The sequence below is a fragment of the Staurois parvus genome, unplaced genomic scaffold, assembly GCF_062004578.1.
Source record: "Staurois parvus isolate SC_StPar_1 unplaced genomic scaffold, SC_StPar_1.0 ptg000066l, whole genome shotgun sequence".
In the NCBI taxonomy this organism is placed as follows: domain Eukaryota; kingdom Metazoa; phylum Chordata; class Amphibia; order Anura; family Ranidae; genus Staurois; species Staurois parvus.
The window spans coordinates 12,261,705-12,327,500 of NW_028317862.1; the positions used below are offsets into that span (position 1 = coordinate 12,261,705).

At 41.1% G+C, this 65,796-nt stretch overlaps 1 protein-coding gene across 1 annotated transcript; it reads left to right on the plus strand.

Annotated features, from left to right (window-relative positions):
• The first annotated feature begins 10,195 nt into the window (after window positions 1-10,195).
• On the plus strand, window positions 10,196-60,437 carry MTF2 (metal response element binding transcription factor 2). The gene is made up of 15 exons (XM_089668954.1): window positions 10,196-10,411; window positions 18,262-18,460; window positions 20,512-20,593; window positions 24,761-24,856; window positions 24,976-25,076; window positions 27,226-27,374; window positions 28,940-29,035; window positions 29,314-29,382; window positions 40,822-40,945; window positions 49,488-49,555; window positions 51,747-51,914; window positions 52,548-52,650; window positions 54,325-54,386; window positions 54,479-54,571; window positions 59,015-60,437. Exons 1-15 carry the CDS (start codon window positions 10,407-10,409, stop codon window positions 59,370-59,372), a joined length of 1,773 nt encoding a protein of 590 aa, XP_089525080.1. The 5' UTR covers window positions 10,196-10,406; the 3' UTR covers window positions 59,373-60,437.
• Window positions 60,438-65,796: the final 5,359 nt, after the last annotated feature.

Genomic DNA, 65,796 nt, shown 5'->3' on the forward strand with positions numbered 1-65,796 from the left:
AATTGGGGTTCCCTTTCACATCCCTGCTCAATGTTCTGTTGTATGCTGCACACGTACATTTCACTGTATATATCTTTCTGATTTGTGGGGCCTGTATACCAAGGGTTAATGCAGGTAGGAAGAGGATTCATCAGGTGAAAACACTTTCACTGACCAAATTAAGGTCAGTGGTGGGTGTGGCTTCATTGGGTGTGGGGCCTTGTTTGGCGTGCTCCAAATACAACCTAGCTTATATAAAGATGTGCAGTAGGGAGTGATTTGGCCTGTTACTAGGCCGGGTGGTTTGTGACTAAGTCCTTGCATGGTGTGGTTTGGGGGAGGAAGAGATTTTGTGCTGAATTGCCCCAGACACCACTCAGGCTGTGTTTGGAAGTGGGCTGGAAATGTTTGCATATTTTTGGCCTTGTAAAGTGTGTTTGTTTGTTATTGCACAATGATTGTGTTTTTTCTCTTTGCATTGAAAGCCTCACACATGTCAATCATTTGTTTAAAATCTGCTCTTGTTTTAATTTTGCTTGCTTATTTAGACTCAAATGCATTTTTCTTACAAACCTGCTGACAAATGTATGTGTAGGGGATTTGTAGAGGTGGGAGGGGTTTTTCACATATGTCTTGTTTTCTTTATATTTTGATGTGTAGACTTTTTTTGTGAATGGATCTTTATACTAAATGATTGTGTAAGTAAACCTTATGTGCACGAAAATGTTACTTGATTCATCTTCCCCTTTGTTTCCTGCTATAACCTGAGCACACACAGTTCATTAGAAGTATCTTTAGATTGTAAGCTCTTATGAGCAGGAGTGTTTTCTTTTTGCCACATCAATCCTATTTTTGTGACTCACCAAGATATTGACTGTACCTACTTGTTCCTGCTGACCAAATAAATGAAGATATATTTGATCAATAAATGTTTCACCGATGTTTTTGTGTTTATTTTATGTTCAATATATGAACAACCTTAATAGTTACTTTGTATACTTATATAATCTGCTCAAATGTAGCTTGTAAGAGTGTGAATATGCAAGTGGGTGCAAACTGGCTTTTTCAAAACCAAACAAAAAAATAAAAAACCTGCTTGCACCACAATATTGTTATGTACTAATGAATATGTCACATTCACTGTGCAGCCAGCTACAGGTTTTCTACAATTTGATTTACAGTAATAAAATAGTCCCCACTGTATGTTGATTTTTGGCCTTTGGCAACAAAGATATATTAGCCAAGGTTTAAAAAGAAAAAAAAATCACTAAAACACACATTCGCGAAAGCTATCATAGCCGTGCATAGAAATGAGCGATCGTGCATAGATATGCGCGATTGTGCACAAATAAACGCCAAACAGGTGTCCCCCATGGCGCACGAGCAGCTATCCTCCTGGAAGTCCGTCATCTGGTGCGCACGCACCCGGAAGTGGTTGTGGGGAGTGTAAGTGGATGAGAAGTGGTTGGAGGTTTTGTGTTGGTTGAAAATTTTGATAACTTTATTGGCATTTGGACATGGCGAGAGCACAGTTCTCAACTGAGGAGATGATCCTTATATGTAAAGTAACTGTGGCCATTGCAAATATGTTTATAACATGTGAGGGACAAGTAATTGTAATTTTGTGGGTGGGGCCTAGCAGAATCTCACTTGGTGCACATGCTACTTATCTGTACATTAGCTCCTGGGTATTGATGGGTCAATTATATTAACCACTTGCCTACTGGGTACTCATACCCCCTTCCTGTCCTGGCCAATTTTCATCTTTCTGCACTGTTACCCTTTGAATGACAATTGTGCGGTCATGCCACATTGTACCAATCTTAAATTTGTATCAGTTTTTTCAGACAAATAGAGCTTTCTTTGGGTGGTATTGACTTGCTGCTGTGAGTTTTACTTTTTGCTCGATAAACCACAAAATAGCTCATAATGAATAAAAGTCTGTTTATATTATAACATTTGGTAAACTGGTAATTTAGCAACACTGATGTGCGTTGATGAGGCGGCACTGCTGGCCACAGGTGGGCACTGATCATCGGGGCCGACCCCTGCTTTGATAACTGCTGGTTCTCGGCAGTACTTTCCACACATTCTGACAGCGTGATGAAAGTGCAGCCAAGACCCGGCAAATGCATTTCCCGGTGATCAGCGTGTCATTGGACATGGCTGATCACATGGTAAAAAGCCGCTGTGATTGGTCTTTACCACATCACGTGATCAGCTGTGTCCTTAGGACACAGCAATCACGGAGAGCGCGTTCTGCCAGGATGTCATATGACACCCTCCCAGAGCTGCCTGGATGCAGTGTAGCGTTATTCGGCTATCTGCGGTCGCCAAATAGGTAACCAGCTAGGCCTTCATGGCTAATCTTTGAATATCTGGACATGTATACTGCGTATAATGCATTACATTCTACAATGTGTTGGTGTACATGGTATAACAGTGTGCAATGCGTTGCTGGATTCTGCATGACAGTGGACAGCGTATCACAGTGTGCAATGCGTAGCTCCAGCCTGCATGACCGTGTACAGTGCATTACAGTCTACAATGTGTGGGTGTACACGGTATCACAGTGTGCAATGCGTTGCTCCATCCTGCATGACAGAGTACAGTGCATTACAGTCTACAATGTGTGGGTGTACACGGTATTACTTTGTACAGAGTATTACAGTGTGCAATGCGTTGTACACTGCAGTGTGCACTAAAGCATTTTACACTCATGCACTGTACACACTAACACATTTGACATTTCTAGTGTGCAATGCGTTAGTGTGCAATGCCTTGGACAGTACAATGCATTTGCAGTATTGGTGTATGTTTATTAAGCACAGATAATTCATCTGATTTTAGTTATCAAGGAGAAGTCTTCTCTGTCCCCCTGTTTATGAGGTGGAGGACAATTGTTTTCCGAAGAGGAGAGGAGACATTTTTTCAAGGAGATCTGTATAGATTTCCAGAGATATGTGTAGATGGCTGAGGGGCTGCATGTGATCTCCGGAGATAATTGTGATTAATGATCACCTGAGTTAAACCAGTGAATGAAAAGTGTAAAAAAACATGGATTGAAAATAATCTGCACTGACCACTGTGCTTTGTCAAGCCACATATTGGCACATTCTGGTGTCACACAGATGCGATGTGAGATTTGCAGTGTTTTCTGTGCAAGCGCTGCACCGCATCACAACCGCAACCCCTTCATGCCACCTGCTGCGGCTTTCTAGGTGAAGTTACCAACACACCAATATTGGTACACAAAGCGTATTGCGATTTGCCAAATTGGATGGCATGCCTATTCACACCCATGTGCATACCCTGAAAAAGGGTCCTGCACATTTTTGGCCCGGATGCGGTGCAATTTGAGGTGTGCAAAATGTTTGTCTCTAATTGCAACGCACACAAATTGCATGTGATTTGCCCAGGAGTGCGGTGTTAGACCACAATGCATGTATGTGAAGCCAGAATAAAAGGATGTGGATTTTGTCTATTTTTACTTGCGCATGTTAACATTATGGAAGTGCGTTATTCTTCTGTTTAACATGCTATAGAAATGCAACATGCATTTGGATGTAGTGTTTTTGTATGTGCATTTTGGAAGTATTCTAAATACACATTGACCCTAGGGCCACACCATATCTTATGCAGGCCATAGATGGGTCGAAAATCGGCCGATTTTTCGGCCGAAAATAAAATCGGCCGATTTTCGGATCGTTATTGGGCTATTTGTTCGGCCGTTTTTCGGTATTTTGGCAGATTTTTTTTTTCGGTAAAGTTGGAAAAAAACGGCCGAATTTGCCGATCGGCCGATTTTCGCGGCAATGATGGGCAAATTGGCCGATTTTTTTTTTTTACTGATAAAAAATCTGCACATGAGCAGTGACCTGCAAGAGGAAGACAAAAAGAAGAGGATGATGATGATGAAGATGATGATGAAGAGGATGATGATGAAGAAGAAGAGGAAGAAGAAGTGGAAGAAGAAGGATGAAAAATGAGAGGAATTCCAGTCTGGCAAAAAGTGTCCCTGCAGAGAGCTCCGCTATTTCTTTGACAGTTCCTTGACATTTACAGCGGTTGCAACATTGTATCTATTTGTTTCCGAATAAAAACATCTGTATCCGAAATGGATACAAATACATTGTTGCAACCGCTATAAATGTCAAAGAACTGTCAAAGAAATAGCGGAGCTCTCTGCAGGGACACTTTTTGCCAGCTGTAGACGGGATGAAAATCGGCCGATTTTTTTTTTTTTTTTTTTTTTTTTTTTTACCATTGCTGGTAACGTCGGCCGCTTGAACAACCGATTTTTCATTTTTTAAAAGAAAATCGGCTGTTTTTCTCCCCGTCTATGGCCTGCATAAGCATTAGTGTGCCTGGGGGAGGGGGGGACCTTTGGCCTTTCCAAACACAGTAGATGCTCCAAGAATGTTTCCTTGAACTCTTGAAATGGTTAAAAAGGAAAGACACTCTAGATAGCCTGCACTGAGAATTGACTGTCATGATGACGTGTCAATGATTATTTGCTCTCATTTTTCAGGAGTGGTACTGCTTGCGGTTGAAGCTGGTAGAAATCCACCTTCACGTCCTCCACTCACCTTCACTTGTGGCCAGTGGATATTTTGTGGCCGCAGGCAAGAACTGGCATCGAGGACCTGCATAATGACCCTGGCATGCCAGAGGTGGTTTGGAAGCAGCACAGCAATTTGACCATCCCTTTCCTCTATGTTGGTTTTAGGGTGCAGAATTGCTTCTCGTTCGTGAACGGACTGTCGCCGGATATCAGAGTCCCCATATTTTCAAGATATGTTTTAGCCATGTTGGCTTATTTTTATGTTATTTTCCAAGTGTGTCGCACCTAACCGCACAGTAGTGTGGTGCCATGCGTATTTGTGGCTGTGAATGGGGCTGTTTTTAATAGACGTGTGTAGGTGCAACAACGTTTTCATCATGGTACCTGCGCACATCTACATAGGGCATTGCATTTCTTTGCTATGCTGGAAAATGTGTGTTATTGCATGCGTTTCTGCACCACCAATGGTGTGAACAAGTCCTAAGGGCTGGTTCACACTATAGAAACAGTCTAGATGTGTTCCTGATGGGTTTTTTTCATGCCCTTTTGGCATGCATGTTTAGTGTGTTCCAGTACATTTTGGATGCGTTTTGGACATGTTTACATTGCATTTTTGTATCCCTTCCACTTATTTTTTTTCTATTTTCTTTGTATTCAATGTAGTTAGGGACATGTGCGTTTTAGTACATTCAAGGACGTTTCAATGTGTTCCAGTACAGTTCTGTGCAGAAACAATGCAGCGCTGATGTGAACTATGACATTGACAACCATATAACCTTCTTTCTGTGCGTTTGTGATGCTGAAAAAGCAACTGAAACACATGTAGTGTGAACTGGCCCTAAAGGTTATTAGAGGTCAGGGAACAGGACTGACCAGGAATTGTGAATTCAATCAGACTAGTGGTGAGATACAATCAGCAATTGTATAATAATGTGAGATCTGAGCTTTAGCTGATAGAAAATGAGACACATTCACTTGATCAGTAAATAGATAGTTAAAGAGTGGGGCGGTGATCCATAGATTTGCATATGGGACAGGTGATGATGGGGTGGGGGAGGGGGTCAAGTTGTATAAGGAGACAGATTTAAAAGAGAAAAAAGTTACAATGAAATATACACGGCATGAAACTTGCACATGACCTAATTGGCAGAAGAACAGTACGCAAGTAACATTCATCCACTTTCTAGTCACTAGGCAAAATCATAATTGATTGATCAATATTCCTGCCACAACCCAGAAAATTGATCTCCATTTTTTTGGGATGTTGCCAAGACTGGGATTAGAACCCATGACCCAAGTGCTGTAAGTTCTGAGCTCTAACCACTAAACCACTGTGGGAAACACAGTTTGAGCTATAATGTAGAATAGTTACATTGTTTAAAAATGATAAAGCGAGCGCTGGTCAAATGATATAGACTAGTAAAATGGTATTACATAAGATAAATATAACCACGAACAGTAGTGCATGAACTCGTGAAAGGTCATCCACCCCGTGACAGTGTACTACACTATTGAGCACCTTTCTGGCTCCTGTGGCTGAGCTAATTCCTCCCCAGGACCATTTGGGCACCCACCCTGATGGATGGATGGATGGAGCTGGATGACTAACCCATAGCTGCCAGCATACCGCTGCACCCCCAGATGTGCGATGTGTATAACCCATGCACATTAATACTTTTTTTCTGGTGAGTGTAGACCAGTCCCAAGGGTGGTTTACCTTTCACGAGTTCATGCACTACTGTCCGTCACGGAGAGACCACACGTGCCATTCATAGGCACTCTCTGAGTTGGTACTCTCACACGAAGGACATTCCATTATTCAGGAATGATTCTATGAACTTATTTTAGCACGATTTACCAGTTTACATCATTATTGCAATTCTTTGCACTTTTTGGTTTTTACATGCGTTCATTATTGATCACATGCATTTATAGCGCTGCACTTGTCTTTAACATAGAATAGTTATGTGATTAAAGAGAATGAAGATATATAACTATATTGGGAAATTAGAAGTATATAAATTATTTGATATAAGTGTGAAAAATTTGAAAATAAAATGTATGACATTCATTAGTGAATGTAATACTTTCCTGATCATTTTGGAGAAACAGCCAAAAAAAAAAATAGCAAAAGAGAATTTTCAGAATGTAATAGTACAGCTGTATTAGAATTTTCTATCAGAAAAACGCCAATGTTAATAAAGCCCGCGCTTGTGCGCCATCTAGCGAATATATCCGGTATTGCACCTAAAAATGTGCCAGACGGGATACCACATTCACTAATGGCAAAGTAGTCAGTAGACGCTCGTTAATGAGCTTGCTAGACGCTGGTCAGACCACTGATTGACCGGAGTCTGCCTGAATGGTCAGTCTCTGCTAATACACTCACATCTCAGTGAATCAAGGCCATGGTGTCTATTGTGTGTTAGTTAAGAGGCTCTTTAGAAGTTCGTTAAAAGTTACAGCTACAAATTCCATAGTTTGCCAGGTGGGTGGGGTCACTGCTCATGAAAACCAAATGGCTGAGACCTTAACAAGATGGCTGTCGTGTACAGCTTCCATGTCCCTATTACGCATAATTGTTATACCACCCATAGGCCATCATATGACATCCGCGGGTTAAAGTGGTTATTATGGTATCAAAATTTGCAGAAGGCAATTCCCTGGAAGGCAGGAGTGATTCAAGTGACTGTTCAGCCACTCCATAACTTCTATGGGTGGTGCAAGGGGTTCCCCTCCTATTCCTGCTGCTGCCTTTTCTGGAAATGCAGCGATGGTGGCACTACAGAGAGAGAGTAACTGATGTTGTTCCTCCCTCTCTGTGAGGCCAGAAACCGGAAGTGACCTGATTTTGTCACTTCTTGTTTCTGCTCTTTGTTTATCTATGTCTGATTGGAGGCTATAGGAGAGATATGGGGTCTAATAGATCCCAGATCTCTTCATGAAAAAGTACCTGTCATGACCCATGCTTTCACAAGGATGTTGTTCATCCCGTGTAAATGCAATAAAGTTGATTAAAAAAAAGTGTCAATATAATTAAAAACAAAAATAAAATGTGCCCCCCTGAGCTTACATGCAAATGCGAACGCATATGTAAGTCCTGCATGCATATGTAAACGGTGATCACACTACACTTGTGAGGTTTCGTTGATTACTTCAGAGTGAGAGCAATCATTTTAGCTTCAGACCTCCTATGTAATTCTAAACTGCTAACCTGTAAAGGCTTTTAAAGCGGCTGACATTTTTAGGTACTGTACTCTGTTGCCATTCCCTGGATGTACGCAGTTTTAAAGCATGACATGTTTGGTATCTATTTAGCACCCACCATTTTATTCCCTAGGGTCTCTGCAAAAAAAAAAAAAATGTTCTAAATTTTCTAGCCAAAAAAAATACTGATTTTCACATGTATGTGAGAAATGTCCAGAACTGACTTGGGTGGAAGGTTGTCAAAAAGAAAACTGTCACTTTCCACACCCTTTGTTTTGATACACCTGGAGGTTATTTTGATTATTTAAAAATGGAAGTGGAAGTAAAATCCACCAATTTAACGGTTTCCCAAAAAGATGCATCAAGTCATGCATGTGCAGCAACATGCCAACTGCTGATCAGAGGCAGCTGCTTTTGGTTTTAAAGTATAGAAGGGTTTAGTTCCACTTTAACACATGTTGATGGCTATTTACATTAAACTGAATCAACTGAATTTCTTGATAAATATTTTATATATATATATTTTTTTTTATACTTTATTTTTAAACATCTCGGTCCCGGTCTACACTGCCAAGTATGAGCCACAGTCAGGATTAAGTGTGGATTCACACATGTGCGGTGCGAATTGAAGCACTGTTTTCACAGCTAATTGACACAGTAGTTGGTCAGGTTTCTGTTCAGATCAAGGTTCACAAACTCATGACATGTGATTCAGAAGCCGTTCGCGTAAAAGTCATTTTCAATCCACACTGCCAGTGCACCAGGCGTATGTAAACAGGCACCATATGAAGCCATGTTATTTCACATGTAATGCAGATTAGTCTTGTCCAGATCATGCTCACTTTCTGGACTAGACGTGCATTTTGGTTCAATATGATTGTGTGGTGGGTTTTTTTGGGGGGGGGGGGTTTTTGGAGGAAAATTTTATTTTTTAGAGAATCGTATGTATACAAATCTCCAAATGGGCATAGTAACGAATGTCAATGAATCTGAAAAAAAAGTTAGAACAAAAGTAATCTCCATGGCCACAGATGTATAAAATCAAGCACCTAGGCTCAGTGAACTCAAGAGTGGTACTGTGCTAGGTTGCCACAAGTGAGTCCATCCATGAAATTTCCTTGCTACTAAATATTCCACGGCAGGCCATTTAGAAAATGACAGATCGGGGTCAGCACATGCTGAAGCGCACAGTGTACAGAAGTCAAAAACTGTTTGCAGAGTCTATAGCTAAAGACCTCCAAACTTTGTGTGGCCTTCTCGTTAGCACAACCGTGCATAGAGAACTTCATGGAATGGGTTTCAAATGGCCAAGCAGCTGCATCCAAGTCTTACATCACCAAGTGCAGTGCAAAGCGTTGGATGCAGTGGTGTAAAGCACACCGCCACTGGACTGTAGAGCAGTGTTCTCTGGAGTGACGAATCACACGTCTCTGTCCAATCTGATGGACGTGTCTGAGTTTGGCAGTTGCCAGGAGAGCAGTACTTGCCTGACTGCATTGTGCCAAGTATAACATTTTGGTGGAGGGGGGATTATAGTGTGGGGTTGTTTTTCAGGTTTAAGGCTTGGCCCCTTAGTTCCAGTGAAGGTAACTCTCAAGGCGTTAGCATACCAAGACATTTTTGAACAATTTCATGCTTCCAAATATGTGGGAACAGTTTGGGGATGGCCCCTTCCTGTTCCAACATGTCTGCGCACCAGTACACAAAGGAAGGTCCATAAAGACATGGATGAGTGAGTTTGGGGTGGAGGAACTTGACTGCCCTGCACAGAGTCCTGACATCAACCTGATAGAACAACTTTGGGATGAATTAAGAGCGGAGACTGCGAGCCAGGCCTTCTCGTCTAACATCAGTGCCTGACCTCACAAATGTGCTTCTGGAAGAATGATCAAATATACAGATAGACACACTCCTAAACCTTGTGGACAGCCTTCCCAGAGGAGCTGAAGCTGTTATAGCTGCAAAGGATGGGCCAACTCAATATTGAACCCTACAGACTAAGACTGGGATGCCATTAAAGTTCGTGTGCATGTAAAGGCAGGCGTCCCAATACTTTTGGCAATATAGTGTATATAGTATGCCAAAAGAAGCAAAGAAAAATCTGAAGCCAGTGGTAAGCTCATAGAAAATGAATTTCCCCTGTATAACCTATAAATGAACCCTATTGTACCCTCCTGACCAGTGTCTTTCATTGGATTGAGCGTATTAAATGCTCCTGCTCAATAACTGCCCCAACAAGAGACTGGCAGGGAACCTCCGGCATAGTGACCATTCAGGTCCAGACCATCCCAGGCCTTTGTCTGGCACAGCTGTCCTTTCCTCCCACAGACTGGCAGATTGCCCTCACCAAAAATGGCCTCCCCACTGCCACCTCCCCATCATGTGACCGGCGCCCGGCAGCCCCCTGTACGGATACGCACGGAGGGTTGGTGAAGACTGTTTTGTATTTGCTCCCACAATGCATTGTGCGCTCCGCGGGAAACCAAAATGGCGAAGGTGTGTAACCGAACCGGGCCGTTAGTTGGGTCTGTGTAGAGCGGAGCCGCCGGCCGGAGCCATCGCCTCTCCCGCCCGCCCCGGTCCGCCGACTGAGCCGCTGGAAGCGTTGACTTGTGTTTTCGCTGTGGGGGGCGCTCTGCACCACTTTAGTGACCGAATGAGGTGAGTGTGGCCCGGGGGGATGGGAGCTCCGGCCTCCTGTGGGCTCAGCGGCCTCCTCCCGGGGTAAAGAGGGCCAGCAGGCCGGACTACATCCACCCGTCCATTGTCGGCCTCCACAAGAGGACCTGTCACCGGTGGGCTCAAAGCCCATTGTTCCTCAAATGAATGGTGAGGGCTCCTTTCATATCAGGAAGATGGGCCACACCTTCACAGAGCCTTCTAGAACAGGCCTCCCCAATGTGGAAGAACCATTCAAATCAACCTCCAGGTCTGGGGGACCCCTCCCTGATGATAATGGCTCCAGGTATGTTAGTGTGAGCAGTGAGGCCTCCTTCACACACGGTGTACAGTTCTCCTCGCCCACTGAGGGCCGCGTTTACCCGCACTGGGATACAATACACTGGTGTTCTGTGCAGGCAGTCCCATTGTCAGTTGGGGCACAGCGGCTGCATGGACACAGCCACTGCTCCCAGTATGACATCCATGCGGGTGTACGGCCCCCAACGCACCCAGCACATCAGTGCTTTCGTGTTCTAGTTTACTGCGATGTCAATAGGCTGCTCAGCACTGCTACGCTGGACCCCACAGCCTCTTCTCCCCCCGTACGCCGGACCCCACAGCCTCTTCTCCCCCCCCCCCGTACGCTGGACCCCACAGCCTCTTCTCCCCCCGTACGCCGGACCCCACAGCCTCTTCTCCCCCCCCCCCCCCCCCCCCCGTACGCTGGACCCCACAGCCTCTTCTCCACCCCCGCTTGAGGTGTAAGGTGCCAGCAGCAGCACACTGGAGGTGTAAGGTGGGCAGGAGGGTGCCAGCAGGTCCACCCACGGCCCAAATGTCTTCCCTTCCCTGGTGAAATCTGCTCCATGTATAGCCAACGTAAGAGTTGCAAGTTCAAAGCAGTATTAACCACTTAAAGTGAAGCTCTGCTCTGTCAATAGGCTGCTCAGCACTGCTACGCTGGACCCCACAGCCTCTTGCCCCCCCCCCCCGGACGCTGGACCCCACAGCCTCTTCCCCCCCCCCCGTACGCTGGACCCCACAGCCTCTTCCCCCCCCCCCCCCCGTACGCTGGACCCCACAGCCTCTTCCCCCCCCCCCCCGTACGCTGGACCCCACAGCCTCTTCTCCCCCCCCCCGTACTCTGGACCCCACAGCCTCCTCCCCCCTGTACACTGGACCCCACAGCCTCTTCTCCCCCCCCCCCCCCGTACGCTGGACCCCACAGCCTCTTCTCCCCCCCCCCCCGTACGCTGGACCCCACAGCCTCTTCTCCCCCCCCCCCCGTACGCTGGACCCCACAGCCTCTTCTCCCCCCCCCCCCCCCGTACGCTGGACCCCACAGCCTCTTCTCCCCCCCCCCCCCCGTACGCTGGACCCCACAGCCTCTTCTCCCCCCCCCCCCCCGTACGCTGGACCCCACAGCCTCTTCACCCCCGTACGCTGGACCCCACAGCCTCTTCACCCCCGTACGCTGGACCCCACAGCCTCTTCTCCACCCCCGTACGCTGGACCCCACAGCCTCTTCTCCCCCCACACGCTTGAGGTGTAAGGTGCCAGCAGCAGCACACTGGAGGTGTAAGGTGGGCAGGAGGGTGCCAGCAGGTCCACCCACAGCCCAAATGTCTTCCCTTTCCTGGTGAAATCTGCTCCATGTATAGCCAACGTAAGAGTTGCAAGTTCAAAGCAGTATTAACCACTTAAAGTGAAGCTCCAGTCAAACCTACAAAAAATTAAATTTAGCAGCTATAAAAACTGTAGCTGCTAACTAGAGAAAAAAAAAGTCACTCACCTGTCCCATGATCCAGCCATGTATGTTTCGCTGGCTGTCCTCGCTCCCCTGCATCAGCATTTGAAGGGTGGGCACCTGGCTGTGACAGCTTGCGGCTTCACAGCCGGGTGCCCACTGCGCATGTGTGAGTAGCGCTGCGCATGGTGAATGGTCCCGTAGTCGTCTGGGACCTGTCGTGTCCCAGGAGACTACAGGGAAGGAAAGGAGGACCACTTCCAATCACCTAGGTGGTCACAATGGAAGTGGGAGCGGGTACCTGTAAAAGCCCCATTCATTTACTGATATCTATATCTATATATATATATATATATATATATATATATATATATATATATATATATATATATATATATATATATATATATATATATATATATATATATTATTTTTTTTTTTTTTTTTTTTGGTTCATGTGTAACAGTTGGGTTTTTCCTTTTTGCTAGAAAATCACTTAAAACCCTCAAATGTTGTGGTTTTTATTTCTTTACCTCTTCACTCCAACTGTATGCAGATATGCAGGCTCTCGGCAGCTGGGCCTTGACACGGAGCAGCTGCATATTTTTGTACCAAAAGTAAACAAACACACTAAGAGCACGCGCCCTGTGCTCTCCCGGCACGTTTACTAGCACTTTACGGAAATGTCCTGATCAGTATTTGCGATCAGGACCTTTCTGATCATGTGACTGCAAACCCTGCCCTGCCTCCCAGCAGCACAAACTCCTTAAAGGGCTGGGAAGTGCCAGCGCCAAAGGATTAAAGCAGAGGCCCTAGAGAATAAGTTGGTGGGCTTTACAATTTTTGTATGTCACATAGTATTTGTGCTGCGTTTTTTTGAAACGGAGTTTGTGGAAAAATACACTTTTTTTTTTTTTTTTTTTTCTTCATACAAATGCAGGAAAACACAATATATAACCCATTTATTTGTAAAGTATAAAAGATGATGTTACGCCATGTAAATAGATACTAGACATGACCTGGTTTAAAATTTAACTCACCTGTACAATGGCGACAAACGGCTCTTCTGAGTCTGCCCCCCTAAGCAAGTAGCAAGTCGTTTGCTAAGGGGGATAGATACTTGGGGTTGATCCCATGCAGGGCTGCATGCATTTTGTGATGCCCATGGTGTGGCTTGACCACGGTGGGGGGGGGGGGGGGGGGGATGCATTAAATTAAGAAAAATAAAACTACTTTAAACCTATTGGGCTATTAAATTTCCTAGTTTGTAGAATGCTCTTTTTTTTTTTTTTTTTTTAATTTAACCTGAGAGGCCCAATGATTTCTGATCTAATCTATATGAGCAGGGTGAAATCTGCTTTGTTGTGCAAAATGTAAGAGGTTGATTGCATATGTCTGTATTCCAACTCATTTTACACAAACTTTTTTTTTTTTTTTTGTCTGCTAGCAGCTAAAGAGTTAATTGGGTCAGACAGGGTAAATGTCTTTGTGGACAGCAGCACCTCTTTGTGTTTTTGTGAGCCATGCTTTGTTCTGCCTTTGTCAAAGGCAAGTTCTCCTTTCATTTATACAGTTTCAACTTCTACTGGTGGAGGTGCTTTTCCTGACAGCAGTATAGCAGATAACAGTTGCTTCTAAATTTGTGACAATTTGTAAACACAGGAAACTAATACAATAGAATAAAACACACATGCATAAATTACACATTTGTTGGCTCTCCACATGATTTGATGCAAATATCACAGACCAATTTTAGGCAGGAAATCTTTATGGTTTTGGACAGTTAAGATGTTTAGTTACATTTTTTTTATATCGCAGTGGTGCTGAAAAAGAAAAGGGTAGTAAACGTGTGTGTGTGTGTGTGTGTGTACACTGCTCAAAAAAAATTAGAGGAACACTTTGTAAACACATCCGATCTCAATGGGGGGGAAAAAAATCTCATGCTGGATATCTATACTTTTATGGACTGGGTAATGTGTTAGGAACGTAAGGATGCCCCATCATTTGAATTCAGCCCTCTGTAGGTTGATTATTTTTCATTTCCATCAAAGACACCCCAAAAATCAAAGTGAAAAAATGATGCAGCAGGCTAGTCCATTTTGCTGAATTTCATTGCAGCAACTCCAAAATGGTACTCCGTTGTTTTGTATGGCCCCCACGTGCTTGTATGCATGCCTGGCAACGTTTGTGCATGCTCCTAATGAGACAACGGATGGTGTCCTGGGGTATTTCCTCCCAGATCTGGACCAGGGCATCACAGAGCTCTCCTGGACAGTGACCAAAACATTCAGTGGTACCAATTCCTTCATCCTCCAGGAACTGCCTGCATATTCTTGCCACATGAGGCTGGGCAATGTCATGCCCCAGGAGGAACCCAGGACTCGTTGCACCAGCGTAGGGTCTGACAATGGGTCCAATGATTTCATTCAAATAGCCAATTACAGTCAGGGTGCCATTGTCTATCCTGTAGAGGTTGTGCGTGCCTCCTTGGATATGCCTCCCCAGACCATCACTGACCCACCACCAAAACAGTCATGCTGAACGGTGTTACAGGCAGTATAACGTTCTCCAGACCCTTTCACATATATCACATGTGCTCAGGGTGAACCTGCTCTCGTCTGTGAAAAGCATAGGACGCTAGTGGCGGACCTGCCAATTCTGGCGTTCAATGGCAAATTCCAATCGAGCTCGACAGTGCTGGGCAGTGAGCACAGGGCCCACTAGAGGACATTGGGCCCTCAGGACACCCTCATGAAGTCTGTTTCTGATTGCATGGTCAGACATTCACACCAGTGGCCTGCTGGAGGTCATTTTGTAGGGCTCTGGCAGTGCTCATCCTGTTCCTCCTTGCACAAAGGAGCAGATACCGGTCCTGCTGGTGAGTTAAGGACCTTCTACGGCCCTGTCCATCTGTCTCCTAGGATCTCCATGCTTTTGAGACTGTTGGGAGACACCGCAAACCTTCTGGCAATGGCACATATTGATGTGCCATCCTGGAGGAGTTGGACTGCCTGTACAACCTCTATAGGGTCCAGGTATTGCCTCATGCTACTAGTAGAGACAATGACCCTAGCCAAATGCAAAACTAGTGAAAAACGGTCAGAAAAGATGAGTAGGGAAAAAAATGTCAGTGGCTTCCACCTGTAAAACCATTCTTGTTTTGGGGGTCATCTCATTTCATCTGTTTATTGATTTAACACCAAAGCAGATGAAACTGATTAAAACCCCCCTCTGCTACTTAACTGACCAGATCAATATCCTAGGAGATTAATTGACTCCATGCTGTACTCTGATTAAAAAGTGTTCTGTGTATGTGTTGGGACACCCCTCCAAATCATTGGATTCAGGTGTTCCGATCATCTCCATGGCCACAGGTGTATAAAATCAATCGCCTAGTCATGCAGACTGCTTCTACAAACGTGTGAAGGAACGGGTTGCTCTCAGGAGTTCAGTGACTTCAAAGATTGGTACAGTGATAGGCTGCCACCTGTGCAAGAAGTCCATTCGTGAAATTTCCTTGCTACTAAATATTCCACGGGCAACTGTTAGTAGTATTATAACAAAGTGGAAGCAACTGGGAACAGCAACTCAGCCATGAAATGGTAGGCCATGTAAAATGACAGAGTGTGTTCAGCGCATACTGAAGCACACAGTGTGCAGAAGTAACTCTGTAGAGTCAATAGCTAAAGAGCTCAAAACTTTGTGTGGCCTTCAGATTAGCACAACAACCGTGCATAGAGAGTTTCATGAAATGGGTTTCCATGGCGAAGCAGCTGCATCCAAGCCTTACATCACCAAGTGCAATGCAAAGCGTCGGATGCAGTGGCGTAAATCACACCGCCACTGGACTCTAGAGCAGTGGAGACATGTTCTCTGGAGTGACGAATTGCGTTTCTCTGTCTGGCAATCTGATGGACATGTCTGGATTTGGCGGTTGCCAGGAAATTGGTATTTTCCTGACTGCATTGTGCCAAGTGTAAAGTTTGGTGGAGGGGGGATTATGGTGTGGGGTCATTTTTTCATGTGTTGGGCTTGGCCCCTTTGTTCCAGTGAAGGGAACTCTTAAGGTGTCACCAAGACATTTTGGACAATTTCATGCGCCCAACTTTGTGGGAACAGTTTGGGAATATCCCCTTCCTGTTCCAACATGACTGCGCACCAGTGCACAAAGCAATGTCCATAAAGACATGGATGAGCGGGTTTTGGGGTGGAGGAACTTGACTGGCCTGCACAGAGTCCCGATCTCAACCTGACAGAACATCTTTGGGATGAATTAGAGCGGAGACTGCAAGCCAGGCCTTCTCGTCTGACATCAGTGCCTGACCTCACCAATGTGCTTCTGGAAGAATGGTCAAATATACAGATAAACACACTCCTAAACCTTGTAGACCGCCTTCCCAGAGGAGTTGAAGCTGTTATAGCTGCAAAGGGTGGGCCAACTCAATATTGAACCCTACAGACTAAGACTGGGATGCCATTAAAGTTCGTGTGCATGTAAAGGCAGGCATCCCAATACTTTTGGCAATATACTTTTGGAAGAATGGTCAAACATTCCCATAGACACACTCCTAAACCTTGTAGACCGCCTTCCCAGAGGAGTTGAAGCTGTTATAGCTGCAAAGGGTGGGCCAACTCAATATTGAACCCTACAGACTAAGACTGGGATGCCATTAAAGTTCGTGTGCATGTAAAGGCAGGCATCCCAATACTTTTGGCAATATACTTTTGGAAGAATGGTCAAACATTCCCATAGACACACTCCTAAACCTTGTGGACAGCCTTCCCAGAAGAGTTGACGCTGTACTGTTATAGCTGCAAAGGGTGGGCCAACTCAATGTTGAACTTTATGGACGAAGACTGGGATGCCATTAAAGTTCATGTACGTGTAAAGGCAGGCATCCCAATACTTTTGGCAAGTGTGTGTCCTGGAAGCTGATTGGTTTCTATGCAGAAGTGAGCCTGATTTTGCGCACTCCAGCTTTAGTAAATTAACCCCAGGTATAGATGATATATTATTTTTTATTTTTTTTTTTAATGCTGTGATTTCATCTTTTTTTATCTTTTGGATTAGGTAAGTATATAAAGGTGAGGATGGTAACTGGGGTATTTTTTACATTAATGCATTCCCTGCATTAAGGTAAATGCTATGGCTTTAGAACTATGTTCAGTTATACTTTAAAGGATAAGTTCACCTTTACAAAAATATATTACATTTTATTTGCAGGTAAAAAAAATATGCCTTTTTATTATTTTTTCTTTTGAGTCTGTAAAGCATCTGCTCATCACTGGTGTATACCATGGTCCTGCAGACTGTGTAGCTGTCTGCCCGTACTTCCGATACAGGCAGGCAGTTACACAATGGCAGGAAGCTCCGTGAACCACCTAGAGTGCCTAACGGCGCTCTGGTAGCTTATTGAGAACTACAAGCGGATGTCTGAACTTGTAGTATTCCCATTTGCAGAATACTGTGAATGAATGACCAATGCATTATTTATTTATTTATTTTTTCAGATTGTGACAGCTGGTGAAGAAGATCCCTCACTAGTTGTCAGAACCAGGGATTTGGGGGGGGGGGGGGGGAGTTGAGGTCAGCATAGAACTCTCTGAATGTAGGTGGAGCTCTGCACAGTTGCGTTGTTTTAGAATTGTGACAGCGAGTGTGGGGAGTGGATCTCTTGCCCGCTGTCAAAATGAGGGATCAGCTCAGGGTGCCGACAGGAGCTTTAGGAACTGTTGCACCCTGAATATGGGTGTAACACATTTTAATAAAGGTGTACTTATCCTTTTCAGTGGTACTTTTGGGGAAGAGCATGGCTCCGCAAGACATCAGATTAAAGAAAAAAAAAAACACGTCCCAACAAGATGGCCAGTAATGCTGGGATTAGCATGTCATTGTTACCAAGCCCTTTCATTTGCTGTAGCAGAACGTCCCATTATAATCGATTCACTTTTCCTAAATGTTCAATTCACTTGTTACTTGGCTGCCTAAATGTTTTATTTTCCAACTTTAATTTGTGTACTTTTTAAATGTATTTTGGGATGCTCTTGGTAATGCTGTGGTTTTTTATTTATTTATTTTTTTGTTTTTATTTTATTTTTTAAGAGACGCAACTGCTGCAGGCAAGTCACTGGTCCTTAAAAGATCCCCTTTCCGGCAGAATAAGAAGGCCTCAGAGTCTTTAACAAAATCATCTATTCGGCATGGACAGAAACCCAAGAGACAAGTTTGTAAATTTGAAGATGGTCAAGATGTCCTAGCAAGATGGTCAGATGGATTATTTTATCTTGGAACTATCAAAAAGGTAATGACACTGCCTTTTTTATATGTAGCATGACATGACTGACAGCTCACTAGTCACCGCTTTTGAGATCCTTGTGAATTATGATGCATTTGTGGGTCTAGGATGTGCAGAAATTTTGATAGCCTAGGCTTGGCCTTCTGCATGATGGATGAAGGAGAATATGGCACGCCTCAAGGGTAAAAAAATGTGCTATCAATGGTCAGATGGGAAATGATCATGGAGGTGTGAATGAATGAATAAAGCAAATTCTTTTAGAATGCTTTTAAAAAAGAGATTGGGGGTGGGGGGAGTTGCTTTACCCTCTTGCTGTCATACATCAGTGGCAGTGAGGTAATTTGGGTGTAAATGTGACAAGCCAACTGTCGGTTTCCAGGTGAAAGCCCAATCTCTTCCACAGACCCACAGTACTTTCCCCGGCTGTCATGTTTCCAGTGCTCCGCTCGGTTATTGTGGTTGTTGCTAGGTAGGGGGGAGGGAAACCAGTGAACTGCCGTTCTATTATCTCCTCCCAGATGGTAAGAACCCAGAAGCCATGAGGATTTCATCACTTCTGGATTCTGTCTGCTGTCTATTTCCCTGGCTGCAGTGACTGGGGAAGAAACTAATTGATTGTGACCTGCGCTCTATTGGCTTCATAAGAGGGCATGGGAAACATCAGGGGTCTAATTGGATGTCTTAATAAAGAGAACTTGACAAAGTAAATATGCTATCACATAGGGGCTATTGGTCCTCTGTGTGTTGGCACTAAATATAAGTGGGGTAAAAAAAAAAAATTAATGGTACACCCATACACAGACGTATGCAATTCTAAGGCTTGTACCTCCGCAACCTTAAAACGCGTGTTATTCAATTTTCTACTCTTGACACCTGGGTGGGCTAGGAACTCTTGATCCCAACACTGCACTTGCATACCTTAACTACAGATATTTTAAGCTTGCTCTTGCACTGAGAGAGATGCTGAAATGGTGTAGGCAGAGCTGCAGGCTGAACACCTTCCATGTCTGAGCTCCCAGGACACTTTGGAAAACTATTGAAAGTGCTAGTTCAGTGACCACCATGTTGATCTTCAGTACTTGGAATCCTACATCAGGAACCGGTGCAGAGATCAGTGGTTGTGGCTTTACTTGCTACATGCTTCTACTGGGTCAGTAAATCAGAAAATACTAAAACCAGAGACAGCTGGTCAACTAGCATGTTCAGGAGAAGGGCAGCTATGGCAGCCTTAGTATTTATATTCCTAGTATAGTTCCCATAAGCTTGACACGTTTTTGTTTTTTTTTGTGTTGCAATCTTTGCATTTCACATCAACACGCATCATAAACATTTCAATGCAACACAAAATGCTGGGTAATGCATATGCTGCATTACTATTTGTTTTTTAGTTGAAATTACAGGGATAGTGGTTCTCTCTGACTGGCCTCCCCTGACCTTTTTTGTCTTGGGACAGGGTAGTGGATCATGACCTTCCCTGTTCATCGCTCTGTGTAACCCAGAGCTCCCATCTGTTAGCAAATCCTGCCTCATATATATCTTGCATATATCGTTCTTGTTTGTATATTTCGGGTCATATGTGGAATCTGCCTACTCAATGTGTCGTGTATGTACTACCTGTACGTTTTTCATTCTTTTTCTTGATGCATACTGTATCTTTGTATTTATTTTTACTAAACCTTATTACAACCTTTTGTAAAAGAAATTTATGGGGGAAACACACAAAAACACAAAGGTGTGTAGGAGCTCCAACTGTATGATCAGACTCCATTTGGCATTGCTGAAAATTACTGTACTGGCAATTGCTAAAATGGATTGTTTGCTGTACAGAAGTAACCACTCTTCATTTGCAGTTTTATAAAGAGAGGAATTTTTGCATTTGGACAGGTGGGTTAAACCTAAACCATTTAATCAATATGTACCAGCTAGAAAAACAGAAATTTTCAAATGATTCCTACAGAACGCAGTCTTGATTGCAACAGCTTCATAGTGGTGTTTTTTTGTGCCTGTTGTAAGTTAATTGTTTTGTATGCAAAAATAATGCTTTATTTCTATTACAGATAGATAACATTCAGCAGAGCTGTTTTATATTATTTGAAGACGGCTCTAAATCGTGGGTACTTTGGAAGGACATTCAAACGGGTAAGCTTAGTAAGATGTATTGATTATCATTGACTTCTGTCATTCTACTGTTATCTACAATACAGCTACTGCTGCCAAATTTCCCTTGTACATATCTAACCCCCATTTGTTTAACCCGAAAAAGAAAGAAGCCACGTTGCTGCCAAATCTTTTTTCTTATTCCAAGGAAAAACTGGATTAGAAGTAATGCTGTCCACCAGAACCTTCACTGAAGCATTTCTCCCTGGGAGGGGCTTATTAATGATTAACCACTTCAGCTCTCACACCTCTACACCATCCATAGAAAAGAGTAATTTTTACATTTCTGCTGTGGGCCAAATGATTTAATAACTTGTTATTTAAAGCGGAACAAAAGTCCCTCTGTTAACAAAAAAAAAAAAATTGTAGGCAGGCTTTTATTGCCAAAGAGACATGCACTATCTTCTGCAATAAAATCCACCTGCCTACTCGCCATTTTCTCCAGTCTCCCAAGTGCTGGGATGAGGGCCTCCTGCACATGCACAGGAGTGACGTCATCTACTATTTGAACTATTTTTGTGTGAAAAAAAGTACACAAAAAAAACCCCCAATGCAGAGCCCCAAGGGATCGGTACAGGACCGTTTGGACAGGTAAGTATGGAGACTTTGACAACAAGTCTTAAAGTGGTACCAAACCCAGGACCCTGCATTCACTATATCTGCTCTCCCACAGTACATAAAACATGGAAATGCAATTATTTTAGTAAATATAAAGTGCTAAATACCTTTTTCTCAGCAGCAGTTAGAGCAGTCTTGTGACTTCAGCAGAGTACTAGTTAAAGCTTGTAGGAGGCGTTTTCTTTCTGCTCTAGGAGGATGTGAAAGTCTTGACCCTCTGTCTGAACAATGCTGATTGGCCCTGTGCTGATCACATGCACTCTTCCAAGGGGGAAAAAAACCTTTCTAGCAATACACGCCAAACTGAGCATGTGCATGTGACTACAGATTCAGTCTGTATCAGGTGGTCATTTTAAACAAGAGGGGCAGAGAAGAAAGGATCAAACAGCCTTTTTCCACAATGCAGAGGATTAACCCCTTAGGTTCCCCAGTGAGTATAACAAGCATGCTTTACTACATATACAGACTGATTTTACTGTTGTGGGTTTAGTAACACTTTAAACTTGTAATCCATATGTGTTTTTTTTTGTTTTTTGTTTTTTTGTTTTGTTTAGGACTAACAAGGCTCTCTTTTGGAGATATTTTCTTGCAAAAAATATATATATATTTTTTTTTATGAAATCCATAGACCAAAAAATTTTACTAAACTTTTCCCCACTTTTCTCAGTTTAAGAAAAAAAAAATTGCGCTTTGTAAAATGACACCAAAGCTATGATTCTGGTACAAAGCACTGAAAAGTTGATTACAAATAAAATTTAATGTTTTGGGGGTTGTTTTTGTTTTTCAACTTTTGTGTGGTATTGTGTTTTTTTTTTTTTTTTTTTTTTTTTTTTTTTTTATTTTGTGTGGGGGGACCAAAAATAGTTCACGTATTCATGGTTAGAGAAATGGAAATTAAAAAAAAAAAAGCACAGATAAAATGAGTATTGGGAGAAGCAGAAGAAAGCTCAATAGGGTAAACAAAGGGTTAATAAGGAGTTACCGGTAAATAGGAACACTTTTTTTTTTTTTTTTTTTTTTTTTTAAATATAGCGCCCCTATTACATGGGCATTGTCAAAACCAGTCTGGGATGAGGTGTGTTTATTTCATTTTGGCCGCTTGATGGCTCATACGCCTTGTCGCAACTTTGAGGTTTAATATTGCAGTGTGGCAAAAAAATGGTGTATTTCGCTTTCAGCAGGTGATACCGCCTGCTAACATGCCCCATAAAAGTGACTGGATGTTCTGCAGCCGCAGCTAACGAACATTGTTGCGACATGGAGAAGAATAATTTTGGTGTGAATCCCTCAAACGAGTGCAAGAGAGGCCGTACATAGTCCCCTAATAGCCTGCAAACTGCTGCTCACAAAACCATCCAATGTGGATGAAAGGGGCCTAATTGATCTCATATACAACTCAGAACTCATCCCTTTTGATCTGCAGGTGGAATGAAACCAAGTAGATACAAACCATTAACAATGTTGCTTTGCATTGCCCTATCCCATGCCTGTAAGTTTTTTGTTTCTGAAAGCAACATCCATTAGATGCTGTATTTACTTAGAAACTCTCTCCCTCCAACTTGCCAGCAATTCCTGACTTGTCAAAATGACAGGAATATCCATTAAGTGTGAGGGGTGGGGAGAAGAGGCAGAAGAAAAGGGCCAGAGACAGATGTTTTAACCACTTCCAGTTCGGACACTTTTACCCCCTTCTTGTCCAGCCTTTCAGTGCTATCACACTTTGAGAATTGCGTGCTCATGCAACACTGTACCCATATTAATTTTTTAGCATTTTTTTGAGACCGATTAAAGCTTAATTTTGGTGGTATTTATTCACCACTGGGATTTTTTTTTTTTTTGCTATATAAATAAAAGTGTTTTTCTTATAAAATTTTGCAAATAAATAATATTTCATCATAAATCTTGGCCAAAATTTATTTAGGTATGTTTTTAGTAAAAAAAATAACCCAAATTAGTTTATTACCAAAAATTATAATTTTTTTTTTTTTTTTTACATTTTCATTTTATTTTTTTTTTTCTTCATACTGTCACCCTAGCAGTACAGTGTCACCATGGTGACACTGTACTACTTGGGGGAGGTGATGATGATTTTTTTTTTATACTGATTTGCTTTTACACCCATAAAGGCTGTAAAAGCAATCATTTCTCCTTCTCTCTGGCTGCATTCTTGCAGACATTGAGAACTACTGTATGAGCTGTGATTGGCCACAGCTTGTCACATGGTACAAGGCTGTTGTGAATAGCCTTGTACCATGTGACTTCTGTGATCATTCACAGATTTCACACGTAGTAAGCAATGATGTCAGAAGTGACATCTTGCTTTACTACTCTGCATGTGATCACTGATTGGACCTTGCACAGAGGTCCCGTACGACGATCGGTGTTCCACTGTGTCCTGAGGACACAGTGGGCACCACATCGCGGTGCTGCACGCTCTTAGGGAGCGCGTACAGTTTATAATGGCGGGTGCTGTTTATGAACGGCAACCTGCCCCTGGAGTGCCACCGTCCGGCCATTTATACAGTGGCCGGACGGCAAGTGGTTAAGGGCGAGTTATCCGGTTAAGGCCCTTCTGGTCTTAAACCTGTCAGGATGAACAGGGTCTGGCAGATGTATTGCTTGAAAGGCGATATGCCTTTTATTTTGGAACTAGGATGGGTCCTCTGCAGCCACAGCAACCATGTCTGACAGTTGAACTTTAGCTTTCTTTCATTTCCTAGTCTTGCTACTGTCCCTCTTTTTGTTTAAATTGTGCTTGTAAGATCTTAGTGGTTGAAAAGGCAGAAGGTTGTTTACCCTTCTATGCATGAAGGTAAAAAAAAAAACATCCAAGTGCAGCTTCAAACCCCCCCAGCTTCTCTTGTACTCGCCTGATCTTAATCCAGCTATGTACATGAGATCTGAGGCGCTCTGACGTCTCATTAGCGCTGGCATTGGCTTCCGCTGTTGTCAGTCACAGCCAGTGAGGAGGCTGCTAGTGAGTGAACGTGCTCAAGTGCCCCTATAGCCAGCATCTCACTGTGATGGGCACTTGGCTGGAGGGAGGGGCCGGGAGGACCAGCAGGGGACCCGAGAAGAGAGCATCAGGGTTCCTCTGTGCAAAACCATTACACAGAGCAGGTAAGTATGACATGTTTTTGTTTAAAAAAACAACTTTTAGAATCATTTTAAGAGAACTCCAGGTTGCATACCACTTTAAATTTGTTTAGGTCAGTTTGGACCATACAAATTATTTGCCAGAATGGACTGACTGCTGCTTAGGCTGGTATATACTGTGGTAGCTTGTGACGCTGTGTTCCGGCAACCGTACCAACGACTTCTTCTACTGCTGGATATGGTGTTACTTGTACCGCATCTCTGCCATTTAAGAGAAGCCTTGTATTTATTTATTTCGTTTTAATACAAGGCTTTTTCTGATTGCCCAAGATGAACAGGTAGGTGGATGGCGTTGCAGGGTTTTTTTTTTTTTTTTTTTTTTTTTTTTTAATTTTTCATGTTTTAAAAGCCCTTGTTCTTGCCTGTTAATTTCAGGAGCCTCTGACAGTGGGGAAATGGTTTGTTCAATATGTCAGGAGGAGTATTCTGAAGCACCAAATGAGATAGTTATTTGTGACAAGTGTGGCCAAGGTTGGTATATTCTTACAATTGTTTTGGTCACTGCATTTTCCAAATTTGTACCAGTCTGTCCTTTTTATGTAAGATAAGTAAATATTATTTAAGATGTTTTGTTTTTCTTGTGTTTGTAGGATATCACCAGCTGTGCCACACACCAAAGATTGACTCCACTGTGATTGATAGTGATGAGAAATGGTTATGCCGGCAGTGTGTATTTGCAACTACTACAAAGGTAATCTTTGATAACCATAGATACAAACTGACCGAGTACACATTAACAGTATTGTATTTGGTAATAAGTTGAATTCTTGCCATATGTGAGCATAGAGAGAGCAAGAAATTTTGTTCCGCCATTAAAAAAAATAAATAACAAAAAACAGACATCAGAAATCTGCAATAGTACTTTCTGAACACCTTCAAGCTTCTCCAATACCGCTTGTCTAACAAAGCCCTTACTAAGTATTAAAAAAATATATAAAGGAATGCGCTAAATACCAAATCGCATGAAAATGCAGATAAATACATAAAATAAAAAATGTATTTATAAATGTCCGTAATTCATATAAAAGTCCAAACACCAATATAAGTGATTAAAAAATTTCTTAAACAAGAAAAAACATTGTGTAGCAAAATCCACCACTGAATGAAATGGGTAAACTCATCAGAGCTATTTGCTGATCAAATTATAAATCGGCAAAAATAGCAATTGCTCTGGGAGCGACGTCTTCAAGGGGCGGCCCTTGAAGACGTCGGATGATGAAACGCGTAGGGCGGTGCTTAGTGGATGGGACGTCAGGACGCTCCTCGAGACTGTCGGCTGTGAGCGAGGCTCGTCCCTGCTTTAGCTTTTTGAGACTGATATTGCTGGTGTCGGTTGGACACCTTTCTTGTGAGTGCATATTTAAGGCTACAATAAAAATTATCTTTGTTTTAATATACTGCACCATGATGCTCTTCTTTGATTCCCCGAGCATTTCCAAAGTTATGAAGGCATGATGACCACTTGCAGTTAAGGCTGTTCCATGTGTGCTGATTTGGCTGATTGCAGTCTATTGCTCCTGGATACTCCAACAGATCATCGCTCCCAGAGCAATTGCTATTTTTGCTGATTTATAATTTGATCAGCAAATAGCTCTGGTGAGTTTACCCATTTTATTCGGTGGTGGATTTTGCTACACAGTGTTTTTTCTTGTTTAAGAGATTTTTTTAATCACTTATATTGGTGTTTGGACTTCTATATGAATTACGGACATTTATAAAATATTTTTTTTATTTATGCATCTGCATTTTCATGTGATTTTGGTATTTAGCGCATTCCTTTATATATTTTTTGTCACTTTTTTCTTTGGTTAGGTTTGCAGCTTTATATACAATTTATTGGGGCTGTGTCTATATATTTTACACTTACTAAGTATAGTGCCAGAGCATCAGAAAGGAAATGAGACTTCTGCTGTGATATCTCTCTAGAAAGCCCATAGTGCTCTGTGAAATCCTTGTCATTTGTGTTCTCTGTATTTCATGTTTGTAAAACAGAAACAATTGAGTACTGTCCGTGATACTTTTTTTTTATTTTCACTAACATACAATTTTGAGGACAAGCTTTTGGGGAATGTCTGTAATGTTTGTAAAACAAAATTTAACATTGCCCTAAAACTATTATAGTTTTCCCTCAGGATCTGTTTTTCATAGACTACACTGCAGCAAAGGAAAGTGATGAAAACGTACTGCCATGCTGAATATTTGTTGGCTGTCAGTAATTTTAAATATCCAGCATATGGTAGTCAGTACTTTAAATAAACTTTATAATAAAGTTACTTGAGAAGTCTGCAAAAATTCAGGATCAAGCGTGTAGCTCGTTTGATAGTTTGAGTATTTTTTTTTTTTTTTTTTCATCTTTATGAAAAAAAAAAAGTGAATTTAAATCCTAGATGTTTTCCACTTTCACAGAGAAAGTAAAATACCTCTCCTCCTGTCCCCTGCTACTTGGTTGGTATTTTCCTATTCAGAATTCTGATCATCTGGTTTCATGTCCCTAGCTGCTTGGTGGGTATTTTCCCATTCAGAATCCTGAAGATCAGCTGGTTTAACAGCTCTGCCAAAACCAGTGGGTCTCTGCCAGACTAAGTAATGCCAAAGATAGATGAACAGTTGTTTAAGCGATAGTAGATACTTAGCCCGAGGCTTCCATTGTGAAAACCTCCTGTCAGTCAGCTGAAGGCTTTAATATGGACAGATGTTTCTGTTTTTCTGAAGGTGATAAACTTATATTGTAAAGCGCTGAGCAAACTGTTGGCGCTATATAAATCCTGTATAATAATAATAACTACAATGATCACTGATACGTTCACTTTTTTTTTTTTTTTTTTTCTTCTTCTTAATAGAGGGGAGGAGCATTGAAAAAAGGACCCAATGCTAAAGCCCTGCAGGTCATGAAGCAGTCTCTGCCATACAATTTGGACGAGTTAGAATGGGATGTAGGTCACAAGACAAATGTTCAGCAATGTTACTGCTACTGTGGAGGCCCAGGAGAGTGAGTAAAACATAGCTGCTGTTTCTAATGAGTATAAGATGGCATTTATTTTTTTTATTCTTGCTGTATGCTTGACATATTCTATACTGGCTATTTTAGACCTATAGATCAGCTCATTAAACATTATTTTGTAGCAGATTTGAGCACTGATATTTGTCTGAATCTCATTGCTTCCAGAAGTTCAAACTGTCTCCTTTTGTTGTGGATGCGATGCGTGCTGGTCCCTGGAGCCTCTTCACACTCTCTATAAGCAATAGATGATGAACAAACGGCCACATACGAATAGTATCGCCTTCTTCAAAAAGGTTTACAGCACAAACCGTTAATCTTGTTTTGCTCCACCTGAAGGATTGCCCCCTTAATGTATTTCACTCTTCCAGGTTTAGTTGTATCTCAGATGAAGCCTGGAAGGGTGAAACGTTTTGGTAGTCGTTCAGTTGGAGCTGAGCAAGATGTATTGTCGGTGCAACAATACTTGCTGAAGGATGTGATGCTACCAGAATGTGGAACTTTGTTTCTCATCTAGATTTGATCACAGGCTTGTTTTCTGAGACGTAACTAGGGTCATTTGGGGTAGAGGACAGTAAGGAAGTTTGCATGAAACTATATTGTGTATTTTAAAGTATAACTAAAGTCAAAACATTTCTTTTTACTTTGAATGGGGATGGCAAAAACTCTGGTCAATCTTTTTCTTCTATGTGCCATTCGGGAGATTCTTTACTTTCTGTTCTGTAGACATAACAGGAAATTGTCAAAGTGAGGCAAATGCCTTTAGACAGAAAGTTCTTTCCAACTTGCTCAGCAGAATAGATCAGCAGAACAGATCAAGAGGGTATCACCCAACTCTTCTAGAAGCCTTTCTTCCTGCCAGCAGCATTTTGGCAGGAAAAATTGCCAGACAATTTTAAACGTGTGTAACACATTTAGGCATGTCAAGTACTTGGGTGTCTATTTCATTGGCCAGAATAATCATTTATTGTGGCCATTGAAATTAACACTAAACACGCTTAGCAATAAATATTTAGGTGAATTTTCTCAAAATGCCGCTGCTCATAAACTTCCTGCTTCTAAACTCCTCTAAAAGCCTATGTATGCATGGACATATAGGCTAACATGCAGGGGCGTTTGGAAGCAAAAAAAAGACAGATGCCCCTAAGAGCAGCTGAAAAACAACCAATGTGCATGAGGACTAACAAGGAGACAGCAATTTTTTTTATTTATTTATTTTTCCAAATAAAGCAAGCTTGGAACAAAACGATATCGGAGATTAGCACATGCAGGTGTTAAAGAAAAATACAATCTTGCAGTATTATAAGCTCATGAGCAACAAGAAAATTGGGTGTGCAGAGCAAATACAGTATAACAAAGCAAAGTTAATGGTTTTTAACCACTCACCATTCTAACAAAAATTAAACGTTTTGGCTTTAGATTCACTTTAAGTCTGTTTAAAAATTGCAAACTTGGGGAAGGTTCTAAACAGTTTTAACCACTTTCAAAACTACTATATAAGGGTTTTTATTTTATTTTTTTTATGCATTCTGTTCATATTTTTCTTTTGTTTCTAGATGGTACTTAAAGATGCTTCAGTGCTGCAAATGCAAGCAGTGGTTTCATGAGGCCTGTGTGCAATGCTTGCAGAAACCTATGCTTTTTGGTGACAGGTGAGGACTGTGAGTACATTGCACTGATGTGTGCATATTCTGTAACTAGAACAGACCTGTGTAAAAATGTTTGTTTGCACTCATTGTCCTAAATTTAAATCTAAAAAGTAAAGTTTTAAGGTACTCTCTGCTTCAATTATTTTTTTTGTTTTTTTTTTTTCTTTTTCTGCAAACTGTTTTTTTTTTTTTTTTTTATCTTATTAAATGACCTGTAGAAATAAGTTTTCAGTATTAAGGATACAGACTGAGCTCTGTCTGTTACTGAATTTTCCTTCCAGATTTTATACATTTATTTGTTCTGTCTGCAATTCTGGACCGGAATACCTCAAACGTCTATCTTTACGCTGGTAAGTGATAAAGCACAAGCTGATGCTGTTTATAGATAATGGACTAGCAGGATTAGCATATTGTATATATCTTTTGTAGTGTTTCACCCTCTGAAAAGTAAATGGACTGTGGCTTTAAACAAGTTTTTTTTTTTTTTTTTTTTTTTTTTTTTTTTTGCAGCTTTCAGTTGGCTTTTGTTTAGCAAGCAAGTTGTGCTGATTTATATTAAGTCAACTTATAAGCTTGTTTTGGCTAGCATTTTTAAGATCTTTTTTCAGCTCTCTGAGACTGGTGCCAAAAGGTGTTTTTTGGAGAAGAGCTGTCATGAGAGAAATATGGGTTTGCCATTGCTGGCCTCCTCTTTAAAATATTACTTGCCTGTTGTTCTGGCCACTGGGTTCAGTGCTTGTGATAACCTAGAACAAGTATGCTGGGGGAAAGTATTGCAGCTATACGGCATTCGAAGAAGAGGCTAGCAAGGCAAACCTTTTGTGTTTCTCTCATGACAGGTTTTCTTTATAGGACACATGTATTAAAAATATTTAGGCTACACTTCTAACCTCTCCTTCTCAAATTGCTTGCCATTTTAATACTGTGTTCAATACTTTGAGTAACAAGTATACAGGAGTTCTAATTTTAGATGTGGCACACTTCTAAAATTGAGTAGCTGCCCGATGGCTAGAACATATTGCATAAACATGACAGCCAGGAAACTAGTCTTCTCAGAATCCACAGGAAGCTATATACAGTCATGGCCGAAATTGTTGGCACCCTTGATATTTTTCCTGAAAATCAAGTATTTCACACAAAAAAGGTATTGCATTAACACATGTTTTGCTATACACATGTTTATTCCCTTTGTATGTATTGGAACAAATATAAAACAGAGGCAGAAAAGCAAATATGACATAATGTCACACAAAACCCCAAAAATGGGCTGGACAAAAGTATTGGCACCCTTAACTTAATATTTGGTTGCACACCCTTTGGAAAACATAACTGAAATCAGTCGCTTCCTATAACCATCAATAAGCTTCTGACACCTCTCACCCGGAATTTTGGACCACTCTTCCTTTGCAAACAGCTCCAGGTCTCTCTTATTGGAAGGACACCTTTTCCCAACAGCAATTTTAAGATCTCTCCACAGGTGTTCAATGGGATTTAGATCTGGGCTCATTGCTGGCCACTTCAGAACTCTCCAGCGCTTCTTTGCCATCCATTTCTGAGTGCTTTTTGACGTATGTTTGGGGTCATTGTCCTGCTGGAAGACCCAGGATCTTGGACGCAAACCCAGCTTTCTGACACTGGGCCCTACAGTGCGACCCAAAATCCTTTGGTAATCCTCAGATTTCATGATGCCTTGCACACAGTCAAGGCACCCAGTGCCAGAGGCAGCAAAACAACCCCAAAACATCATTGAACCTCCACCATATTTTACCGTAGGTACTGTGTTTTGTTCTTTGTAGGCCTCATTCCGTTTTCGGTAAACAGTAGAATGATGTGCTTTACCGAAAAGCTCTATCTTGGTCTCATCTGTCCACAAGACGTTTTCCCAGAAGGCTTTTGGCTTACTCAAGTACATTTTGGCAAACTGTAGTCTTGCTTTTTTATGTCTCTGTGTCAGCAGTGGGGTCCTCCTGGGTCTCCTGCCATAGCGTTTCATTTCATTTAAATGTCGACGGATAGTTCGCGCTGACACTGATGCTCCCTGAGCCTGCAGGACAGCTTGAATGTCTTTGGAACATGTTTGGGGCTGCTTATCCACCATCCGGACTATTCTGCGTTGCAATCTTTCATCAATTTTCCTCATCCGTCCACGACCAGGGAGATTAGCTACAGTGCCATGGGTTGCAAACTTCTTGATAATGTTGCGCACTGTGGACAAAGGCAAATCTAGTTCTCTGGAGATGGACTTGTAACCTTGAGATTGTTGATATTTTGCCACAATTTTGGTTCTCAGGTCCTCAGACAGTTCTCGTCTCCTCTTTCTGTTGTCCATGCTTAGTGTGGCACAGACAGACACACAATGCAAAGGTTAAGTGAACGTCTCTCCTTTTTATCTGCTTTCAGGTGTGATTTCTATATTGCCCACACCTGTTACTTGCCCCAGGTGAGTTTACAGGAGCATCACATGCTTGTAACATTCTTATTTATCCGCAGTTGTGAAAGGGTGCCAATACTTTTGTCCAGCCCATTTTTGGAGGTTTGTGTGACATTATGTCGAATTTGCTTTCTTTCCTCCCTTTTTTTGTTTTGTCCCAATACACACAAAGGGAATAAACATGTGTATAGCAAAACATGTGTTAATGCAATACGTTTCGTGAGAAATACATGATTTCCTGGAGAAATATCAAGGGTGCCAACAATTTCGGCCATGACTGTATGAATTGCTGTGCTGTAGGCTGCAGTAAGATTTCTTGTTTACTGTATGATAGAAAGGGCCACCTCTAAATGGTTTTCATGCTGAAGAGCGCAAGTCTTTTTTAAAATGTACTTTTCAGCAAAAAACACCACAGTTGACCCCTACTGCTGTTTTTAAAGGTAGAGGCTCTCTCCCTCTTCACTGGCTCAGACTCCGCAGTGGGAGCCACTGACTCTTGTTGCTGTCAATCACAGCCAGTGAGGAGGGAGCAGGGGGTGGGGCTGAGCAACGCTCTGTGTCTTTTGGACACACAGAGGTGGCTTGGGAGCAAGTGGTTTGCTATGGGGTACTCGACAGGAGAGAGGGACCAGGAGTGTTGATGGGGGACCCCAGAAGAAGAGGATCGGGCCTGCTGTGTGCAAAACCATTGCACAGAGCAGGTAAGTATGTACAGTGGGGATTGAAAGTTTGGGCACCCAGCTAAAAATTTGTATTAATGTGCATAAAGAAGCCAAGGAAAGATGGAAAAATCTCCAAAAGGCATCAAATTACCGATTAGACATTCTTATAATATGTCAACAAAAGTTAGATTTTATTTCCATCATTTACACTTTCAAAATAACAGAAAACAAAAAATTGTGTCTGCAAAAGTTTGGGCACCCTGCAGAGTTAATATCTTGTACTGCCCCCTTTGGCAAGTATCACAGCTTGTAAACTCTTTTTGTAGCCAGCCAAGAGTCTTTCAATTCTTGTTTGAGGTATCTTTGCCCATTCTTCCTTACAAAAGTCTTCCAGTTCTTTGAGATTTCTGGGCTGTCTGTCACGTACTGCTCTTTTAAGGTCTATCCATAGATTTTCAATTATGTTGAGGTCAGGAGATTGTGAAGGCCATGGCAAAACCTTCAGTTTACGCCTCTTGATGTAATCCCTGTGGATTTCGAGGTGTGTTTTAGGATCATTATCCATTTGTAGAAGCCATCCTCTCTTTAACTTCAGCTTTTTCACAGGTGGCATCAAGTTACCATCCAAAATTTGCTGAAATTTTATTGAATCCATTTTTCCTTCTACTCATGAGATGTTCCCTGTGCCACTGGCTGCAACACAACCCCAAAGCATGATTGATCCAACCCCATGCTTAACAGTTGGACAGAGGTTCTTTTCATTAAATTCTGTGCCCCTTCTTCTCCAAACGTACCTTTGCTCATTCCGGCCAAAAAGTTCAATTTTAACCTCATCGGTCCACAGAACTTGTTTCCAAAATGCATCAGGCTTGTCTATATGTTCATTTGCAAAGTTCAAACGATGATTTTTGTGGTGAGGACGTAGAAGAGGTTTTCTTCTGATGACTCTTCCATGAAGACCATATTTGTACAAGTATCTCTTTATAGTGGAATAGTGTACCACAACTCCAGTGTCTGCCAGATCTTTCTGGAGGGATCGTGCAGTCAAACGTGGGTTTTGAATTGTTTTTCTCACAATCCTGCGAGCTGTTCTGTCTGCTATTTTTCTTGGTCTTCCAGATCTTGCTTTAACTTCCACTGTTCCTGATGACTGCCATTTCTTAATTTACATTCCGAACAGAGGATATTGACATCTGAAAACGCTTTGCTATCTTCTTATAGCCTTCTCAAGCTTTGTGAGCGTCAACTTTTTTCAGTTTCAGTTTTCTAGACAACTGCTTAGAAGAACCCATGGTGCTGATTGTTGGGGCAAGGTCAGATGAGTCTGGGCATTTAAAACCTTTGAGATTGACATCACCTGGTCTTCACAGACGATGATTGAGAACAATCCATGACACTGGCAGGTCTCAGCTTGGCAAAGGGGACAGTGCATGCTATAAATTCTGCAGGGTGCCCAAACTTTTGCAGACGCCATTTTTTTGTTTTCTGTTATTTTTAAAGTGTAAATGATGGAAATAAAATCTAACTTTTGTTGACATATTATAAGAATGTCTAATCTATAATTTGATGCCTTTTTGGAGATTTTTCCATCTTTCCTTGGCTTCTTTATGCACATTTAATACAAATTTTTAGCTGGGGTGCCCAAACTTTTGATCCCCACTGTATGTTTTGTTTTATAAAAGGAAAAACTAAGCCTTTTTTAATCACTTTAAAGCTAAAATTGGGGAACAAAAACATTCACTTAAATATTCCTCAGTAGTGACACAGGCTGTAAATCTACTTTGTGTGCACCAGATGCCTTTCCAAACACAGATATTTCCTTGTAAAAGTAGCTATGTCATCACTGTGCTGCATATAGCCTGTGCAGAGGGCAAAGCTGTGGAAGGGACCAAGCAGGTCCACCTACTACAGGCTGACTTTAGAAAACTAGAGTAAGGGGTGGATACAAGACCAGTCATCCTGCATGAGGAAAGGGCAACAGTGGCTGGTCTTAATTCGGGAAACGTCTGCATGTAGGCTAAGTTTGAAACTGGTTTACTTCTCAGATCTAGAAGAAATGCACAATGGACACCAAGATCCAAGTAAAGCATACACATGCCTCCTTGTATTTGGATAATATTTGCTTATCTTGGAGTTCAGCTTTATAGGCAAGAAGGGTTACTGCAGCCCAGAGTGTGGTGACACTTTCTTTATAGCATTTTCAGAAGGTGGTCAGCAACAGCAATAAACATGATTAAATAATTCTAGTGTGTAGAAGGATTAAATCTAATGTATGAGCACATGGGTAAATGTATTTTTGTCTTCAAAATAAAAATCTTGAGATGGTCCACCAAAAGGTCAGTATGGAACTCTATTTTGTTTGCCTTTACTAAAAGCTTTTTAGACATAACATCACTCTTGATAGCTGCCTCTTTGGAACGGTGTACCGTTTCCATTGGTTATTTACCCTTTTTGCTGTTTCTGCCCAACATCTGTTTGCTGTTGCTGCGAAGTTGTTCTTTTGTACTGTCTAAAACATCAGACAACCATGTGATGTATGACCTTTACCTCACATACTTTACAGTGCTGAAGGTTAACTGTACAAAAGTCAAAAGAAGCGCTTGTTTTTATTTCATGCTTAACCTCCCTGGCGGTATGCCCGAGCATAGCTCCGGGTTAACTTTCAGTACCAAATGCGGTAACCCCGAGCTACACTTTGGATTACCCTGCAGCGGTGCTCTGGGATCCCTCTTGCACTTACCTTGTACTTCGCTCCTGTGATGTCCTCCCTGCAGCATCCCCGGCCATCTCCTCTTGCCGATGCCAGCATCCGTCTTCCAGGTTCCGGTCCCTGCGAGCGTTGGGACGTACGAGGGATGGAACCGGCGGGAAATTTAAAAAATTTTAAAAAATTACATACACTAAAATCTCATAGTATAACATAACTGTATCAAACCATTTCACATACATTTTGTCCCTACTGCTTTGTCCTGTGCCCTGCCTGCATTTTTACTGTTCTTTCTGACTGGAAAATGAGAAATGTCTATGGCGTCCAAAAAGCGTCCCTTTTAGGTCCAAAAGTGGTTTTAGACCGGCTAGAGAACAGCGATAGTAAATTAGAACCACTTGCAGAATTGAGTGATAATGATTCGTGGGGAAGTTTGTCACCAGACACTGAAAACGATTTTGCGACTGAGCTCAGTGATGTGTGCACTTGGCGCTCTATTTAAAATTTCAGTGTTTTTGGTTTGATTATATTATTGAATTAAATTTCTGATTTATATTCACATTTATTATGGTTTCAAACTTTATCATACCCGGGATATTTACTAGACTCTTGTTCGGACAGATTTCAGTGAGTTATTCCTAAAAATTACAGGCCTACAATAAGAAAAGACATATTTCCATGCAAAAAAAGTACCGCTTTGAGCACAGAAATATTTACATAATCAGACCGCTAGGGAGGTTAATAGCATGTGTACAGTAAGTACAAATGGGCAGTGGTACAGATTGTAAAGTATTGTGATGTAACTGTCCTTTGTCCCTTGTCTTCTAAAAACCCTGAGACTTTTTCTATTTTAGTGCGGTGTGATACCAAATCATTTTTAGGCTGCAGAATTTAGTAGTTCATTGATGTGTTGAGAATTTAGCAGGAGTAATGTAGTGGTTTAAAAGAAAATTTGAATGTAACCTGCTTAAAGTAGAACCCTAAAACTACTTTTCTTCAGTATTTGTTAGAAGGGTAGAGTTTGCACTCCCCCTTGGTTTTTATTGCTGTCTGCATATCAGGTTGAGAGATCTCACATCTACAGTGGTCCTTATGTGAGTTAAAATCCCTGATTTCCAATTCAGCTTTTTCTGTGTTGCTGTACCTGTCTGCTTGTATGTGTCATATCGTACCTCTGTTACCCAATTAAATGTATCATTTTCTACCCTTCTGTATTTTCTGAAAATCTTTAAAGTATGCATAAAATCCCTCATTTCCATATCTGGAATGTGGTCCCAATATTCTGTTCTTGGAGACCTTGCATGGGCAAGCTGACCGCCTAAAGCCCCTGCAGATGGAGAGATCAGGAATGCCTCATTTCAAAGCTCTTATCTTAATACAGCACAGGACTCAGGAGTTGGTTCTTAGACCATGTGTTATATCCTGCTACCATCTGGTAATTTGGGAATTGGTAAAAGTTTTACTGGGCTCCATGCCTCAGTGGACCCATATAACAGTGCCTACGCCACGAGGCTCCAGTTTTTTGCTAGTGTTTTTGGGTGATGCACCCATTCCCTTGTTGGCAAAAGGGTTTTTTCTTTAATTCTCCTTTAACACTTTATCAAGATTCAACTGCTTATTCCCTAATGGCTCCCTAGCAGTTTGTAGGTTGGTTACCTGCAGCGTTTTTAAGGCTTAAAACCGGCTATGTGTAAGCAACGTAATGCCTCCTGGCCTCCTATCAAATGACCTCTGACGGACGCTCCACCACAAATTGCTCTTCAAAGGGCACCACAAGTGTAAGAACGTATTTGTCCTGACTATTATTGTTCCGCCTGCTTGACCTTACTGGTAATCTTATTCTAACAATTATTTACATTTTGTACTGTTTTCTTCCACCTCTACCAAAATTTTCCTCTAGCTGGTAATGTGCTCATAAGACTCCTAGCTGCGCACTTGCACCTGCCATTTCTGCCAAAGATGCAAGCTGATCGTTTGCTGTCTCACCTCTTTCCTGTTACTTCAGAGACACAGCCTCAGGTGCTCTGTTGGCACTTAGGTTATTGTGATTCCTTCTTACTGGACATCCTGAACCCCCTCAGACTGCATACATTCCATGAGTATTTTGCCGGTGAAGAGCCACACTTGGCGATGGAGGAAGTACACTGCAGTAGAAGCACATGGGAGATTCCGCTGCAGGCCCGGAGGAAACTTCAGGCACCTCTCAGGTTGATAGTGGTTCCCTTGTTCACTGACTGTGCTTCACGCTCCATATGCAGCCTGGCTGACTAAAGCATAATTTTCTGCCACTGTGTCTGATCTATTCCAAAGGTTATTACCACTTTTTGAATCAGTGGGTACCAACACCTGTAAATGCTCTTCTGTCTCTCTGCCCCCCTGATTAACTTAATAAACTAGAGCCTAAATTGTGTAAATTCAACATGTGATCACTGATTGGTCATCAGCTGTGTCCAGTGGAAACAGAGTGCACAGGATGGGAGAGCACCACAAGGTATTGCAAGTTCAGTGTAAAACTACTTTGAAATGTGGATAGATGGGGAGCAAAACACTCATATTACCTCACATTACTGTTGCTATTAACTTGTTCCCGCTTGGCCATTGTTTGTCTATAGGCCGGGCAGGAACTAGCTAATGGCAACCCTAATTTGAGGGGTTTTACTCCCCATCCATCCACGCTTCAAAGTAGTTTTTACATTGGCTGAACTTGCAATACCTTTGTGGTGCTATATCATTAGAACATTTTTATATATTTTTTTTTTCCTCCAAAAAGCTGCCAACTCAAATCCCACAGGCCAAAGCACAGGTGCTATCTCTAAATCCTATGGTTGATGCCTCACCTTTCTTGGGCTCCTTTCCCCCAACCTTGTACTGCTTGAGATGTCTGTCTGTTCCTCCTATATTTATAAATTACATACACTTCAACAGAACATTTTTTCTATTACTGACTACAGTGAGTTCAGTTGTATCTTTGAGAATTTCCCTCAGGTTCTACTGGCAAATTCCTTTGGGGCAGCCAATGCCTGGTGTCTCCAGTCTAGGTTTCTGGAACCCTAATCCATGCTACGTTTGGAGCTTAGTGCTATAACATGGCCCCCTGTTTTCCCCACGACGTTCAGACCCTGCCCTGAGTTTTGAGTGGCCTTCCCTCTTTGTACTTGGGTCAAAGATCACCAGACTGCCTGTTTTTTATGAACTGTGAAATCTTCCTGTTCTCATCTCCTCAAAAGAACTTGCCTTGGCGCTAGTCAATGTCTTTTATCAACCTAATACTGGAAAAGGTTGACTTGCCTCTGTTCTTAGAACTATCATGCTTTGTTTGTCTCCTCCATGTGGTCTGTAGGCACTTGTCTGCACGTCTCCTCAAATTTCTTTCAATTATTGTGACTGCTGTAGAGACCTTCAACTAGAGATCTCCAAGTCACTGATATTCACCGGTTGGGTGCCCCTCCCCTTTTTCCTCACCTAGTTTGATGACGGGGGGAACCACATTCTAGAAAGTGGAATGAATGCCTAGCCCCCTATGTCTTGACTAGACCTTTTGTATCCTCCTTCTAACATTTTGGCTTTGCACTCCTTGTGCAATTCCTTTTTCAAGACATTCCTCTTTGTCACCATTGCCATTTTCAGTGCTTCTCTGGGGCTTTCTCATGGCCCTTTGCTCATTTAGAGTCCTCCCTTTGTGCTCAAAGGGGGTTCCCCCTTTATAAAGGCCTCTGTAAAAAAAATGAACCTTTTATCTTTCGATTAACCCTAGCAGCTCTAGTTCTGCCTTGACTCCCCCCGGTGTTTTTCCTGGGGGCCTCTTCACTTTCTTACACTTCCTGGAAGCCAGTGCTTTTTGCTTCTTTGGTACCTTTTTATATCGTGTCCTGGGGAAAAGTCGAACTTGCTCCATATTTCCTGACTTGAAAGCATGTCAAACATACAATTTGCCTTATGACTAGGATCAGGAACGTCATCGGTCTCCCATGCATTCCCTTGCCAATTGACCCCTCCTCTATTCCTCAGACAGTTCCTCCTACACCTGGCTGGGTGGTTATTTTGCCTTTCTTTCCAGGGATCCTGCCCATAGGGAATGATTCCCTCTTTTCCTACCTGAGCCTGTTCTTCCAAAGAGGTTTGGATTAATTTTACAACATATAGCATCGGCCCTTCTTAAGGGTCGCAGGGCCACAATCTGTTTCTTGTTCACGTTTTCAAAATCGTTTTTTGACAGGTGGCTGAGCTTCTGCTGATCCTGCTTCAGCTACTAGGTGCTTCTGCTGTCCATTGACCCTTCTTGCTCTTCCTCCTTCCTTATTGCTTGGGGACTTCCTTGGTCTAAAAATCAACTCTTGTGTCCTTGGCTGTATGACTTAAGATAATAGGAATTTTGATATACCTGTAAATTTCACTTGGAGTACAGGACACCAGTCCCTCACCTCTTCATCTGATCTCCTTACTGCTTTCTAAAAAAAAAAAAAAAAAAAAAAAAAAAACCCAAACTATTAACATATAACACACTAAGAATAAACTCCTGTGTTCTGTATTGTACTCTAAGATATGGATTTACAGGTATGGCAAAGTTCCTATTTATGCTTAAGTACATGTAAATAAATTAATATCTATAGTCCGTCCGCAGTTGCACTTTAAACTAAGTAGTGTCAGAATGCTAATGTTTTAAACCAGTAGCTTTTGTTTATTCCTATGTAGGAGCAGCTAAATTTTGCCCAGTATGTGTGCTTCCCGTTACAGTGGTAGAACACAATGGGGAGGATTGTAATATTTATGCAGACTAAAAAATTGCAAACTAAATTGTGTATTTTATCCCAATGTGCATGTGCTTGACACTGCTTAATTATGTGGTGTGTGGTTTTTTTTGTTTTTTTGTTTTTTTACACATTTCAAGGTGTGGAATGTTTTGTTAATTTGACTGCATGTTTTATTTCTGTTTTACATGACCTTTTATAAAATAATTTGGCTTTTAGTACAAGAAAAGTAAGGCACTTTTTTATGCCTGCTTTCCACTTTCATTAAATCCAGACAGGAAAATTTAAAATGGCACTCTCAATTTGGTCAGACCACATTTTAGAAGTCATCAGTCATTTTCTCAAATGAAGTGTATTTATACTGTTGTGTTGCTGGCCGTTACCTCTCGGCTGAGGTTGGTGCAGATTGTCTGACACATTCACAGGTATGCCATCTAGTGTCTACAATCTCTATTTGGAATATTTCAATTAGACGGCAAGTACAATATGTGTGGGGAAAAAACACTTGAAAAATCAGTTGATTACCAAAGTAACGGCACATATTCGAAAGTTCCTGTAAAAGTCCTGTTCACTTTGCTTTTTATTTGTATGCATGTGCTATGATGTTAGTGTACTTATTGTATACATATTGGATTTATTTCTATTATTAGGCTTTAGTTATAGTGCATCATTTTTAGCTAATCCCTTTGCACATCTGAGTCTACATGTGTTCATGCATTAAAGTGTATGTCTAGTCAATGTTTTTCTAATTTTGGATAGTGAGGGGATAGATTATAAGTCATGCTGAGTTTTTACTGCTATCTGTGGTACCGTTGGAGTACTTTACCTTCATTCCTTTACCAGACAAGAAGAAAAAAATCTGCAACAGGAACACACATCAAAAAATTCTAAAAGGTGTTAGCTTTTCTCTGCTCCACTATAGAAAAGCATTTTTGTATACCTCTGTGTTGCTGTTGTAGCGTTCCCCTCACTTTCTGCCTGGTAAAATGTCAGCAGGACAGGAAGTGAGAGAGGATTTTTTTTTTTTTTCTCTGGAAGAGCCCTGGCTAGCAGTACAACTTTGATAGTGATTCTAGCACTTCCCCTATCTATCCAAAACAGAGTTTTGGCTGGACATACTTTTTGTGTTAAATTGTTTCTTCATATAAAGTTTTTTTTTCTCTGTAGGTTTGTTCATTATAGGTCTGACAATACCAGAAAAGTACACATGGTGGTTTTTTTCTGTTCTCTTTGACTTCTAGGGTAGACATAGCACACCTCTGCCTATACAATCTAAGTGTTATTCATAAAAAGAAGTACTTTGATTCAGAACTTGAACTCATCACTTATATAAATGACAACTGGGATCTGTTGCATCCTGGTGAGGTAAGTACGTTGAGTCAGTTTCTTACCTAAAAGTCCTGTACAAATCTTTCCAAGCACGTAGAACAAGGTTTTTCAACCTGGGTTCCATGGAACCCTAGGGTTCTTCCAGAGTTTTCTTTTGTAAAGCTGCTTTCAGACAGATGCGGTACAGTTTGACCGCACTTTGGGAGCAGCACAGTGTACCTGCAGGCTTGGTCTGGGTTCACTGTGTTTTCCAATAGAGATCCATTCGGTCCTACGGTTTCGGTGCGCTTTCTGAAAGTGCACAAAAGATGCTGGAGTTTCTGAATGCGCTCCAAAGCCATAGGACCTAATAGAACTTTATGGGAAAGAGCAGCTAACCCGCACCAAACCCATGGGTACACTGTGCTGCTCCTGCGGTGCGGTCAAACTGCACACCATCAGTCTAAAAGCAGCCTAAGGAGGTAATTCTTCCTAATGACCACCAAGAACATTCTTCCCACTGATCATCACACTAATGTATCATGAGTTGTAGATATAGTAATTTTATCCGGGGTTCCCAAAAAAAGGTTTTTCAAGGATGTTTGAAAAGGTTGAGAACGGCTGATGTAGAATATACAAAATGCCCCAATTTGCAGTGACTAAGTGGTTAGCACTTCACCTGGCAGCCCAAAGGTTATCTATTCAAATTCCAACCACTGAACCTGTGCCCCTGAAGTTCTTCCTGTGGCTGCAAGGGTTTCCTTCAGGTACTGCAGTTCCTTTCCACACTCCAAGGGCATGCTGGTAGGTTAATTGGTTCCTGTCTAAATTGGCCTTAGTATGTATGTGTATGTATGAATGTAAGTTGGGTACCATACATTGAAAGCTGCTTGAGGACAGAGTGATGTGAATGTACAATATATATGTATAGCTCTGCGTAAATTGTTGGAGCTATACAAGTCCCTGTAAATAATACATTTTGGTTAATATTTTTATACTTTAAATTTAGGTTAGTTTGTGTTTCCAATTTTGCAGGCAAATTTGAGAAAACCCCACTGTATGTTTCCCCATTTACACAGTATACCTGTGAAAAAAGGTTTATAAAAATATCTTGGCATTTTTACATTTTTCTTAGGAGAAGGTGTCATGGCTGACTGCAAGAATTTCTGAACATGGGCAAAGTGATTTTGCCCCAATAAAAAGGCAAGGACAGGCTCTGCTTTCTTTCAATAACATACAATAAAGAAGCCCAGCTTCTAAATCGTTAATTTGTTAGGATAGACACTGTTCAACTTGGACCCTAAGATTTGTTTATTGGGAGAGCTAGATGAGAAAATCTATATTCCACATACATATATTGCAGTTCGAGTCCTGTTAATTTCTTGGAAACTCGCAGCCCAGAGATGGCTATCTCCCACACCCACCCCCTTCTCATATGCCATGGAATATGGCTGTCAATGACACCCTAATTGGAGAGAAATTTAGTTTTTCAACAGGGGTTGTCTGAGAAAATTTACAAATATTTTGGATGTGTGGCTAGGCACACCTGGTCTAGCACCATTCCAACTAGTCAGGAACAGAATACTAAGTGGGGGAGTCCCCTCTGGTTTGACATAATGCTCCTGCTCCTTACCTTTATAGCATATTGCCTGTTGAACAGATACGCATGGCCATAGTCCAACACCATCACTATAAATACCCCAAACTTACATCTTACGTCTCTCATTGCATAAGACTTTAGGTGTGCATTGGAGCTGCTCATATGTCAAGTCTACCTCTTAAACATTTATGGCCTGTATTTAATTCGCTGAAAGTAGACACATTGAGGAAGCTTGTTCACCAAAGTTTAGTTTAGTTAAAAAATGTTTTTTTTTTTCTCAAATTTTTATGTTTTATGGTCTATGCTCATGCTATACCCTACAAACCTTATTGTGAACACCTATGTATTTCCAGTTATTCTACATCATTTGGAAGCAGAAATGTTGAGTTTAATCTTTATATTTGCTATTTCATGCCTAGCCGCGTGGGGCAATTTTGCCTAATGCTGTATTGACTTTACCTTTTAGTGTTTGTATATAAATAACTGTGCGTATGTATAGACTGAATTTTTAATTTAAAAAAAAAAAAAGCACTTTATTTAAAAAAAAAAAACCACACTGTTCAGATCTAATTTACATTTGATAATGAGATTTGTCAGCACAGTGCAGACATTTATGGCAAACACAGCTCCCCAGCCCCTCATAGAGTACCAAGTCAAATTTTCAATGCTGAAGTTATCAGAGAAGAGCATCTGAAATGGTAAGCAGCAACTTAATTTTTCAAACATTACATTGTACTACTTGAATGGGGACATGTAACAAATAAAGTAGGTATCATCCCAGTCTGCCTGCAAAAGGGGAAATACACTTAAGGTTACTAATACAAATATTTTCTTTTAAAGTGCTTGTAATCCTCTTGACATGAAATATGAATAAAGCATATCCCTCTATAGTGTGCACTGGTCTCAATCCAGAGCACGAAGTGTAATTTTGTTCCTCTACTGTATGCATGAATCACTTCTGACAAATTTTCCTGACACTAAGGTAAAAAGGGAGAGAACTCAAGCTCAAAGCCTGTGATTGACAGATTAGCTCTATTCCTGTGTGATGAAGAGTGTGTCCCTTCCCTCCACTCTGCTCTCACTGAGATCTAAAGAGTGTGACTTTAGCTCTCTGCCCCCTGCTTTCTGAAAGCTCAGACAAGCTATATGAATTTTGGCCTCTGAACAGATATAGAGAAGACAGTATTGCAGATCAACAGGTACAACTTATGTAGGAGGATATGGAAGGGTTTACCACCACTTTAGAGCTTTTTGTGAGTTTTTAGATTCAACAGCTTTTTGTTATAACTGACCTAAATTATCCCAGTTTAACTATTTTCTCGTCCATTAAGGGACACATTGTAGGGTCATACTCCCACAACTGGACACTGGAAAACAAAGTATCTGTATGCCTAGAATAACCCCTTCTCTACCCAGCGTGCCTCAGGTTTTATGCTAGTATCCAAAAAGGATGGATGTCATTTCTTCAGCTCTGTTTAGCAAAAGTCCTAGCTTTCTTGAATTCAAACTTCTTTTTTTTTTTTTTTCTTAGATTCCTTGCGACGCCACTGCTTGTGCTGGTTTATACATGGCAGCATCCAACCTTTCTTCAGCCTTGGCATGCCATGCCTGGACCCTGCTGGACTGGATGTTGTGGTGAAAGCAAGGAAGTGACTTTCAGCCACAGGGTTTCATGTTGGGTACTTTCCAGCCTGCACTCCGATTAACAAGTTGTGGAACACCTTCTAGGTCCAGAGCCTTTGGCATTGCTGCAGCACTTGCCCTTTCTCTGAAGACTCGCTCTGTGAGGGCCATTTGGGCTGGGCATCAGAAGCTATATTATTTGTACTGCTGGGCAACAGTTTTTATTTTCCTGCTACAGCTGGTTTTCTGCGGAGTGGTTAATGCTGAAGGACTGAGCACTGATGTCAACTTCTGGTTAGATTGTTACATGCAGGAATGCTCTTTCTTCCTGCCATTCAGCATCGAAGAAGCATTGTCTCGATGCTGCTCCTTATTTGTAAGAGAGCTGTGAATCTCCAAACTGTTCCTACTGCCTGTCAGCAGTGACCTTTGGTCACCTACAGCCTTCAGACCCTCATCTTCCACCAGCTGCGTGTGAGTACTTGAGGCCTTGCCTTCTACCCTGAGCTTATTTGCTTGATCATCACATGACCAAAACATGTCTGCATCTAGATACTAAGGCACAGTCGTCCTGCTACAGTTGACCCCAGTTAAAACTAATGTTCTGGTTGCATGTATTCCTGTACCCTCAAAGGGCACTGATGTTTCTAATTGAGAATCCTTTGACCCTGTGGTTTTCGGGTCTACATCATTTGATTCTCTTTTAGCTCCTTCAAGTGAGCCAGGGTCCCCTGCCTTTTTGTCCGATGCCCCTGCTGCAGTCATACAGGGATTTTGTGACCAAATTCAGCCAATTCCTTATGGGTGCTCACGACAGTCTCTGTTAGACTATTTTTGCGGAACTGCAGTCTTCTGCCATTTGCTCAGATGTACAAGAGGCATACATACTACTCTGCACCTGGAGAGTCAGCCTACTGTTATTGGCCTTGGGTGCTTCAGAAACCTTACAGCTACAAGGACCTTTCCACTACACCCACTATTTGTGGTTTTCCACAATGCAGACTGGAAGCACCTTCCAGGGCATTGAAACTGTGCCCCTTTTTTGAGAAGCAATTCGTATTTGCCCACTCTAAATTGGCCAGTGACCCACATTAACAGGAAAACCAACAGGCAAGTACTGGTTTCACTGGTAGGTGCTTCCTTTTACCCTGTCGTGCCTGTGATATTAACTACTTAAGGACCACGCATTGTACATATACACCATCAGTATTAGGTGGGTAATACAAGTTCACGGCAGGAGTAGATCTGAGCTTGGTACCGTTTTCAGCGTGCAATCGACTTTCACAAACAAGCTAAATACCTGATTTACTTGTGTGGGACTGAAAAGGTGATGCATCGCTATGTATACTGTTCTCCGCAGAACCTACAAAGGTGGGTGTCTGCGGGGAGACCAGACAGATTAGTACACATCTGCTGCCTGATCTCTACTCTGGCGAATGAAGCCGGAAATGACTAGGATTTCAGCATTTCCAGTCTGGCCGGAAAAAAAGCTGGCGAAACGCAATCTGTGCTTGATCAGCAAATCTTTAAAAAAAAGAAAAATGTAAGTGGCATATAATTGAGCATTCTAATGAAACACATGCTCCATATCTGGAACTCCACCAAATACTTCAGTAAGTTGGTTTCATCACAGTTTCTTCTACCACTTCTGGGCAATGCATTGTTTCTCCAGAGAATGGAATCTCCTCACGCTTTTCACTGGTGGAACTTTTGCAGATGTCATTATGTCTACTCTTTCATCAAAAGCTGCCCTGTACCTGGATGGAAATCTGTGAAAAATTCCATGCCCCATCTTCTGAATGTTTCCTTTTTTCTACAAATGGAACATTGGATAGCCACTGAACTCAATGATGAGGATCTCACAACGAAGGTCTCACTTTCTGAGCATATCTGCTATCGTACACCTACCGTACACAGGGAAGGTAGGCTTCAAATCTGGTCTACAATGGCTTTTTGCTCTAGTAATATAGCTACATCTGAATGGGCTTTCAAGACCATTGTGAAATGGTACATGGTTCTACCCCAATAAGCACATCTCCACCCGTCCCTCCCTGGCACATGCTTTCATGACTGTTTGGCCTTGGGTCATGTTCTGCTTCCCACATGGTGGAAAGGTACCATGCTCCTTAGGTTTTGGACTGAACTTCTTAAACTCTTAGTCTCTGTGCAGTTGTCCCTTCCATAGAGATTCCTGGTATGCTCTGCTCTAAAATCTACAACCTTGAAATCTCAATTCAAACTAGCAACTGATGTCCTGCTGGTGGTGAAACACAATAGCAGACGCTTGGAAGCAACTGTTTGTCCACTTCAGAGGTCTGTTGCCGGGTCAATGCATTTTCAATAATGAAAAACATACCGGTGTCCCTTTTGGACACACACAGGAAGTTCTTGAAGATGAGGACCACAGGATACAATATGCCCACTCTTAACTGTCCACAGCAAGCTATTTGTCTCTATAGGTATTCCTCTCTATTCTTTTTACCTCCCCACTACAGAGTCTTTTATACTTCTCTTTCTGCTCTCGCCATATGGCAGATCTAATATCTTAATTTGGTTCAGCAGTAGTTCTTGGTTAATAGTTTGCAATTGGCCTGCACTTTTGCCTGGCGTTATACACCACCCTTGCAATACCAGTTTATAATCCAGAATACTTAGTCTCTAGTTTTATTTCGTCAAATTTAGACTTGAGCTCCTTGACTATTATTCTGAAACTTACTGGTGCATTACTTTGATCTAAATGCCTGTACGTCATAATCTGTATTTGGTAAAACTTCAATACAAAAAAAATTACTGAAATTGAAAGTGGCATATAATAAAGACAAATTTTAAAGTCCCTAGTCAAATGCACCAACATTGATTGCATCACACAAATATCTTTGGCGTAAGGACAATACTTCTAGGGTCATCATTCGCTGTTATCACAAAACTGACGATTGGTAAAGGCTTTCAAAGCGTTATGGGCAATTTTGTGCACCATAGTTTTTTTTTTGTTTTTTTTCTTGAGCTTTCATGGCATGCGCATTTTTATTTATATTTTTTTTTATTTTACGTGCTTGCGACTGAACACAACCCCATCTTTTAAATTTTTCCAAAAATCAGGTATTCTGTTTATGTGCACTAAAATTCATTTTGGTGTATTTACCTAAAATATCAATTTAGTAGACATTTTGAGCAAATCTAGTGCAAAATAAAAAAAAAATGCAACTACTATTTATTTTAATTGTGCAGGGCTGTCAGAGTGTGTAAACATTTTGGAAAAAAAATTGTTCTGGTTCCGGAGTGGTGGATCTGTCAAACTGTGGCAGAATGAGTTAAATCCCTAAAGACAGCCCTCCTTCAGGCGATATATGGCTGTTAGAGCATTTGAAACCGGTATGTAGAGCACCATGCTTCAGTTGTGCTTGCTTGTTAGAAGCATCTAAACTTGTTTGGTATGGGTTGATGGTCCATACAAATATGCAGAGCTGTCTCACTGAGGTGCTGGGAGACAGATGCTGTAAACAGGAAGTACCTGACTGGCTTGATCTTGATACGCTGTCTCTTCAGACCTATCCTTGACATGTCGTCATCATCATCATTATCCTCATAATCATCCATCCATATCACTGTAAGCCTGAGCATAAGAAGGCCAAGAAAGTGCTGACAGAATACTTCTAGAGTAGATTCATTTAGGCCCTCTGCTTCTCAAGCAGCCTGCAAGGCTGAAAGCAAGAAGCTTACTCAGTACTCAGTGGAGCCTTCAGCGAAAAGGTGCGCACCCCACACTTTCCAAAATAGGGGGCTGATTCATTAATCCCATTGGGCATTCAGGTGCAGAGTGCCCCTTTTTTAGGTCCTCCAGGATACCGCCTTACCTTCAGCACTCTCTTCAGCTACATACCTTTTTTCTACCTAATGCCACTGCACGGATTAACAGATCTTGCCCCCGTTTTGGGTTCTCAACTTACAGCTATGACTCTATTTCCTGTGTCTTTAACCTAAGGAGCGGTGTCTTATCCTGCCCACCACCCTTTTTCGCCTCTGAAAAATCTTCTTTCCTTGTGGCATGTAAGGTGGTGTCATTCCTTTTTTCTAGATGGACTTGCCTGGTCAACTTGGGGTTGACTTTAGAGGCAACAATGAGGATTCAGAATCATGTTTGGGTGGAAGACTGCTAAACACCTTGTTCTTCTCAGTGTGGGCTCCTATATCTTTGATGGTGTCTTTTCCTGGCATCCCCATTGTGGGACACTAAGACCTCATGTAAAGAAAGATGTCACCATGGGCCGGGAGGATGACTTGTCGAGGGGCTATATGTCTGCAAGATCTGACTGGGTTTTGCTTTGCCCAGTTTCAGTGTTGGAAACTACATGTGGGTAGTGTTAACCAGCAGACCTGTGTTGAAGGGGTTTACAGCAGGGTTGCCATCAGACAGTGAGTTATAGGTCTCCTCTCTTGCAGGAGAATGAAATGATAAATGATCTTCTTCTAAGAGGCACACCATTTCTTCTATCTCCACTTGGTCCACCTCAACCTCTTATGTTGTTGTGGGTCTAGTTCCTGAGCAGATCTGTTACCAGTACCATGGGTCTCAGTCTTACTCATGCTGATCCACTTAAGGTCTATCCTCTGGAAACCTGTTGTTCTTTCCCAACTTTCGCTTATGGACATGGAGTTTCACACACCTAAGGTGCACTGCAGACCTTACAGTACATTTCAGGCAAAGTATGTCGAAGGAGGGCCTTGTGTGTCGCTGGGCTACTTGCAGGCAAAACAAACTGGTCTTCTGTTGCAGATATCTGTGGGATCTGTCCACCTGGGTTTATGTCCCTGACTATGGCTGATCTGCAGATGCCTAACAAGGCCTTTCTGGCACTGTTCCTACTTCTGGATTCACTCGGGTGAATTTTATTTCACTGTATTGAAGAGTCTTGTCCCTTGTTTCATAGATGCTGCTGCTTTTTTATTGAATTGGGAGTTTGGAGCATTCTTAGGACTGATCGGAGGGGGGGAAAGAGGGGAAAAAAAAAAAAAAAAAGCTTCCCCTATCCACACACATGTATGAAAGACCAGCTGTCACAAGTATAAAGGCACACTTCTACACACTGGGAAAGTTAATGTACTTATGTAAATATATATATTTTTTTCTCCATTCATAAAGGTTTTAAACTCTTGATATACCAGTCTCAAAAAGGTACATTTCAGAGGTGTCGCTGGCTGCCAATAAATTGATTTGGCTTGGTAGATAAATAACACAATCTTTGGTAGTAATAGAACTATTTTGTTGCTATCTCTTTAGTGCCTTCTAGAACATTTCTGTATTTAAGAAAAACCTGTTACTTTCATGGAAAATAAGTCTTTATGCCACAACTTTTTAATTTTTTTTTTTTTTTTAAGCTGGCAGACACACCCAAAGCAGAACGATATGAACGGATCCTGGATGCATTAAATGAGAATAAGACCATGTAAGCTGAAATTGTTTGTTTTTAGCTTTTGCCTGTGCAGTATACATTTTTTTTCATCGCAGAAAAGAAGACAGATGTCACGTGTAACCCCTCCTTTATGCTGTCATTAATAAAAAGTTTGTTTTTAGAGTTTTGTAATTCTTAATCAAAATATTTTGTTGAACCAAGGAAGTCCATCTTTTTCCAAAATGGATATGGCTTTTGTGTTGTAGCAGTGTTTAACCATTTCAATACAGGGCACTTTTACCCCCTTCCTGCCCAGGCCATTTTTCAGGTTTCAGTGCTCTCACACTTTGAATGACAATTGCGCGGTCATACAACATTATACCCAAACTTAAATTTTATCATTTTCTTCACACAACTAGAGCTTTCTTTTGGTGGTATTTAATCACCACTGGGATTTTTATTTTTTGCTAAATTAACAAAAATGACTGAAAATTGTGGAAAAAAAACACGCTTTTCTTTGTTTCTGTTATAAAAGTTTGCAAATAAATAATTGTTCTTCGTAAATTTAGGCCAAGATGTATTCTGCTACATGTCTTTGGTGAAAATAACCCAAATTAGGATGTATTATTTAGTTTGTAGGAAAGTTGCAGAGTTCACAAACTATGGTATAGATCTGAAAATTGATCAATCCTGAAGTACTGATGGCCAATCTAATTTCTTGAGGTCCAAGAATGTCAGAACAGTACAGATATCCCCTAATGACCCCTTTTTGCAAAGTAGACAGTCCGACGTATTTCATAAGAGGCATGGCGAGTTTTTTGAAGTTTTTATTTTTTTGTCATAATTTTTCAGAAAATTAAAAAAATTATTTTATATTTTTTTTTAACACAATTTGCTTATAGCAAAGAATTACTTTGCTATAAGCAAGCATTTAACTGAAATGACATCGATTCATTCAGGTTCTTTTTTTTTTTTTGTGCTTAGCTGTGATTTGGCCATGGCTAATCACATGACACAGCTGGGCTGTGATTGGCCCAGCTTGTGCATGTGATCGCTGTGACCAATCACAGCTAGACACACTAGTATACAATGGATGGCATGAATAAAGCCATCTATTGTATACAACTGTCATGTGACCTGCTGTAATTAGTCACAGCAGGTCACATGATACCGGCAATGGGGCCGGTACTCAGATCTGTCATCGGCCGTGTCCAAGGTACACGGCCGGCAACAGATTGCGCAGTTCTGCAGGCGTGCAAACTGCGCATGCCTGGGAGGACGCCATATGGCGTCCACCCGGAACGCTGAGGGATTTTGCCGGCCGCCAAACGGCCATTGGCTGGGCGGCAAAAGGTTAAAGGGGTATACTGTTAAGGATTTAAATTGGTGAAAATGGGGGTCAGCAGCTTCGACTACTGTAGCTGTTGACTTTTAATAAAGGTACATTTACCTGTCTAAGGATCCAGCGCCATTCTCATCCGGACTGGTTCTTCACCAGTCTTCGGTCGCCAGTGCTGGCATTTTTATTGTGGGAACCTGGCTGTGACTTCTTGTGGCTTCCCACCATGTATGCATGAGCCTTGATATGGTAATGGTCCCACAGAGTCATGGGACCTGTGACATGTCCGAAGAGGTTGCTGGCTAGGAGGAAAGGGGCCAAACGTCCGGTGAAGGTGATCTGACCGAAAGTGGGAACGTGCATGTACCAAAACTAAGGTACCTGCTCCCACTCCGAAAAAAAGCCATCCATACTCAAAAGTAGCAAATAAAACCCTTCCCAATGGTTGCTGGTGGACTTTAAAAGTTGTTCTAAAGCCAAAAGGTTTTTATTTTTTTATTTTAATACATTACTTGCATTAAGGTATAAAAAAGTCCACTAATTGTTCCCCCCTTCAGCCTTCCCCCTGGACACCACCCCACCCCACCCCTGAGCTTTGTATCAATCCAGCGCTGGTTCTCTTTCCCCTTACAGGTTCAGAGACCGCAGTAGGAGCCATTGGCCTTTACAAATGGCTCTCACAGCATGTCGTGCTAGAATTACACAGTGAGTGCACTCCCAGCAGACAATCTTGTGCTTCCATGAGTACTTGTGTGGCGACAGACCTTAAATTCCACTTTTCCTGCCAATGCATATGTGCGTTGTGTTTTTGGGAATAGGTTAAAAATATTGGCAGATATTTTGTCCTCATTGGATACAGTTTACATCACTTCTGCAGATTTATGTTAAATATGTTTTGCTGCACAGGTTTATGTCTGGGAAAGAAATCAAGAAAAAGAAACATTTGTTTGGTCTCAGAATTCGAGTCCCTCCTGTTCCTCCAAATGCTGCTGTGAAACTGGAGAAAGAAGAGAGCACATCACATGAATTCAAGATTAAAGGCAGAAAGTCCTCAAAGCTTCATCCGGTTACAAAGTAAGTAGTAGCAATATCTTTTAACATTCATCTGTGCTTTCTGCTTACAAACCACATACCTTAATGACATTCCCCTCTCCCAGTTCTCCAAGTAGAGATGGAGTGGAGCTGCTCATGCGAACTGAATGATGTAGAAACTGTGCTGGGCTTGATTTTTAGACCAGCATTCATTATGCACTTTGAAGTGTGGAAGTACAGTGAGAAATTTATACCCATCTATAAAGTAATGTATAAACTTCAAAACCTAAAACATTTTTACTTTGAAAAAGTATAACCTAATGAATTATACAACACTACTGTATGTCTGCTTCCAGGTAATGCTTTACTTTGGTAAAGGCTGTCTTGGCACATATGGGACATTTTCCATGGGTATTATGTGTGTAAAGTGCAGAATCTGTTCCCACTTTCCATTAGTAGGAATACAAATTGTACATTTGCCCCAGTTTTTGCATTTTTTAAAATGTTTTTAAGATGCAAGCATGCTTAGCTTTGCATGATGGTAGCAGAAAATTGCACAGAGTAGGATAAATGTAAGCCTGCATCTGTGGGTAGCAAATTGTGGATAACAAACTATAAGCTCTGAACAAGTAGTTGTGACTGTCTGGCTTTTGTCATTTTTCTTCTTTATTCTAGAGAAGAAAATAATGGAGAAGTGAAGAAGAGGAAACCAGTAGGTCGTCCACCAGGTTCACATAGGAGAAAGATCTTACAAAATGACACTCTCGATGCTGCATCGGTAATCAGAAACCTATATGTTTAGCTCATAGGTGGCAGCAAAGATACTTATAGGTGGTAGGCTTCAAACCTGAGTGACAAAATATATTTCTAATACAGAAACCTTTTCATAGTATCATTTATAAGTATGCTAATGCTTTGGCTTTCCCTTATTGGTTTTGTGGGAGTCGGTAATAGTCAGAAACAAAGAAAATTTCTGAAAGTAAAAGTTTATTTTACAGTCCACACATAATGTATGTGCCAAAATACTAATAAAGTAATCGGAATGCATAGATTTAGCATATATTGTTTAATACCTATGTATAATTTATACACTCACTAGCCACTTAATTAGGTACACCGTGCTAGTGCCAAGAAAATATCCCCCACACCACCACAAGCTTGTATCGTTGATGCAAGCCAGTGTGGATCAATGCTTTCAGGTTTACACAAAATTTTGACCCTGCCATCTGAATGTCACAGCAACCAGTCTGCCCATTCTCCTCTGACTTCAACAAGGTGTGTGTGTGTGTGTGTGTGTGTGTGTGTGTGTGTGTGTGTGTGTGTGTGTGTGTGTGTGTGTGTGTGTGTGTGTGTGTGTGTGTGTGTGTGTGTGTGTGTGTGTGTGTGTGTGTGTGTGTGTGTGTGTCCGAATTTGTTTTTTTGCCTGAGTTCAGTGGTTCAAGCTTAAATATACAGACAGCTAAATGAATTAGGAGATTCTGAGATTGACTTGGCCAGGTTGTCTAGGTTCACACTTATGCATTTTGCAGTGCATTTTCAGATTTGCAGAAAAGCACTACAGTCCGTTTAACATGATTTCCTATGGGTCACATTTTCTACCGGTGCGTTTTTTGGAAAGGGTCAGGGACTTTATCCACAGCAGATTGTGTATTTGGTTCTTTAGACTTGATGTAAATTCCTTTTTGGTGCGTTTCCTGCATGATTCCAGACCGATCCTAGCCACATTAACACATCCTAAAAACGCAAAATGCATCAAAAACTGATCCAAAACGTGTGTGAAAAAATGCAAACTGCACCACAAAATGCTCCAGAAAAACGCATCTGCGCAACCTGCATAGGTGTGAGCTTAGCCTTAGAGAGTCCAACAGCTTCAGCACTTTCTTAGGGAACCAATAATGCTCTGTAATGTATTGGTTAAAATGTATACATTTTAAAATTGACTAAAAGCCATTACAGTCGCCTTTTAACTTTTAATGTAGAACTAAAGGTAAAACATTTTATTGTTTATTTTGGATAGCGTAATTGAGGTTTATAAACCCTGTCAGGTTTTTAATTTTTTTTTTTTTTTTTTTTGTTGTCTGCATCCCATTGGGAAGATTCCCCTTCACTTCTTGACCCATAGTCAAAATAGGAAGTGAAAGGAAATCCTTCAAAGTGAGGCAGTCCCTAGTTGTAAGGAAAATCTTCCGATCTGTACTCCTAGTTTTGGTGACATTACTGTTCTGTTATGTAGACAACGCAGAATTTGGGACTTTCCTTTTCACTTTCAGTGATCATAATGTAACAAATAGAGAGTGTGAATCTACCTAATGGGGGCACAGGCAGCAAAAAGATGATATATTTTAACACCTCTCCTGTTTATCCAAACAAAAAAAAATGCCTTTTATTATCCTTTAACTCTGTCACTTGAAATATGAGTAACTTTTTAATTCTTCTTCCGTTTTGTTATTAGAAAATGGAAACCGATTCAGTGTTGGAGAAGAATTCCACATTGGAGTCATCCGATAATAAAAAGTAAGAACCGTTTTTGTTTCCTTTTTTGTTCTTGCTAAGGATGTTCTTCAGTTTTTTTTTTTTTTTTTTTTTTATTTTAATCTGTCTTGCAGAAAAGCTGAGGTCACCACTATCTCTGTTAATACCGATGTGGAGTCCAATGGTGCTGCAAGTTCTAAAGAAACTACCTCAACCATCCTTTCCAGGTATGTGGAAATCCATTAATACTGATTTTCAGAAGTACTCTCCTGTATGAAACCTGTTTTGTTCCCTAAAGCTGGGTACACACAGGCTGAAGATCAGCAGAAAAGTGTCGGTTCGGCAGGAACCAGCCAACTTTTGGCCTGTGTTTACACCTGTTCAAATGAAGCCGGTTTCATTACTGACTTCTGTAGAATGAGCAGGCTGGAAAACCATGTATACCCAGTAACCGTGAAGCGCTCCTTACTATTAGTAAAAAAATGTCCAAATATATTCTCAGAAGTTGCACATACACAACAATGCTCATAAATTACACTATTATTATATATCATGTGCACTAAATAAATGGGGGGGGGGGGGGTGAAAAATGTCCAATATATCATCCAATTTGGTTTTAAGTGTCCAGAAAAAGAAAAAGCAGCCACCACAGTTAATGTGCCTCCAATAAAGGTAAAGCTTCCACCATGGACTACCTGCAAAGAATATCACACATGTGCTCAAACAGGTGTTTCCTCCACGGATGCGGTGAACCCCTTTAAAATAATCAAGGTGGTCAGAAGCACTTTTAATCACAAAAAAGGCAACAGGTCAGCAGCACCCAGGTCACATCTCCATATTCCATAGCTCTTGCACAAATATATGCAAAGGAGATTCAATAGTGTAGCATTGCCGGTGACTTTTTAATTAAACAAAAAAAAGAGTAACACTCGAACTGTGCAGAGACACATGCAAGTGCCTGTTCACAGCAGCATATACACAGTGTAGCTCTGTTGGCTCAGCGAGATGGTGCCTTTAAGAAAGCTTGTAGGGGCAATATGAGTGTCAGAACAAAGGGGTGGGTGATTGCTGGACTAACATCGCATAGTTAGTACAACAACCTTGTTCAGCCCACTGGGTTGAATGAAAAAACTTTGTGTACCCAGCATTAGCTACGCATGCGTTAGGTTTATTGTGAATTTGAACATTGGTGTCTGAAAAAGAGCAATTCTTTTTAGCCCATGTGCGTTTTTTAGGTGTGGTACAAAATAAAAATCCTGCTTGCCACATATTGATGCGCTTTCACGAAACCAAATCGATATGCACCTAAAAGGCAGCACACCTAAACCTCATATGTGAACCAGGCGTTAAAGTGCTTCATATATAGGCCCTATAATAATCCATTTTGTACACACATAATACAGTATGTTGGACTCTAATATTCAGGGTTTCAGAAATTGTTACATTTATTTCAAAACGTTTTAGTAGTTCCTGCATTATTGAATTGTTTACACTGAGTTATATTTAAAGAAATCTTGTGTAAGGAACGAAAAGGTGTACAAGCAGTAATTTATCTGTGCTAATAGCACTAGTGTAAATTGTGGCACACAAGCTAATCCTTATCCAGGGTTTTAAAAGATACGTTCAGTTTTGTAACATGTAACTTGTGTTACCTTACCTGACAGCAGGAGGGGGATGTTGTTCCCACACCCACTGTCAAAATGTAAAAAACTGTGGCTGTGCGGGGCTCTGCCCACACAGCCGCATCATTCATTCACAGAAGTCTGTGAATGAATAACTACAAGTCCTGTCTACCACTGCGGCAGACTGCTTGTGGTTTTCAATGAACTGCGAGGTCACATGTGAGCACTCCCGTAGTTCGACACTTCTTGCACTTCAGTAACTGTCTGCAGGAGCCTGGCATTTCATCTGCGATCCACTGATTGTGGGTGCAATGCTTTTGCAGGCTGCAGTGTGAAATTTTTTTTCCCCTACAAAATTTACGTGCATTTATTTATTTTTTTGTTACAAAATATGAACTTGGACTTTAAAAAGGCTCTGAAATAAAGTTTAAAAACTGGTGCCTGGCTTTTGCAGTAACTTTCAATCCTCCCTTGTCAACACTATTTACTCGTTCCCACACTTTTTACTGGTCAATGAAGGCAGTCCATCATTTTGATGTGCAAATTAGAATTTATAAGAGGGGGGGAGTTGGCATGCAGCATCAACCCCACCAAAATATTTCAAAGCGCTACATATCAAGAAAAAACTGATATTTGGCCAAAGCGAGGGGACTGAAGGCTTAGGCAATTGTGTGAAGGTGCCTGGTGTGAGTTTGGCCAGTCCAGGTTGGGTTAATTTACACATTGCTTTGGCAGAATAAGAATTCTCTGTAGCAGCACATGGCAAAGCAAACAGGCTTACTTTAATGTGTTATCCCCAGCAGTGCATACACTTGTCCCCCAACTTCTCTGTTCAGCTGCCAGAAGCAAAAGAAAAAAAAATTCCTAGTGCTCTTGAGTATCAAGCTCCAGCAGCCATTTATTAATGGGGCAATGCTGAGCCAGCTCTGCCTAGTCTATGCCTGGCAAGGTCTATGTATAAAACCTTCAGTCACCTTCCCCAGAGTAGTAAAGTGTTAAGCTGGGTACACACTGTAAGAAAATCAGAAGAAAAATTCCTTATTCAGAGCGATCATTCCATTTTTGTATAGTGAGTACACAAATTTGACATCCGATTCAGGCTTTCCAAATGAAAATTTCATATAATGCGTACTGCTTTTGCACAATAAAAATCTGACACTGAAGAATGCACACAACAATAATATTCTACACTACCACTTTTCTACATCAAACAAAAAAAGCCTTTTTTTTCCTGAGAATTTCTGTGCAATTCGTACCATCCCCGGGTTTGACTTGGTGTGAAACATCAAGCTTTACCATAATGACACTGAACTAATACAAATGTTCGACATTGATTAAACAGTTTTATATATAAAAACACACACACGCATACGTACACACACACACGATCATGTGTAAAAAACAAATAAAAATGTAATTTCTTCATGCATAGGCTGTCAGTACATCAGAACCGATCAATTTTCATATATACACCATAGTTTGTAGCGCTATACAAATCAATAATTGTACAGTTATTATTTTTTTTTTTTTTTTACCAAAGACATAGCAGAATTCATTATGGCCTAAATTTATTATAAAATTCGATTAGTAAAAAATCTTGTTTTCCAAATTTTGCGTTTAAAAATAAAGATATCAATTTTATTTGGGTACAGTGTTGCATGACAAAGCGATTGGCAATTTAAATTAGCGCAGTTCTAAATAAGAAAGAATGGTCTGGTCATAAAGAGGATAAAACCTTCTGGAGGTCAAGTGGTTAATTTGTGGTTTTTGAAAAAAATACTGCATTGTAGCCCTAGATGGTGCTGACTATCACAAGAGATAATTGTTACAAACCATATAGCAAACATTAGAGGTGCCTATGCAAATAGTTCTTTCCACACATTGAATGTTTTATACTATATGCATTAAATTTTAAGCTTTACTATTCCATTATGATACATAAAAGTCATACGTGATGTCCTTCGAGTCAGAAGGGGTTGATTTATATTTTGGATATACATTTAAGGCTACACAGATTGTCAAAATTGCACTAGAAAGAAATTGCATGAAAGTTTCTTCCCAATTTTAAAACCAGAAAAAGGAAAACTTATGAAAGCATACTTCTTAAACTTGTACTGTATTGGTTCTGTGCTTCACGGTCCGTTTTTAGATACATATTCCTTTTGGGTTTCGAGTTATGACTTCATCTTTTATCACAAATAAAATAAATAGTTATGTCCCATACCGTGCAGGCTTCTGGTCCTGTACGGTCTAAACTGTAGGATTGCCCAATCCTCCTTTTCCTTGAACTTCGGGCATGCAGGGGATTATTGTCTTTGGGTCTCTGAGAAGAGTTCTGTAGAAAAAGCTCTTGACAGGGACCCGCTCCCCTCTTTCTATTGAGAACATAAGCTGTTCTGCTTGTAACATAATCTTTGAATGGGAAGAGAATCCCCCTCAATCTACTAAAGTGTTACTGGCAAGGAAAGCATTGAGAGAGCTATTGCAGTAAGAGGGCAGGAACTTTTTTTTTTCTATTGAATTCAGCCTGGAGGGAGACCCAAAGCTATTAACCCCCTGCATGCCTGAAATTCAGAGACAGGAAGAGGATGAGGCATCTCTGCAGTGAAGATTTCTACTGGATCCAACAGCCTACAAGATGTTGGATATACATAATTACAGGTTAGCTACTGAATTCGTAAACCTAAAAATAATTTTTAACTTCACACTGATCTGTTTTTCACTTCCACTTTTGCATCAAAAAAAGGCAGAAGAAAAAAAACGTGTGACCTTGTATTCCTATGAAAAATGCATCAGACCTGCAATGGATCAGTATGAAGAGTTACAAAGTCCTGCTCACTGCATTTTTGGTGCACCAAAATCACACCTCCCCATTGAAATAAATGGAAAACACACCAGCAGTGCATTTTTGGTGTGCTTTTTCAATCGCAGGTCATGTTAAAAAATGCACCTCAAACGGATCAGTGTGAAAGTAGCTTTAAATTCATCTTTGTTTGGTGCTGCCATGTCCTTTGTGTCTATACCATTTCTTTTTGCTTTTTGGTCTAGTCCTCAGTCAGACTTGAGAAGAGTGACGCGCACAGGGAGGTCGTGGTCTACTACCATACCGCCACCCAGAAAAAGGGGTCGCCATCCACGGAAAGCTCTCCAGGTTCACAATTCTGAGATAGGAAGAAACGATGAAAGCAAGGAGGATTCTCAGCTTGCTGCTGTCAACACAGATCTAGTTAAAAATGTCACAGATCATGACTTGCAGCTCCACCATTTGAAGAATTCCATTACCAACTACTTTGGCGCTGCTGGGAGGATAGCATGTGGGGAAAAGTACCGCATATTGGCTCGTCGAGTCACACTTGATGGAAAGGTTCAATATCTTGTGGAGTGGGATGGAGCTACAGCCTCCTGACCACTGTGCTGGACAGCTACTTGTACTTCATATTCAGATTCCTTGAAGTGGAAATAAGTTATTTTTGTTCACCCTGTTCACTGCCAAAGTGCCTGCAATACTTCTGGTAGCAAATAGGTGCTGGAATAGAGAAAATAAGGGTTTATTTTTCATACAATACAAGCTTTTCCCAGTGATCATAAAAGATGACATTGCTTTAACCAAATATCTGCAGTAGTGCACATTTCTGGCAATGGTATGAATTTAACAGTATTTGTAATCGAGCATTAACATTTAGTATAATATGGTATTTATGTGTATCCCCTTTGCTGCAAGGGAACTCTGCATTGTCAAGTTGCTGCTCTTCAGAGAAAAATAAAATCTAAACAGGAAGTGGACTCTAAGCTTTAGACATATACGGTAAAATCAAGCCTGCATGTCCCTACCTAGCAACACTGTTATTCTTACAGGTTTACTAGGTTTTGGTGGATTTGATCCAGCCAACAGTTGCCGTTCTAGCAGGTTGCAGTACTGCATAAATCTGGGTACATCCCAGCAACTGAAAAAAACAACTGAAGAACTGGGGAGGAGCTCGCTGTACTAACTATCCGCGCTGTTGTGTTCTGACAGGGGGACTGAACCCCCCCAGGCCCCCCCCCCCCCAGGCAGAACACACCAGTCAGCATTGGCCCCAAACCCCCCCCCCCTCCCCCAGCAAGAACACACCGGTCAGCACTGGCAGCCAATCAGGTGCTGTGGTTTTTTTGCTTCGGCTTTTTTTTTTTTCCCATTCCCATTCGACAGAAGCCAGCCATTCGACCAGCTTCTGTCAGACAGATGGATGTACACACGGGTCGAATGTTGGTCAGTTTCTTTTAAACCGACCAATATTCAGCCTGTGTGTACAGGGCTTTAAGTATTTGACAATACTTGTATTGGTCAGGTGTGGAAGTATGGGGGTGGATCTCTTAACTTTTGCTTTATGGATGGGTCTCAAGCAGGGGTTCACTTCTGAAAGAAAACCATACTTTTTAAAAGCTTCATTATCTCCAGCCTCTGTTAATTTAAATACAAAGTTTGAACTGATTACTATGTGCTTGGCTATTCTCTTTTGTTGAACGGTTTAATTATGGTTGTTATCTAAAGAAAAGGATGTAGCTCTTACTATAACTGGTTGAATGAGCATGATTATATTGATATAGAGTGCGTTTGAAAAAGTATTCATACTCCTTGAAATTTTCCACGTTTTTGTCATGTTACAACCAAAAAGGCAAATGTATTGTGATCTTATGTGATAGACGAATACAAAGTGGCACATAATTGTGAAGTGGAAAAAAAAATGAGAAATGTTTTTTTACAAATATGTGAAACGTGTGGCGTGCATTTGTGTTCAGCCCCCTTGAGTCGATACTTTGTAGAACTTCCTTTTTGCTGCAATTACAGCTACAAGTCTTTTTGGGGATGTCTCTACCAGCTTTGGCACATCTAAAGAGTGACATTTTTGCCCATTCTTCATTCAATCTGACAGAGCTTGAGTGATTTTGCAAAGGAGAGTGTCTGTTAACAGCAATTTTCAAGTCTTGCCACAGATTCTCAATTAGAATGGCCCAGTCAAAGTCCAGACCTAAATCCAACACATGAATATGCTTTGATCTAAACCATTTCATTGTTGCTCTGGCTGTATGTTTAGGGTCTATGTCCTGCTGAAACCTCTGCCCCAGTCTCAAGTCTTTAGCAGACTTGAACAGATTTTCTTCTAAGATTGCCCTGTGTCTGGCTCTATCCATCTTACCAGCTTCCCTGTCCCTGCTGAAGAAAAGCGTCCCTACAACACGATGCTGCCACCACCATGTTTCACGGTGGGGATGGTATGTTCAGGGTGATGTGCAGTGTGGGCCAAAAAGTTCAATTTTGGTCTCCTCTGACCAGAGCACCTTTTTCTACATGTTAGCTGTGTCCCCCACATGGCTTCTGATTAATGCTCTCCTTGCCCAGCCTGTCAGTTTATGTAGATGGCCATGTCTTGGTAAGCTTGCAGTTGTGCCATACTCCTTTTTCCATTTTCAGATGATGGATTGAACAGTGCTCCGTGAGATTTTGAAAGCTTGGGATATTTATTTATTTTTATAACCTAACCCTACTTTAAACTTTACAACTTTATCCCTGACCTGCCTGGTGTGTTCCTTGGCCTTCATGATGCTGTTTGTTCACTAATGTTCTCTAACAAACCTCTGAGGGCTTCACAGAACAGCTGTATTTATGCTGAGATTACATGACGCACAGGTGGATTCTATTTACTAATTATGTGACTTTTGAAGGCAATTGGTTCCACTAGATTTTAGTTAGGTGTATCAGAGTAAAGGAAGCTGAAAACAAATGCTCACCACACTTTTCAGATATTTGTAAAAAAATTTCTCATTTTCCCTCCACTTCACAATTATGTGCCACTTTGTGTTGGTCTATCACATAAAATCCCAATAAAATACATTTACAGTTTTGTAACATGACAATATGTGGAAAATTTCAAGGTGTATGAATACTTTTTCAAGGCATTGTATAATATAGCTGCTGGTTTTTCCACACTCTTGTCTAATTTAACCAGTATTTGTGTGTCGTTGGCAAACATTTCTGACAGCCTGGTAATACTCAAGGTATTTACTAGTGCCAAATAAGCCAGTAATCCAGAATTCCAGTATTGTTTCCTATTAAATAGGCGTGTCTTATTGTTTGTGACATTCTGATATACAAGCTTTTATCTCCCAGTTGAGTGATGAAAGCCTGCCTTGTATTGTACTGCCCATCAGCAGCAGAGGGAGTAAATGACGTACCAAAATTGACGCAAAAGTGGACCATCTGGATGGTCACCATCAGCAACAAATTCACCTTTTAAAAAGCAACTTGTTCTGTTTATACTATTGTACTCCTACTCTATTTCCATTGTTCCACAACTGTTCAAAGGGAGCCTGGAATGTAATGCAAAAGGATATACCTTAATGCTCTGTTCTCAGTACTTGTCTGTAGCTTATGCTCAGCACTTTTTAACCCTTGTGTATACTTACCAGCATTTTCTACATAAATGTGCCTTTTGCATAGATCGTGCTGGCTGTAGTCTGTTCAGTCATTAGGAATGGAACTTGACTTAATAAAAGTACTGTATCAAATGGAGTGCTCATGTAAAAAAAAAAAGTCTGCAGGGAGCAAAAGCAACATTTAAGCCTATTACAGAATTATGTTTAGTTAAACTGGCAGCCAGAAGGTTATGCGTGACACGTCACTCCATTAACAATTTTCTTTTTTTTCTTTCGTAGTATTAAAGCAAACATGAAATCTGCCAAGCCCTATTTATCTTGAAAGTAGTGTTATAGCTCGTATTCCATTTTTGAATAAACACCTTCAGCTAAATTGCATTCCCATGCCTTTAGCAGACATATGCATGTGGAGAAATAAAAAAATCAGGATCTGTGTATGTCAGCTTCTCCACCTCATCATGTCATAGAAGTCAGTGAAGAGTATAGGCATAGTCACAACATGGTCTTTTTTTTGAATGCCAGTGATCAAAAAAAAGCAAGGTAAAAACTGATAATTTGTGTTCTGGATTTTGTTAGCAATATATCCGGTTTTATTTTATTAGTAGTATATCCAGTTTCAGAAACCAAAAGCAAATCCTTGTCCGAAACAGCTCTATCATTACAAGTATATTTAGACCGGAGTTCTTTTGTCACTGGTGCTGTACCTTGCTGTACCCTCCATGTACTCAGTTTTGGCCAGCACTATTGCCTTTCAGCAGTGTATTTAAGAAGTCCTTTTATCTTTTGTAAATGTGCCTGTGTAGTTAATTTTGTGTGCGTGTTTGTGTTGTGTGTTTTGTTTTTTGTTTTTTTTTTAATACATCTTTTTGATACATTTTTTTTCCAAATATGATCTATGCAATAATTTTACTTTTTAATGAGGACAGTCAAATTATAGTTATGAAAACGTGTCCTATTTAAACACAAGCCTTTTTTTCCCTTTTTTGCTTTTGGCCTGTTGATGAGAACCAAGGCAGATTTACAGAACTGTAAGGGCTCTTGTACACCAGCAACCGAGTTGCAGTGCACAGCCCGTCATTAACATGAATGTTTGCTGCTGTACTCTGTTATACACCGGTGCTATCGTAAACAGGAGTATATCATATGGGCGAATGCAAACATAATTTTATGTTTTTTGCATACGTAAAATGGTATTTCTTTTGACTTTTGCATGCTTCTGTATGCTATACTCAAGTTTACAATAGTACAGCAGCACATAGCCAACCATGTCTGAGGAACTGCACACTGCACTTGGTGTCTTTTCCCTGCCTGGGAATCCCAACTCTTATGGTATACAGGCTCAGACCTGTGTACAAGAGGCCAAATTGGCTGTCCTTCCCCCTCCCCCACCCTTAGAAATTCATGGTGCTGATTTGTTTAAAAAACAAAACAAAACACTTGTTTATAAAAAAAAAAAGCAAAAAAAAAAAAAAGCATGTTTTACCCTGGCAACCAATTACTTTCCAGCTGTACTCTTTTCCTAGTGCAGGTAAGAAAAATAAAGGTGGGTTTTGGTTGACATGGGTTACATCAGTAGCATTTTGTTTTTCAGTACTGGTAATAGTGCCCTACAGTTGTGTGTTTTTTTGTTTTTTTGTTTTTTTTTGTGTTCACGTTTTTTATTGAAACTTTTTTTTTTTTTTTTTTTCTGGCCTTGAGGTAATGCTTGTTTCATGTCCAACTTTTTTTTAAAGTGCATCATAATCCAAAAACAAATTTAATTATATTGTAGCTTATCCGTTTTCTGGATGTGGTGGCTGCAGGGTAGTCACCTTTTAAGCTGCTGTCCGGATTTGGTTTACAAATGCCTCCTCTTTGTCTCCATTACATAGGGAGTTAGTGTTCTGTAGTTCATGTAATATACTGGGAAATCTGATAACATGGTTTTAGATATCTTTTCCGTATACATGAATTTACAAAATTCTGGAATTCAGATCTTTTTCTGTAGTTGTCGAAAATGAACACACCCTGAAAAGAACTTAATGCAGCCCTCACATCTAAGGACTGGGCTTCTTTTCCCATGTCTCGCAGGTACAGCAGCCCATTCAAATCAATGCGTGCACACCCATATGTGAACTAGGCTGTGGATTACCAACCCATTCATAATGACTAGGCTGCCTTAACGTTTTCCTGTCAACAAATTGTTGCTATATAAAGAAGACCAACCCTGTAAAAGAAGCCCATCTATACCTACCTTTCCAGTGACCTCTGTCTTGAAATGCTGCTGCAGGACTTTGCTCCTGTCAGGTGTGTCAATACCTGCTCATCTTGCCACACGCAGCAGATTTTCCCATGGAAACATAGGTTTATTACATACAAGCCAGCAATAGAAACTGTGCTGAGAAAGAAAAGGTACCCACCTGAATGAGTCAAATAACAGTACTTGCGGCAACCAGGGAGCAGTGAAGTGGCAGTGTTTCAGGGAAAGTTATTACTGATGGACTTCTATTATAAGTGACCCTATGGTGACAGGTCACATTATTGCAAACCGTATTAATACATTAGATAAATTTGAATTCAGCCTAACACTTTTGCCTGACTGACAAGTATGCAGTAAGTGAAGTTGGAGCTCCTGATCTGGTGCTTTCCTCCAGGTTAAGTGCTAAAGTCCGTGTACCAATATGATGGCTAGACACCATTTTCAGGGTGTGATCAGTAATGGCAACCTACATATTAGTACAGATTTCCTTTAAAGCTAGGGTAACTTTGAATCAAAATTGCATTTGAAAAGATATTTTAAAAAAATAATATATATATATTCCCATACATTGTCCACCAAAGGTTAAAGCAGACCCTCATACTTTGTAGTTGTTGGTAGATCTGTAGAGTACCTCTGAAAAGTTTATTGCATGGCTGTGCTCTGATTAACTTAGATGGGAGCAGAGGGGACACTCCCAGGTGGTGCTTTTTGAGCTCATTTAAAGGATAAGTGCACTTTAAGACTAGGTGTACTCTTATCCTTTTTGCCCTGAGTTAATATACCCCCCCACTTCACAGATGCATAGTTACCGTGAGCGGACACCTATGGCCTCTGTGAATGATTACATCTTGGCCTCACTTGAACATTACAGCCTTATAGACTGTCTCTGGCCTTGGGCTACAGCCACATTAAAGTCTGTAGGGCTATATAATGCACAAGTACGGGTATGAGTGTTTACATCAAGCACTGCAAGCCTCAGTCACTGATGGCCTTGGCCATCCCATTGAGGAAATATGCATGTGTAGGGGGTGCAGGGCAGGTTTGTTTAGGTCAGGGCAAAATAGATAAATGTACTTGTCCTTTATTCTACCAGAAGCACTGTCACTGTGTACTCTAGGCCTATGTCAAACAAGTGGTTTTGTAGCTACTTTTTGCTAGGTAAAACAGATTTGCACTC

Excerpts from the sequence above, each read along its gene's own strand:
- MTF2 (XM_089668954.1), top strand. Across the intron at positions 20,594-24,760 it reads TTGGAAGGACATTCAAACGG|GAGCCTCTGACAGTGGGGAA; the intron begins GTAAGCTTAGTA and ends TGTTAATTTCAG. Across the intron at positions 24,857-24,975 it reads TTGTGACAAGTGTGGCCAAG|GATATCACCAGCTGTGCCAC; the intron begins GTTGGTATATTC and ends TTGTGTTTGTAG.